Source organism: Camellia sinensis, chromosome 14 (genome assembly GCF_055761805.1).
Source record: "Camellia sinensis isolate YWXY chromosome 14, ASM5576180v1, whole genome shotgun sequence".
NCBI lineage: Eukaryota > Viridiplantae > Streptophyta > Magnoliopsida > Ericales > Theaceae > Camellia > Camellia sinensis.
The window spans coordinates 14937452-15009540 of record NC_138974.1 but is presented as its reverse complement, the minus strand read 5'-3'; the positions used below and the strand labels follow the sequence as shown (position 1 = coordinate 15009540).

The following is a 72089-nucleotide window of genomic DNA, read 5'->3' as shown; positions in this document are numbered from 1 at the left end:
CATAAAATGATAATGTAATATCGAAAGCTGCATTGGCCCAACGGGCACGGCGAGAGCGTGAAAAAATTGAAAAGTCATACTTTGAATTTCATTGCTTGCAACAAGAACAAGAGGGATTGGAAGAATGTGTTCAACTAAGACAACGTTCTTTAACACCAATTCGTCGCGATCACACTTGCTTGGAGTGGGAAACAATAACTGAAGATTCTTATTCGGCACAAAAACGAACAATGGTTACCCATCATTCTACATGTTCGTTTTCTATGCCAAGCACATCTTTAACTCCACAAAGGAATCAGTAAACTACTGTGTCTAATCTTGAAATACATACTTTTACTCATACCGTTTTGTTTTACAAAATTTTATTTATACACAAATATTCGTAGGACTACTCCTATAAATCGATTTCTTCAACAAGATCTATGTACTGATGATGAATTAGAAGATTTTCCTACGAGTATATCAATTGACGCCCGAGCACACAAAGATTCTTGCCGCCATTATCTTGGCAAGATGGATGTATTTGTTGGATTTATTTTCTAATGTGGCCTAATAGCCTACATATTTTTACATGTTTTATTTTATTTGGACTCCACAATTAGATAAAGTCAATATTATATATAAAGTTCAGTAATTAGAATTTTAATATAATCACTCTTCTAAGATAAGAAGGAAACCTTGATGGATTAGGAATTCTTCTGATAGAGTTTATCTAACCCTCTTCTCTCCTCTATATAAGGATGGGTGACTCCCCTTTCATATGATAAGTATTTTTCCATCACTCTAAGTTTTATAGTCATCCTAACTAAGAGAGACAGAGAGAAGAAGGTGAGCCAAGAATTAAAGGTTTAACTATTAGGGGTATTTTCTCAACTTCTCTAATTCAATGGCTGACAAAGGTATGTTCGTTTTATTCTTAAGTTGTATTGAATTCAAGATCTTGTAAAGTTTAATTCCGCATTATTATTGGTCACATGTATATTATTAAATCTTACATGTGGTATCAAAGCCTGATTTTATGAATCTATACACCTTGGAATAATAATATATTTATGAATATTATTATTATAATTATTCATAAAACATACTTTTGTTTTTATTATCGCCATCGTTTTTTTTTTAAATGATCTTTTCATACCGCTTGTTCAGTTAGTTCTATGGACCGCATGAATAATTGTAATTGGCCAATCTACTACTTCGGCGAGAGTCCAATGGATCACGTGAATAATTGTGTAAACAACTGAATAGCTGTGTAATTGGCCAATGACAGTGTAATTTTTATAATCATCCTAACATATGATATTGAATTGAGTGTATTGCTTGATGTTATGATAAAATAATTTTAGATTTTTGTTAAATTGTTTGGTCTATTAAATAAATATATTTATTTGATTGAATCATATTAAAGAATTATGATTTTACCTCATCTGATTATATACACTTATTGTCTATTATTGTTGATATTAAAATATTTTCATGATTTAAATTTGATATCATGATATAATTTTATGACATTGAATATTAAATATTGGAGTGGTTAATTCATATTAGGTGTAATTCTTATTAACCATTATATGAGATATTCATGATTGTTATATTACATAATTTGATATATAAATATTCATGTTCGTCCAGAGTTATTATTATTATTATATTGGTAATTGCAATTACATAAAAGAAATTCTAGAAATCATAAAATAGTGATTTCATTAAAATAGTGATTGAATTAATGATAATTAAATAACTCAAAATTAATGAATAGAGAATATTGTTGGTTAGTTCTGTATTCATAGGGTTTACTAATTTAGTAGCTGCCAAAGTGGACTAGATTTGTAGAATTTATAAATATAGAACTACATAAAATAATTGTTAAAAGGGTAACATTAAGGTCGATAATATTCTCAATTACAGTTATAATTAGGAGATTGAGACTAACCCAAAGGAAAGTCACTTTCAAATAATTATGAACTGGGTAGGGTAATGTAACTTATGTAATTTGACAAATTAGAATTGAATACCTAAAGGTAACATAACTAACTGAAAAGTTTCATAAATTACTTTAGACCTACATAAGTGTTTTTTGACGAGTGGACAATAGATATACCTAAGTTTTGCCCAAAGGAAAGACTTATGTGATATCAATAGTTCATCATTATAATTCTCAAAGCTTTAATATGTATATTGTTCTATCTTATTCCAGTGAAAGTTCCCACCTCATTGCACTCTCTTGCATCGGGTGCCCCTCTACTTACTGGCTCAAATTTTTCGGAATGGTATGAACACGTTCAGTTTACACTGGGTGTATTGGACCTCGATATGGCATTGCTTGAAGATAAACCTGCAGATATTAATGAATATAGTACTGCAGAACAAGTTGCTCTTTCTGAATCTTGGAAAAGGTCCAATAGACTCAGTTTGATGTTCATGAAGATGACCATTGCAAATAACATCAAGACCTCCTTACCTCAAACTGTTAATGCATTAGAATACTTAAAGGCTGTTGAAGATCGATTTAGATCTGCTGACAAGTCACTTGCTGGCACTATTATGGCTAAATTGACAACAATGAAATATGATGGCAACCGAGGAGTTCAGGATCACATCCTCAATATGGCTAACAAAGCTGCAAAACTTAAAACTTTAGGAATGCAAGTTGATGAAACTTTCCTCGTGCAATTTATACTCAACTCACTTCCATTATAGTTCGGCACATTCAAAATCCACTATAACACCAATAAAGATAAGTGGAGTTTGAATGAGCTAACTAATATGTGTGTTCAGGAGGAAGTGAGGTTAAGGGAGGAAGGATGTCAAACTGCATTGGCTGTAACTCATGGAGCTATAAAGAAAAAGAAGGGTAAGTTTGGAAAATCAAAGAAAAATCCACCAAAGAAAAAGAATGAACTTGGGGAAGAAAATCATGCTCAGAATGGTTTCACTGTCAAGTGCTACTTTTGTGGCAAGAAAGGACATGTGAAGAAAGACTACAGCAAGTGAAAGGCTTGGTTCGAAAAGAAATGTAAGAAATTTTCTTTTGTTTGTTATGAATCAAATCTTGCTAAAGTGCCTTCTAATACTTGGTGGATTGACTCTGTGGCCACGACCCACATTACAAATGACATGCAGGGATACCTCTCAACCAGGAAACCAAAGGAAAGTGAAAGATTTGTCTATATGGGGAACCGTCTCAAAGCTAAAGTAGTAGCTGTAGGAACCTACCAACTGATCTTAGAGACGGGTCATCAGATGGATCTAGAAGACACTTTTTATGTTCCTTCAATTTCTAGAAATTTAGTTTCGTTATCCAAATTAGATCGTGTTGGATATTCAGTTTTATTTAGTTGTGAAAAACTCAATTTAATGTTTAATTCAATAACGATTGGTTCTAGTAATTTATGTGATGGTTTATATAAAATTACCTTAAATCATGAGTTTACACAATCATTAGTAACTCTGCATTCGAATATTGGTTTAAAACGTGGTCTAATTAATGAAAAATCCTCAATCTTGTGGCATAGACGGTTGGGGCATATCTCTAGAAATAGAATTGAAAAATTGATGAAGAATAGGATTTTAGAAAACCTAGACTTCACTGATTTTGAGATATGTATAGATTGCGTTAAAGGAAAGCAAACCAAACACACCAAGAAAGGTGCCACAAGAAGTAATGAGCTTCTTGAGATAATTCATATAGATATTTGCGGGCCACTCAACATCCCATGTCTTAGTGGTGAAAAATATTTTATCACATTTATAGATGACTTCTCATGTTATGGATATGTGTATCTAATTCATGAAAAGTCTTAGGCTGTTGACATCCCTGAGGTGTACATAACTGAAGTCGAGAGACAATTAGATAGAAAGGTTAAAATAGTGAGATCAGACAGGAGTGGTAAGTATTATGGTAAATATGATGAGTCAGGCCAAAATCCTGGCCCATTTGCCAAATTCTTAGAAAAGAAAGGCATTCGTGCTCAATATATAATGCCTGGTACGCCGCAGCAAAATGGAGTTGCTGAAAGGCGTAATCATACACTTAAAGATATGGTTAGGAGTACGTTAAGTTACTCAATTGTACCTATTTCACTGTGGGATAAAACTTCAAAGACCACAATGCATATCTTAAATAGGGTTCCTTGTCACGACCTAAACCCGGCCCTATGGGTTTAGCACCGTAACCGGCCAGTAATCCGAGATTACCAAAGGCCTGCTTACCAGTAGCACAGTAAAACAGAGTACAGGGCCTGGCGGAAGCCAAAACAGTAAAGAAATAATGTCCAATGAGCTGTGACAGTCTGTATGCAAAAAGACTTTCATACATATATACATAATCAGTACAGAACAGTATACACAATATATACAATTATTCAGACTAGGGACTCCATCCCTTACATAGCAGTACGGTAAACGTTCAGTCTATACAGAACAGTAAGACAGTACAGAAGGGGGAATTGCAAAACACCCCTAAGCCTTAACACGATAGGCTCGGAACCTCGCAGTGAGGCATATAGGCTGGCTTGACAAAACTGGAGTAACCCTGACGCTCCTAGCCGCGGTCTGGTGCCTGTACACCTACATATATATATATGAGCAGTGAGTTAAAGCCCAGTGAATAACATAATGCGTAAAGAGGTTAAGAATGAATGTCCTTACAGTATGAAAACAGTTCAATTAAACAGTATTTCAGTTGTTCAGTCAGTACAGTCATATGTGGTACACCCAGTAGCATAACAGTACAGTAAGCAGTAGGTCTTAAAAGACCGAACAGTAATGATGGCCATCAGTCAGTAAACAGTAGTGGTTCCAACAAAGGAACCGACAGAGAATTCTGTCACAGTAACAGTAAATAGTAGGTGCTAAGGATGCCACAATACAATTCAGAATATAGGACATACATTCATTCAGTTAACAGTAAATCAGTTCAGGAAACAGTACAGTTCAGTTGTTCAGAAGGTAATCATTTGTGAACATATCTTTACACAATCGTTACTCACAGAGTTTGGGCTCCGGTATGCTAGAGCGTGCCTCCCCAGTCGCCAACCCTACACAGTTCAAAGGTTGAACACACACTAAGCTACACAGTTGGGAAATATCATAACTTAATCCCTAATGCCTCGGTGTGTTCTACATCTATATCCTCAGTAAGATGCCTTAAACTAGGCCTAAGAATGCCTAGAATGGGATGAGGATGCAAAGATGTGATCAGAAAACAGTTTCAGAATTTTCAGAAAACAGAGTCCCACTCGAGCGCAGGTTTCCCCGCTCGAGCGGACATGCAACAAAGGTACACGCTCGAGCGTCAACTTTCTCGCTCGAGCGTACTGTAAAAGTACTGGATGGGTGAAATCTCCGCTCGATGCCCGCTCGAGCTTGAGACGCAAGACTCCGCTCAAGCGCCCAATCCTTCGCTCGAGCGGACTGTAAAACAGTGCAGAGAAATACTGGATGCTCAGATTATCTACTTGAGCGCCCAATTCCCCGCTCGAGCGGAAGTGCAAAAATCTGGAAAACCCAGATTGCACCTCCAAGCTCAAACCAAGCTTTCACAATTCAAAACTCGACCTCTTGGGCTAAATTTCCAGAAAACATTTGTAAACACATAGAATAATATGGTTCAAAGCTCAATTTTGAGAAATCAAAGCCCAAGGGTGTTTAATTCAAACCCAATTTCAAACCATTTTCATGAACATGGAGAACATGCAAACATGCATGAATTCAAATCAATTCAAAGCTTCAATTTGATGCTCTAAGAAGCCAATTGATCCAAAAACAAGTTGAAAACATGGACCAATACAAAATTATGGACATGCATGTGACAATTTGCCATGAACTCAACTCAAAATCCCACAAGTCAAACATGCATGCATGAATTATGCTCTATTTCAACATGCTAGAACTAATCCATGGCTCAATTCTCAATTTTGACATGAATCATGCAAGAACAAGATAAACAAGAGGGTAATTACTCTACCTTACGTCTCCAATGCAAGATTAGGAGCTCAATTATGCAATCTATGCTTCAATTCTTCAAGCAATTCTACCAATGAACTCAAGATCCACTCAATTCTCTCTTACTCTCTATCTTGGTCGGTTGAGTCTAAGGAATGAGCTGATGAAATATGTTTGTGTGAATGTAATGAGCTCAAAAGTGACTAGATAGTGGCTACTCTCATGGCAAGGGTGTAATTAAGGCAACTATGCTCTATATCAATATTTAATCTAATTTAATCATACCTAATCAGATTTCAGATAAATACACCATAAAATCACATTAATTATGAGGGTCGAGAAACATTAATCAATTCCCGGTTCGGCCGCCGATAAGGCCTTCAATTAGCAGTTTAAACACTAAAATACGAACAGATCAAATAATCAATCAAACAGATAGAATACAAATTAACACACATACTCAGTCAATTCAGTTCCAGTTTTCAGTCAGTCAGTTCAGTACTTTAATCAGTTCAATTATCAGTCATTATCAGTTCAGTTATCAGTCATAATCAGTTCAGTTATCAGTCATTATCAGTTCAGTTATCAGTCATAATCAGTGTTTATCGGTAAGCAGTGATGAGGGTTATTACATTCCTAGTAAGGCGGTCCCAACAACTCCTTTTGAGTTGTAGATTGGTAGGAAACCTAGTTTGAGACACTTACATTTTTGGGGTTGTCTAGCAGAGACAAGAATCTTTAACCCACAAGAGAAAAAGTTGGACTCAAGAACAATATTTGGATATTTCATTGGTTATCCAGACAAGTCTGAAGGGTACAAATTCTATTGTCCTAATCACAGTACGAGGATAGTGGAGACTGGTAATGCTAAATTCCTAGAGAATGGTAAAATTAGTGGGAGTGAGAAAACACGAGTGGTGAAATTCGAGGAAATTAGAGTGGATGTCCCAACATTTGACCCTTATCGAAAAATTGTTGTACCTCAGACTATTCCACAAGCTGAGGGAAACGAACAACATAATGAAAATCCTTCACCACCTTATGTTTCAACCTTACATTGGATGGATGAAAAATTGACAAAATCATCTATAAAGCATCCCTTATTCAAAACTTGTTGTTTGGAAGGAAAAATTAGGCTACCTTTACTTATTACACCCCCTCCACCACTTCAGGCATTGTATGATGGGAATAATGATCAATCAAAATCCTTTTGAAGTTACACTCGAGTGTACAATACAGTCAATGCTTTTACGAGTCTTGGTGCTACATTGGATCCTAGAGTACTCATTGGAAGATGCCCTACATCATTCACAATTCATGGGAAATTGCGACATCGAACAGGATCACTACAACCACAACCAGGGCAAGATGCGAGTTATGTTCAACTGTATATCTATGACCCTTATTCAGCTTTAGAAATTTGTAATCGTAGAAATCCTAACTTGAGAAGGGATGTTCTCAAAACTATTCAAGATATTTTGTTGCAAGTCAATGCATTTGTAGATGAATATCGCCAAGCTCATGCCATTTTACATTAATTAGACTCGACAGGACACAATCTACCTGCTCATCTTCATCACAATTCAACAACTGATCGACGTTGGTATAACCTACCAATTACATATGAGATTGCAATTGTAATACCAGGTGATGGAACAGAGGTAAATGGAATGAGAGATATTATCTTACATATTTGAAGAAATAATGAGTTAATGCAAATTAATGAATGTCACCCAGGATACTTGCCATCACATTATGTTCTATTATTTCCATATGGTGAGCTTGGATGGGAACCTGAGTTGAAATTGTGGAATGTTCAGTATGATCGACCTTCAACTGATCGACTTACTCAAATGAATTTTTATAGTTATCGTTTGTTTGAATGACCCACTGAGTATTCAACAATTTTGAGAGATGGGAAACTATTTCAAGAGTTTTTGGTAGATGCTTCGGCTGCAACTGAACAAAATCGATTGACATACTACAAGCTTAATCAAGGGAAACTTCGGGCTGAGCTTTACCAAGAGTTGTCAGATATGGATCCAAATTATGTGCAACCTGGACAAATTGGTCAAAGGTTTGTTTTGCCATCTTCATTTACTGGTAGTCCTAGACATATATTTGAAATCTTTCAAGATTCAATGGCTATCACACGATACAACTAACACCCAGATATTTTTCTTACCATGACTGCAAATCCCAATTGGCTAGAAATTACTTCAGCATTATTTCCATATCAAAAACCTATTGATCGTCCTGATTTAATTGCCCATGTTTTAGAGTTGAAGAGAAAATGTTTGATGAAGGAGATAGAAACAAACAAAGTGTTTGGAAATAAAGTTGCACATGTTTTACAATTGAATTTCAAAAACGAGGCCTCCCTCATATACATGAACTTTTATTTCTCAAGGATCCAGACAAAATTCGGACATGTGCTCAAGTAGACAAATTGGTCTGTGCAGAATTTCCAAACCCAAAAGATGATCCTATGCTTTTTGAAACTATCAAATGTTGTATGGTACATAGACCATGTGGTGCTCGAAATCCGCAAACACCATGTATGGAAAATGGTAGATGCACTAAGAGATATCCTCGAGCTTTCATAGAAACAACAACTATGGATCAAGATGGATACCCTATCTATTGTTGTCGCAATAATGGTGAAGTACATACTGTGAGGGGGCAAGAACTTGATAACAGGGATGTCGTACCATACAATGCATATCTTTCAAAACTTTTCAACTGTCATATAAATGTGGAAGTTTGTGCCGGAATGAGATGTGTCAAGTATATACATAAGTACATTTATAAGGGTTATGATCGTACAACGATGGTGTTAGGAATGATAAATGAGATTCAACAATATCTCGATGCAAGGTATTTTGGACCTCCAGAAGCTGTTTGGCGAATATTTGGTCATCCTTTGCATGCAGAGATGCCAACAGTTGTACGATTAACACTTTATTTACCTGAAATGCATCGCGTTGTTTTTAACCCAAAAGAGTCATTACAAACGATTCAATCTAGAGCTGGTCAACAAATGTCAACTCTTACTGGCTTCTTTGCATATTGTGCTGCCGGTGAAGATGAATGTCCATTGACTTATCAAGAATTTTCACAACATTTTGTTTGGCTCAAGTCAGAAAAGAGATGGAAATCAAGAGAAATAGGATATGTAATTGGTAGGATGTACTTTGTTAGCCCTAATTGTGGTGAAAGATTTTATCTATGTTTGTTACTAACTGTTGTCAAAGGACCAAAATCGTTTCAGTCTTTACACACGGTCGATAATGTTGTGCATGATACATTTAAATTAGCATGTGTTGTGAGAGGGTAATTTTTGGTGAAAAATTAGGCCGAGCTATGAGATGAACTTTGTGGCCCAAAGTACGAAGGACCAGGTAAAATGGGCCGAGAAGTTACTCCGGCCCATGAGAAATAAAGTTACTTCGGTCAAAAGAGGTGAAGTTACCTCGGCTCAGGAATTGTAAAGCTACTTCGGTTTGGACAACTTGAGTTAGTCCGGTCTCCGAGTTAGTCCGGTCATGACGTATTCTGGATAGATCGGTCAAGACCTTGCTACTCGGTAGCTCGGTCCTAACATATCATGGTTCATGCATGGGAGAACCGAGATGAGGAATGAAAGGAAGGGCCGAACTAAGGATAGTTCGGCCTACCTCGTGGCTCAGCTTAGCCAATTTACTTCGGTTAAATAGTAATTCGGCCGTAGTTAAAACCATCCCACTTGGTTTAAGCAGTGGGGAGGGGTGTAAAAGAATAAGCATTATCCTTTAGGAGTATGAATCCTAAGAGGACTCTGCATGGAGAAATAACAGTCCTACTAGGATTGTGCCACTCGAAACCTATAAAAGCTCACAAGCATCACCTTGGAGGAGGTAACATAACACAACATACAATTTTTCTTCCTGAACACATTGAGCTCTGTCTATTTGTCAAGTTTTCTGACTTAGGCATCGGAGAGGTTTCCGGCACACACCTGCCGGCTAGCTCATGTTTGTGTTTTCAGGTGACAAAGCGACATCGTACGGAGGAGCGTAGACTTAGTCAACAGGATTATACGAGGAGAATTATTTCTTCCCCGTACAATTGGCGCCGTCTGTGGGAAAGCCAGACAGAACAAAACCTCTTGATTAAAGCTTCTCCCCTTTACAGTCAATGGCACACATTGAAGAATTACCGCAGTCCGCCGTCGACGGACAAACTCCAGAAGGGGGCGCAAGGCGTGAAGGATTACCTTCTGTCCTTCCCATGGCGGATTTGGAGCCCCAACGACATACCTCCAGGAGGGATGCTAGGGGAAGGCGGAATAACAACCCCCATCACTCTCATTCACAAAGTCCAGACAGGCAAAGACGGAGGATTGACCCTCAAGCTCTGGAAGACCGCGTGAAAGAATAAGATGAATTGATAAAGAAGATGGCGGTGGACATGGAGGCCTTGAAACGCCAGATGAAGAAAAAAGAAGTGGCGACAGGAGAGGGGCGCAAAAACAAGACGCCCCCTCGCCACTCAGAAAATCGTAGTAGGAATACTACACCCTCGCAAGGAGAGAGCAGAAGCCTCAGGACAGGCGACACTCAATCCTGGTCTTCCAGAACTCGTCACTCCAGGTCTGAGAGGACGAGATCTGAAAGGTCATACACTGAAGGAAGCACATATTGGCCCTCACATTCGCACCAAACCAGATCTAAACAGACGGAATTACCCAGATCATCCGACTTACGAACCGTGCTCGAAGAGAAAGCACGATGCAAGGAGGATGCCAAGGCAAGGGATCCACATAGAGTTTCAGCCTTGCAGCGGTTGGCTCCTCGGACGCATGGAAGCGTCGAGGTGGGGATGCCAATACCGCGCCCTGCCTATGAACCGACGGACAAGGCATTAGCAAGACTGCAGACTTCACCGTTTGTTCCAGCGATCGAAAACGCGCCCCCACCATCAGGCTTCCTTCAGCCGAAATTCACCACATATGAAGGGAAGACGGACCCGTACTCACACTTGAGCCACTTTCGCCAAGTCATGGCTGTATACAGGCGAAACGAGGCCTTGATGTGCATACTCTTCCCATCAAGTCTTGGCGACCTAGGCTTGACTTGGTTCGAGAAACTTCCTGAGGGCAGTATAGCCTCTTGGGCGCAATTAGCAGAAGCGTTCGTAACAAGGTTCCGAACGAACACTAAAACCCCGGTGGAGATCGACCAGCTTCTCTCCATCGACATGGGCGAAAAAGAGACCCTCAGATCTTACAACAGTCGCTACTGGGAGACATTCAATCAGATAGGGGACTGCCCCACCAATCTCGCCATTGCACAATATAAAAGAGGCCTTCCAGTTGGGAACAGACTGAGGGACTCGATTACCATGACGCCACCCCTCACTATGGAAGCCCTGATGGAAAGAGTGCATCAGCACATCAGGGTAGAAGAGGATGGCGCACGTGCCAAAGCAAAATCTAGTGCGACCGTAGTACCGAAAAAGAAGACCTCAACGAAGGTCAATACAGTAGATCGTCAAAACAGAAACGGACGTGGCAGACGAGATAACGGAGAAGACCCCGATAAGAGATGGTTGAGAATCCGCACTGCTATAACCACGGTGTTCAAGAAACCGATATATCAAATTCTGAGCGAGATAAGAGATGAGCCTTTCGTCAAGTGGCCAGCCAAGCTAGGAGAAACTCAGAAGGACTATGACGAGAGATCGCGGTGCACCTTCCACAAAGAAAAGGGACACCGCACGGAGAATTGCACACCATTGAGACAACACTTGGAAGAGTTGGTGGCAGCAGGCCACTTGGACAAATATATTGAAGGAGGGACGCAACCAGGCCCCCAAGATCACAATAACCCCAACGGAATGCCAATCGACGCCCCACCTCAAGGCATTATCAATGTAATACATGGAGTCTTTGAACCTGAGCGTGTATGCAAGCTCAGGGGATCAATCAAGAAGGCTGAGCACTTTAGAGAAGTGTTAAGTACACAACATGCCATCAAGAAGGGGAAGACAGAGGCAACAAATGTTATGTCTTTTTCGGATAAAGACTTGGATCGAATATACTGTCCTCACAATGATGCCCTAGTCATCACTCTCCGAGTCAAGGATTTTGACGTCAAGCGGATTCTGATTGACCAGGGTAGTTCATGTGAAATCATGTACTACGACACATTTAAACAACTGAAGCTACAAGACAAAGACTTGGCGCCTGCAGTCTCTCCCCTAATTGGATTCAACTCCATGCCAGAGTGGCCCGTCGGCAAAATAATTCTTCCAGTCAGAGCAGGAAGCGTAACAAAACAAGTGGAGTTCTGGGTATTAAAGGTCCCCTCCACTTACAACATCATCTTGGGCAGAACATGGCTGCACGCCATGTGTTCGGTAGCGTCATCCTACCATCAGGTAATGCGGTTCCCCAACGACACCGGTATAATTGAAGAAGTATATGGAGATCAGATCATGTCAAAACAATGTTTCGCCATGGTAAATGGCAGCCGCGCTGCCAAAGGATACGTTCATTCGGTGGAGGAACCTGAAAGTAATGGACTATTCGCCGACGTCGATAAAGAGGCTGATCAGAAAGCGGTGGAGGACTTGGTGGAGGTAAAAATAGATGAGAAGAACCCGGATAAGTTCTTCTTGCTTGACTCATCGTTATCCAGCGCTGAGAGATTGGAGGTCTTGGAATTCTTGACCTCTAACATCGAAGTGTTTGCCTGGACGCCCTACGACATGCCAGGCATTGATCCAAACTTCATCAGTCACCAACTCAATGTCCACCCATCCGCCAGACCAGTCATTCAACGCACACGCAGATCGGCACTCCACCACGCCGAAATAGTGGCAGAAGAAGTAGGCAACCTGCTGGAAGCAGGAGCAATTAGAGAAGTGCACTACCCAAGATGGATCTCCAACACAGTCGTAGTGCCAAAAAAGAATGGTAAATGGCGTGTCTGCGTCGACTACAAAACAGTCAACAAGGCATGCCCAAAAGATAGTTTTCCTCTACCAAGGATAGATCAACTGGTAGACCTAACGGCAGGGCACAATCGACTTAGCTTTCTGGACGCATACAGAGGCTACCACCAAATCGCCATGCATGAACCAGACCAGGAGGTCACATCCTTTACAACACCAAGAGGATTGTACTGCTACAAGGTCATGCCCTTTGGCCTAAAGAACGCAGGGGCGACATTCCAACGGATGGTCACCAAGATGTTTGAACCATTGTTAGGAAGAACAATGGAGGCTTACATCGACGACATGGTGGTCAAAAGCAAGGATGAGAATGACCATCTCAGGGACTTGGGAGAAATGTTTGAAGTCTTGAAAAAACACAAGTTGCGCCTCAATGCGTCCAAATGCGCATTCGGAGTGGAATCTGGCAAATTCTTGGGCTTCCTTGTGACCAACCGGGGTATAGAAGCAGACCTCTCCCAGATCAAAGCAATCCAGGAGCTGGAGAGACCAAACTCAGTCAAGGAAGTGTAGCATCCCACCGGCATGGCGGCTGCGCTCAATCGGTTCATAAGCAGATCGTCAGACAGGCTGCGACCATTCTTTCAAGCTTTAAAAGCCAAGTTTGAGTGGGATGAAGAATGCGACCAAGCTCTGGAAAGCTTGAAGGAATACATGTTTTCCCCACCACTGCTTGTTACCCCAGTACCTAGTGAAGAACTCTTCTTATACCTAGCAGTCTCTCAGCACGCAGTTAGCGCAGTGTTGGTTCGTGCGGAAGGAATCCAACACCTGCCCATCTATTATGTCAGCAAGACATTGCTAGGAGCCGAAACAAGGTATTTGCCACTGGAAAAACTGGCATTGGCATTAATGATGGCCTCAAGGAAGCTACCACACTACTTTCACGCCCACACCATAGTCGTCCTCACAGCCTTTTCACTAAAAACTTTGTTTGAAAGGGCAAACTTTTCTAGGCGAATTTTGAAGTAGGCAGTAGAGTTGGGACAATTCGACATCAAGTTCCAACCCAGGACCGCAATAAAAGCCCAATCTTTGGCAGACTTCATCGTAGAGTTTACTCCTGGTAGTCATCATATCTGCCCAGTCGACCTAACTGACACGGCCGAACTAGGGATGGAAGTTGACGCCGGAATAGCGCAACCCCTAGCAGAAAGCACTCAGTCAGACTCCAAGGCAGACCAAACTAAAGACAGCAAGGAAGAAGCAAACCAAGGCTCACCAACAATCCAACCAGATGGCGAGGGGTAGAAAACAGGCATGGACCTTGAAGAAAACACCATTCTTGACCTCACGACATCATCTGACCCCTTCACTTGCTGGAAGTTGTTCGTTGGAGAGATGTCGAAGTTATTTGTGGATGGAGCATCCAACCGGCATGGCGCAGGACTTGGCATAGTCCTCATCTTTCCAGACGGCCTGGTTGTAGAGCAAGCAATCAACCTTGGCTTCCCAGCATCCAACAATGAAGCGGAGTATGAAGCACTTCTTGCAGGACTCAAATCAGCATGCTACATGAAGGCCACCGAACTAATGGTCTACAACGACTCACAGTTGGTGGTAAACCAAATTTCTGGCGACTATGAAGCAAAGGATGACAGAATGGCCAAGTACCAAGAGTTGGTCAGAACAGAGATCAAAAAGTTTGATGTAGTAAGAATAGAACAAATTGGCAGGGAGGAAAACAGCAGAGCAGACGAACTAGCAGGCTTTGCCTCAATGGCAGATGCATCCATCCCTCATCCATTACTCATCGACTACTTACCAAGACCAAGCATAGAAGACCCCGAAGCAGAAGAGTTATGTTGCGCAGAACTAGGCCCATCTTGGATGGATCCCATCATCCTGTTCTTAAAAGACGGCATCCTACCAGATGAGAAAAAAGAAGCCAACAGAATAAGAGCGAAGTCACAGTGATTTTAGCTATCTCCATCCTTAGCATTATATAAGAAGTCGTTTTCAGGACCTTACTTAAAGTGTGTTCATCCCCGCAAGGTGGAAGCATTCTTGTTTGAAATACACGAGGGGGTTTGTGGAAGCCATCAAGGGGGAAGATCGCTAGCTTACAGGGTCATTTCACAAGGATATTGGTGGCCATATATGCAGGCAGACTCAGAAAAATATGTGAAGAAGTGTGAGAAATGCCAAAAATTCGCGCACCAAATACATCAACCAGCAAGAGAACTCCTACCATTAACTAGCCTATGGCCTTTCGCAATGTGGGGCTTGGACATAGTAGGACCACTTCCAGCAGCACCCGGCAACAGGAAGTTCTTTCTCGCAGCAACAGACTACTTCACAAAGTGGGTGAAAGCAGAAGCATTGGCATCAATCAAAGAAAAAGATGTGAAGAAGTTCGTTTGGCAGAATATCATCACTCAGTTTGGCATACCAAAAGCCCTAATCTCAGACAATGGTACTCAGTTCAACGGCAGAATCTTCAGAAACTTTTGTGAAGAGTACAAGATAGAATTCTACAATTCTACACCGGCATATCCTCAAGCAAATGGGCAAGCAGAAGCATCAAATAAAGTCGTCTTGGATGGACTAAAGAAAAGGCTAGAGAAGGCAAAAGGCAAGTGGGCGGATGAACTTCCTCATGTTTTATGGGCTTACCGCACCACACCTCGGCGATCAACAGGAGAAACACCGTTCTCCTTAGCCTATGGAATGGAAGCAGTAATCCCACTGAAAGTTGGCCTCCCCACAATCCGAAGCGAAAATTTTGATCCAGACTTGAATGGAGAAGCCATAGCTTTGGAACTCGACCTTGCAGAAGAAAGAAGAGAAAAAGCACTAGTTCACATTGCCTCATACCAACGAGAGTTAATCAGAAAATACAACAAAACAGTGCATCCAAGACAATTCAAGATTGGGGATTAGGTACTACGCAAAGTAATGGGAAACACTTTGGTACTAGGAGATGGCAAGTTGGGGCCAAACTGGGAAGGTCCTTACAAAGTAGTTGGGTTAGCAGGCAAAGGGGCATACCACCTAGAAGACAAGGACGGCAAAACAATCCCTAGGCCATGGAACACGGCCAATCTCAAGTTGTTTTATTTTTAGCTTTTTTTTTTTCTTTCAAACATGTAATTTCTTCTTTTTTCTCAATAAAACAACCAATTCTTTTTCAGCATGAGTGGTTCTTTGTAAAAGTTAGCTTTAGTAGAGATTAGATACATTGCAAAGCATTTTATTCTAAGTTAGCTAGAAAAAACTAACTTAGAGGTTGGCTGGAATAAACCAACACCCTTCCTAAGCCCAGGATACGGATCCAGGCTGTAGGACGTTTGGTCGGAATAACCAAACAATGTTCTAAGTTAGCTGGAAAAAACTAACTTAGAGGTTGGCTGGAATAAACCAACACCCTTCCTAAGCCCAGGATACGGATCCAGGCTGTAGGACGTTTGGTCGGAATAACCAAACAATGTTCTAAGTTAGCTGGAAAAAACTAACTTAGAGGTTGGCTGGAATAAACCAACCCTTAGTACTCTTCAGCCGAAGTATGGGTATGGCTGAAGAGTGGTTGGCTGGATTAAACCAACTCTTAGTACTCTTCAGCCGAAGTATGGGGATGGCTGAAGAGTGGTTGGCTGGATTAAACCAACTCTTTGTACTTTTCAGCCGAAGTATGGGTATGGCTGAAGAGTGGTTGGCTGGATTAAACCAACTCTTTGTACTCTTCAGCCAAAGTATGGGTATGGCTGAAGAGTGGTTGGCTGGATTAAACCAACTCTTAGTACTCTTCAGCCGAAGTATGGGGATGGCTGAAGAATGGTTGGCTGGATTAAACCAACTCTTTGTACTCTTCAGCCGAAGTATGGGTATGGCTGAAGAGTGGTTGGCTGGATTAAACCAACTCTTTGTACTCTTCAGCCGAAGTATGGGTATGGCTGAAGAGTGGTTGGCTGGATTAAACCAACTCTTTGTACTCTTCAGCCGAAGTATGGGTATGGCTGAAGAGTGCTTGGCTGGATTAAACCAACTCTTTGTACTCTTCAGCCGAAGTATGGGTATGGCTGAAGAATGGTTGGCTGGAATAAACCAACTCTTAGTACTCTTCAGCCGAAGTAAGGGTACTGAAGAGTGGTTGGCTGGAATAAATCAACTCTTGATACTCCTCAGCCGAAGTAATTATGTCGGCTAAGGAGTGGTTGGCTGATAAGCATAGTTCAACCATTTAAAATCAGAATAGCAGTTGGAACAATAGAAGACATTACAAGTGCAAGCACATATGAAAATCGGAATAAGAGTCCAACAAAATTTTCATTCATTGAAAATCAATTACATAGAGGTATAGCCCGATTACAAAGACAAAAGGTAACAAAAAAGAGAAAAAGTGCAAAATCAAGAAAAAAGATCTTCAATTTCGGCGTCAAAAGCAGCGTCGGCATCAACTTGAAGACCGGTTTCAGGCGGAATGACGTTTTCAGTCGCAAGAGTGGTTTCGATCGGAACCACGGTTTCACCTAGTTGTTCAATAGTTAGATCTTCCACCATGGGCTCCGACCGAACTACTTGATCTACATTCGCAACCGAAGTATCCTCAGGGGCAGAGTCTTCATCAGAGTCTGAGCCCTCAAGAAACTGCTGTTGCATGGAATTTGCATATTCCATGAGGGAGTTCGGTATGAAGTAGGCTGGAGGGTTGAAAACCTCGGTCTGAGGATCATGACCGAGCTTCTCAACGGCTCCCCTCCAGCCGCACTTAAAGAACAGCTCCTTGGCGGCCTCACACTGTTGGGCATATATATCCTCTGCCTTCTTGTAGCCTTTCTTTTCGGCCTCTTTAGCGTCCTCCTTCGCCTGGGATATTTCAGCATCTTTCTTCCTTTCCAGCTTCACCAGCTCGCGTAGGTACTTGTCTTTCAGAGCAATGGCAACCTTCTTCTTTTCGGCTTCGGCCGAACTAACCAGTCCGGTCAGTCTGCCGACCTCACCTCGTAGTTCGGCCATTTCCTTTCTAGCCTCCTCCAGCTCGGCCGCTTTTGCCTCAGCCTCTGCCGCTGCTTGCCTTGTCACTTTCCTAAGCTCCAACACTTTCCGATGAGTAATTTGGTTTTTCTGAATGGCCTGACAAAGCAAAGATTTCCCTTTAGCCGAAGTAAAAGTTGAAAAAAAGAAAAGTAGACAGAGAGGGGACCGAAGTCACTTACCAGAATCAGGGATTTTGTCGTTGACGGGATGGCCTTTAGTTTGGTGTTCAGTTGTTTTTGGTGATGCTCCATGTCTTTGGGGAGGCACATACCCTTGGCCAGATTGATGGCCAACAGGTGGTCTTTCTCAGCAACAACCGAGTCTGTATCTCGGATGTCTCGGTCGTTGAAAGTAAGTTTTGGGGCCCAGCTGCCGGTAGTTCGGTCAGAAGGTTCCGATTGGGGGCTCGGTGGCAAGCTCGGTGGAAGTGCGGGTTCTGCTTCATCAACCAAAATTTGTTCGGTTTCAGCAGTCCGGGCGCGCTTGGTTCGGCGGGAAGAGGACGGCTGTTGAGAAGGGAGGGCCACAACAGCAGGTTGTGATTGGCTGGGTGGCGTTACTTCGGGCCTGGTTGTCTCTGTTAAAAGAGCCCTGACTCTGTTCTTTTTCGCCATCTCTTCTTCGGCTGTCAGTGGGATCAGTCTAATCTCGGGCAAGGAAGGGTCCGGTTCTGGGGCGTCTTCAAGGAGAAAGTCAGTTACCCTGGCTTTCCGGCGACCACTATATCGGTAGGTCGGCTCGAATTGCAGCAATTTGGCCCAGCTACGTTCGGGATATCGTAGTGCGGCTCGCAAAGCTGCAAGGTTTGGATAACTGTACAGAGAGTGAAGGTGGGAAAAATCTGTGAGAAAAGACAACTGTTAATCCGGCTGAAACATAAAAAAGCCGAAATAAAAAAAAAATGCAAGGAAGAAAACCGAAGTTAAAATTACCAGGCTCTCCTTTTTTCCAATTTATAGGTCGGCCAGGAATTTGGGCTTGAAAATCCTCAAAGTTCCCAGAGACCCAGAAAAAATCGTCGTCATTTAGGTCTTTGTCCGGTGTATATTTAATTATTTTCTCTCGGCGGCGGCGTATCCTAAGGTAATAGACCCACCCATCCTCTTTTGAGCCGATAGAGTATTGATGGAAAATTTCGGCCAGGCCAAGATTTAGTCCGGCTTTACGGTTTAGTTCGGCTATTCCCATGATGATGCGGTAAGAGTTGGTGGACAGTTGGGTAGGGCATAATCTGGTCTGCCTAAGAAATTCACAGATCAACGGTTGAACCGGAAACCGTAGTCCGGTTTCTATGATGGATAAAAGGGTGAAGGGGACGAAGCCTTCATTGTCCCAGGGAATGACGTCTTTTTCGGCCAAAACCAGCTGGACGTCATCAGGTATTTGGTAGTCTTTCCTGAATTCGGCTAGGCCGCCCGGAGTATTTACTAGGTATCTATACTTCCCCTTCTATCGTATAATTTAAGAATAAGTTATTTCGGTGCAAATATTGTGCTCAGTAGCTCGGTTGAGCGCACGCAGGAGTGCCTGGGCAACCTAAGTCTGCAAAGTAGAAAACACGGGTTAAGCACAGATCACTGGACCATGCTACAAATTAAAAGCATGGTAAAAGAGCCCTACTTCAGCTTTATAGACAGGTTCTATCTCGGTTCAGCAAAAATGATTAGAAGCTCGGTTTGAGCAAAGTTCTTATTGATCAAATCTTGGAAGGCATCTCGGCATACTAGCTTTGGAAACAATTTTGTTAGACCGGTTCATCGTCTAGGGGCAGCTTTCTGAGTTCGGTCTAAAAAACTAGGAAATCTGGTTCAGCCCCAAAGGCCTAAATCGGTTGAGCTAGGAGTTTTGTTATTTCGGTTGAGCCTCTAGGGGCAGCTTTCTGAGTTCGGTTTAGAAACTAGGAAAGCTGGCTTAGCCCCAAAGGCTTAGCTCGGTTTAAAACCGAGGTTCCTTGATCAATAAAGTCAAACATCGTTCGGTAGGCTTATCTCGGCTAAAGTGACTCAAGAGTTGATAACCTATTGAAACTACTGTTATTTCTACAAGTTTTAGTTCGGTTATAATCTAAAGTGATCTACCCATATAGGACAAACAATATCCTAGTTCGGTTGTTTCATAATTTTGGATCTGAGACTAGTTTTCTACAGAATATTTCATACACACGAAGTTCTACTATTGATTTTTCATGAAAATACAGAAGCAAAGCAGAAATGGAAGAACATGTTTTGCAAAAATACAATAAACCAAATGCATAAAGCAGATATGAAAGCAAAAACAGGGAAGGAAAGTAGATTTGCTTACCAGGATTGAAGAAAAGAGGACTGGAGACGAGAACAGTGACAGCAAATGAAGAACACGAGCTTGATAGTTGGAAAAGCAGAGGCACGAGGAGAGAAGATGAATAGAATAGGTGAATGATTCAAGACTGAAAGGGCTGTTTTGTGAAAAGGGAGAGAGGGAAAAAAAGCGGGAACTGTTCAAAAATTTCGAGGTACGAGGGCGGCGTGACAACTGCTCACAGCCTATCAGAGCCTGCCACGTGTCATTGGAAAGTGAAGCGTTACAGTCAGTGATTGAAGAAACGTTTTGACCGAACAAGTAGAGCCGGAGTAAAATAAGCTCGGCTGGAGAAACTAAAGGGGTTTTTTAGTCCGGCTGGAAAGGCTTGAAAACATTAGCTCGGCTGGTCATCAGGTAATCCCAACATGCTGCGCAGATGGAATTAAGGGGCAATTGAGAGGGTAATTTTTGGTGAAAAATTAGGCCGAGCTATGAGATGAACTTTGTGGCCCAAAGTACGAAGGACCAGGTAAAATGGGCCGAGAAGTTACTCCGGCCCATGAGAAATAAAGTTACTTCGGTCAAAAGAGGTGAAGTTACCTCGGCTCAGGAATTGTAAAGCTACTTCGGTTTGGACAACTTGAGTTAGTCCGGTCTCCGAGTTAGTCCGGTCATGACGTATTCTGGATAGATCGGTCAAGACCTTGCTACTCGGTAGCTCGGTCCCAACATATCATGGTTCATGCATGGGAGAACCGAGATGAGGAGTGAAAGGAAAGGCCGAACTAAGGATAGTTCGGCCTACCCCGTGGCTCAGCTTAGCCAGTTTACTTCGATTAAATAGTAATTCGGCCGTAGTTAAAACCATCCCACTTGGTTTAAGCAGTGGGGGGTGTGTAAAAGGATAAGCATTATCCTTTAGGAGTATGAATCCTAGGAGGACTCTGCATGGAAAAATAACAGTCCTACTAGGATTGTGCCACTCGAAACCTATAAAAGCTCACAAGCATCACCTTGGAGGAGGTAACATAACACAACATACAATTTTTCTTTCTGAACACATTGAGCTCTGTCTATTTGTCAAGTTTTCTGACTTAGGCATCGGAGAGGTTTCCGGCACACACCCGCCGGCTAGCTCACGTTTGTGTTTTCAGGTGACAAAGCGACGTCGTACGGAGGAGCGTGGACTTAGTCAACAGGATTATACAAGGAGAATTATTTCTTCCCCGTACATGTTGCAAGGGGGCTTTTAGAAGATGATGAAGAATGGATACAATGCTTGAAAGAGACTGCAGTTATAAAAACTGGATATCAATTGAGGAGATTGTTTAGTATTATTCTCACCCAGTGCTCTCCACTAAATCCATGTGCATTATGGAATCAATTTTCAAAGCACATATGTGATGATCTTGCACATAAGATTTGTACAATGTTTGTCATTTCTAAACCAACTGAGGCTCAAATTGAAGATTATAGTCTCCATCTTTTGAATCAAATGCTTCATGAATCAGGCAAAAGTTTAATTGACTTCCCACCCAGGCCACAACCTACTGCAAATTGGAGTGCAGTAGTTAGTAATTGATTAATATCTGAACATCAACAATTGCAGGGTGAGGCACAACATGCAGATCCACAATTACTATTGATTGTCTCAATAATGGACAGCGGAATGCTTATAATACAATCATTTCTTTAGTTTTTCAAAATAAAGGAACTGTTTTCTTTCTGAATGGGGGTGCTGGAACAGGGAAAACATTTCTGTACAATACGATTGCATTAAAATGTCGCAGCCTTTGGCATATCGTTATTACTGTGGCTTCATCTGGAATTGTATCATTGTTACTGGTAGGAGGTCGCACTGCACATTCAACATTTTTCATTCCGTTAGATGTCTTGGAAAATTCACTTTGTGGATTTAGCAAACAATCATTACAAGCTGAGTTATTTAGAGAAACAAAACTCATAATTTGGGATGAAGTTCCTATGCAACATAGACATTGTGTTGAGGCAGTTGATCGTACATTAAGGGATATTTGTGATAGTGAAAAGCCATTTGGGGGCATTATTGTTGTTCTTAGTGAAGACTTTCGACAAATCTTACCAGTTATACCCAAAGGAGTTCGTGAGCAAATTGTGAATGCATCATTAAGACACTCTGTTCTATTGAAGCATATATATATTGACTTTGGATTTGAATATGCGTTTGAATCATGAAGGCAATGAAAATGATAATTTTGCAAATTTCTTGATGGAGATAACACTACTTTAACCTGTGTTATATAGATTATTTTAAATTAATAAATTGTGTTTACACTTACTTTTTTATTGATTTCACTTTTTTTTAGATTGGGACCAATCCTCAAGAAATCGTTAACCTTCCATCAACAATACACAAATGTCAAGATTTAAATGAATTACTCTATACAGTTTGTCCACAATTGAATATGATAGAGACGTCAACCCCAACATTTTTAACTGAACGCATAATTCTGTTGGTGCATAACGATGATGTCAGTGACATTAATACTACTGCGTTGAATATCTTTCCAAGAAAATTATATACTTATCTTGCAGTAGATAAAATGTCTGAAGATAATGAAATTGATCCTACTATTACAAATAGATATCCTAATGAATATTTAAATTCATTGGATCCTCCTGGGTTGCCAACTTTTAAGTTAGAGTTGAAAGTGGGTTGTCCTATAATATTGTTGAGAAACATTGCACCGAAAGATGGACTATGTAATGGTACAAGATTAATGGTTACTAGGTGCGGCACTCGCATAATTGAAGCTCAAATTTTAACTGGAGAAAAGTTTGGCAATTTGGCATTCATACCAAGGATATCTTTGATACCATCTTCTTCAGAAATGCCTTTCCAAATGACAAGACGTCAATTTCCAGTCCGATTTAGGACTGAGCAAGGAATCCGTGAAATCCGTAATCCGATCCAGTCCAGTCCAATCCGATAAGTTTGGATTGATTTTTTGAATCCGTGGTTCGGTTCCGGATTGAAAAATTAAAAATCCCTAGTACACGGATTGGTTCCGGATTGAACCCCACGGTTCCGGATTGGAACCGATCCGAACCATATACAAATAGTATATATTTTTATTATACATCATCTCCCATAGTATCTTCTCTTATTCTATATAAAATCTAAACTCAAACCTAAAACCGTATAATATCTTCTTTTATTACTTTTGTTTGTTAGTTTTTAGTTTTAATTTGTAATGGTCTAAATACTTATGGTGAAACCAGTTTTCTTATGGTTGTTTAAATTCTAGCACAGTATGTTGCTATTATAGAAATAGATGTTGCTATTGTGGAATTAATATAGCGCTATGTTTATATTTTTATGAAATTAAAGTATTATATATATTTTTTTGTTATTTAATTATGTGAATCCGTGGTCCTAAACCGATTCAATCCGTATTTAAATGGATTGATTTGGATTGGTTCCATGATTTAAACGGATTGGATTGGTTCCAATTTTTCAGGAACCGTAGATAACGGATTGGTCCTGGTTTTACCCCAATCCGGTCCAATCCGAACCATGCTCACCCCTAGTCCGATTGGCATATGCCTTGACCATTAATAAATCTCAAGGACAATCTGTGAAATTTGTTGGGGTTGATTTGCGTATACCAGTGTTTAGCTATGGGCAATTATATGTGGCATTGTCTAGATGTACATCCTTTGATCGTATAAGTATTCTCCTCCCTAAAGATAGTTTGGATTCTACTATAAATATTGTTTATCTTGAAGTGTTGCTGTAGTATTTTATACAGATTAAATGACGTTTTATTATAAGGTAACCATGTAGATTTATTTCTGTTGATTATATAATTTTTTATAAAATTTCAATTTAATAATAATTTGAAATTTGGACTTTTGTAGGATTGGACTGAAAAATCTATAGAGCTTAAAAGGAGAAATACGACTAGCTTGCTTCGATGGGGATGTAATAAGGTAATTTCAATCTCAAGGTATTTTGACATGTATATTTCCAACAAATGTACTAATCTATATTTTTTTTGTTTCCACAAATTACCAGATTGTTGTGCATATTCCTCATTGGGGATACATACAAGTTGATACAAAGACTTTTTGGAAAGCAATGAGGAGGAAGTTTGGGTAAACACATATTTGAAGACATGTTATTGACACATCTTTTGTAAAGCATACATATTTTTGGTGTATGACAATATAACTTTAATTTCTATTTTTGGTGTATGACAATATATTTTTTGGTGTATGACATGTTATTGACACATCTTTTGTAAAGCTTTAACTCATTTTTTGTAAAGTTTTAACCTACTCTTTTGGTGTATGACAATATAACCTTAATTTTTATTTTTTATTCACTGTTTACACTTTTTTTTACTGCCTTTTATATTTTGATATACAATATAACTTTAAATCTTATATATTTGTTTCTTAATTTGCATTAAGATTAGGGGAAGTTGTTATTTTATTTGAGTTTTGTAGAGCGTGTAATACAAGCAAAATTGTTATAAGTTCTTTAAGAAGAAAAATATTTCAATAAATTTTTTCAGCATCTTTATCAAAAAATGACACAAACTTCATAAATTTTAACATAATACGTATAAATTATAACTGCATTTTAATCTTAAAATTATTTACACCGTGCTTTTAGGCACGGGCACACGCTAGTACTTAGATATATAGAAATAGTAAAACATTTGTGAAAAAATATTTTTAAAAATTAATAAATACACAAAAATACGAAAATGTATTGAATTTTAGTTTTTTTTTTGTATTTTTTGGTATTTAGGAATTGTTTGGAATGTCCTAAATAAGTGCACTTTTTGTCTTTTTGAACTAATAAGTTGAGGGGAAAAAATGAATGTTTAGGTTAACTTTTTGAATTTTTACGAAAAAATGTGTATTAAAAAATTATATAAATAAGTGTATAGGAAAAGTTTTAGTAAAGTAAACAGTATGGCCCGCACAGTCTGGGCAGAGTAGTGGGTTGAGTAGGAGATAGGAAATGGTTGCCTCTTTTTAGGACTTGAATTGGACGATGCTGTTTTGCCTGTGGGGGCCCACCACGGGTGTCGTTTTGCTAATCAAAATCGTTCAATGTGTAGAATTCGTCGAGTATTATATGTTTCTAAAAAATCACGTTAATCAGATATCGATATCTATCTGATTGTATTAGTTTGTTTTGTCAACCGTTAACTACAACACCATCCATTTTTATACAAAACTGATTTGATCATATAGTTAGCGATATCTGATCAATGTAATTTTTTTAAACATATAGTACTTGACGAGTTCTACACATGAACGGTTTAGATTATCAAAACGGGACCCGTGATGGACCCCAATAGGCCGAACAGTACCGTATTGTTTGTGCACCCCGCCTGTGTAATTTTTTCAAAAAAGTCAACAAAGTTTGTGGGGAGACTGGCACCAGTTGTAATAATTAAGTGTAAAATTAAATTTTTTATATTTTTTTTGATGAATAATGATAAATTTTTTAATTTTTTTAGTAACTTTTTAACTTTTTTCATGTAACAAAAATCAGACTTTAGTGTAATTTTTATAGATTTTTTTCACAAATTAATACTTATTAAGTGTATTTATATTAGGTGTGTTTAAAAATTAAAAAAAAAATTAGACTATTAAAAATATTCATTAAAAATGTTAAAATATAAAAAATAAAAAAATAAAATCATCTAAAAACTATTTTCTAAAAATCAAAATCAGACCAGCTGATTTTTATTGTCCCACGCCTCGTTTGGCAAGAGGCTATTTTAGTCAATTAGCCAAAAAGTTACTAAATTAGTCAAAAAGCCAACAACCCATACCAAAAAGTCAAAGATTATCTTTTCTCTCTACTTTTTGCACATCTTTTCGTAATTAGCCAAAAAGTCATCCCAAACATATAAGTTTTTTTTACCTACTTTTTTAACTAAATAGTCAAAAAGTTACTAAATTAGTCTGTTTCCAAACGAGGCCTTATACATAACTTTTTCATTCAAAAATTCAGAGCAATGATTACAGTTGCGCCACTTGGTCCACCAAACCGCTCAACTAACTAAAGTGGTTGGCACGACGAGAAGTTATTGCTCGTGGAACATCTTTATAGGGATAGTGTGAGTGCGGGTTAATTTTTTAATTATTTTAATTTAGAATTAAAAAATTTTATTTGAAATAAATTTTTTAATTTTTTGATTTATATGAGAAAAAAAAATAAAATAATTATGATTTAAATATGACATTTTTTTTAATTGAATTAAAAAATCTATTTTTTCTTTTTATGCCTATTTTAGTCAAAAAAATCTTATTGAATTTATGCCAAACGAGAGCTATGTGATATTTTAGCCTTGTTTGGGTTAAATTATATAAGTGTATTTTTTTATATAAATGTATTTATTTTGATTACATCAATCAACATTTCATCTCTATTTTTCTATACATATTTTTATAAAAAATCGAAAAGTGTACTTATTTAGAATATCTCAAACCAATCCAAATGTGTTTTGATTAATAAAGAGGATAAGATTCATAATTTTGTATTGAATGATGGAAAAATATGAAAAGGCATAAGAATTTGTGATTGGCCAATAACATGGTTACCTGATGTTCCTAAAGCAATCAATCATTTTTCTACTATAGAGTGGTTAAAAATTGATTTTTAAATTTTTTTGAATTTTTTTTTAAAAAATATATATAAAAAATAGAGAAGTAATACAACTAAAAAAATCAAAAAACTAAAAAGTTAATTTTTAACGATGTTGCCAAAATAGGCCTTATTTTGTTAGGAAATTTTTTTTTTCCTACCATTATAAGGGTTTATATAATTGTTAGGTATGCTAATTGTTGATTTTTTAATTATTGTTTGATTTTAATTATTTAGTTTAATATAATACTTTTCATATTTATAATTAAACTTCCCTCTATTGACAAAATAAATAAATAAACTCTTCACTCTCACAGGAGTTTAGATTTGTTAAATTGAAAATATGTGAAGTTGGTATATTTGTGGGGCCAATCTGTATTTATCTCAATGATTTGAGTCACTTAACTCATATTACAATTGAATCGCTAAACTCATATTTCAAATTGAGAAAAATGTATAAAAAAAATTGGATTGATCGTATACACATGATCAAATCACACATATATATTATAATAAATGGATGTCGTATAGATCAAAATGATTTAATGGTATGACAATTAATATTAGATCAACTTAATTTTTGCATAAATAATTTTTTCAATTAGTTCTACGAACTGACTAGTTTAAATCACTGAAATAAGTTTCAATTAATTCTCATAATAAGGCCTGTTTTGAAGTGGTTTATAAGTTAGTTTACTGACCTTTTGACTTATTTGTGTCACATCATCTCTCTAATTTTTATAAATATTGTTATAATAAGTAAAAAAAAATCAATTTATTTTACACTTTCCAAAACAATCCTAAATCAAATTTACTATGAAATTTAGATTTTTAACTTTAACAAATCAAAACGAATGGCAATAATTTACAACAAGAGCATGTTATGGTGGTGAGCTTGCTAAAATTCTGTCAAGTCAATGGGCCGGGATAATTACCCAAACTGCCCAAAATGTAAGCTTAGGCCTACCCTAGCTTTTTTTCAGGCCCTTCAATTTTAATTTATTTTTTAATTTTTTAAAATTCAAGGAATTTCAAAGAGATGGGCGGCCCTACCGAAAGGGGCTTGAGGTCAAGCAGCCCACGAGCTTTGAGCCCAATTATTGTGCCGAATGAGGCTCTACTCAAAATGGGAGAATATAAAAAAAAAATAAGGAAAAAAATAAATTAAATAACCAATGTTTTGTTTGAATTTTTTGGATTAAATTTTTTGAAAATTGAGTTTTTTAGTTTTCGTGTTTTTTTTGTTTTTAATGAATATTTTTAAAATTTTAAACATTTTTTTTACTTTTTTGGATGCACCTTACTTAGATATATCTAAAAAGTAAAAAATTTGTAAAAAAGTATAAAAAATTAATAATTACATGAAAATACAAAAAATGTACTGAATTCTTGTATTTTTTTTATATTTTTGGTATTTAGTGAATTTTTTCAATTTTTTTTACTTTTTAGGTGTATTTATGTTAGGTGTGTCTAAAATGTAAAAAAAAATTTGCTTTAAATATTAAAAAAATTCAATAAAATAAAAAAATACGAAAAATAATAAAATATAATTTTCTGAAAAATATTTTTAAAAAAATGAAACCAAACAAACTACAATTCTTAATTTCACTGGGCACATATTTCACTAGTCCTTCATTGATTATCATACATCGTTAGTATAAAAAATTTAACCCAAAATTCAAAATTAAAAAAGCCAAATTTAAGTCTAAATTATAATTTCTCAATCTCTTTAAGTTCTACAAGTTCTAATAGTCAAACCAAACATCCACCCCTCTTTACCCTTTCCTTCTACCTCCATAGCTTCCATTTGCCTCCAATCTCCACCACTCCATTCCACAACCTCTCCCAACCTCCATTGCCTCCTTTCATTCCCACCATCTTTCTCTTTCTTCCTTTTAGCCCTTAAAATCAAAACCTCAAATACAAAATTATAATAAGAATAAGAAGATAAAAAAAGGACCCCAAATAAAAAAAAGAAAAAGAAAAGAAAAGAAAATAGAAACCCCACCTTCAATAAGTATGAGATCTACAGCCATCGAATTTACGACCATCACATTGATTACCGAAATTGAACGCAAATAAAAGAATGTGTTTTCATAAAACAGATTAATGCTGTGTTTGGTTGGGGGATTTGAGGAGGGATTTGAAAAGGAAAATGGAAATGGTAGGTGAAATGTGAATAAAACATACTTATATTTCACCTAGTTTCACACACCTTTTCTCTTTTTCTTTTCATATCCCTCTCCAAATCTCCTAACCAAACACAGCATAAAGAGATTGTTGGGTAGAGCCTGGAGGGATGGTAGAAATAGACAGTGGTAGGGTTCAAGGGTTGGTATAGAATGGTAAAAAATCAAACTATGCAATTTGTTTCGATTAATAAATTTCTCTATCTCAAAATAAATAACTTATTAATTATATCGTTTTGTTGCCCTCAATTTGAAATTTTTATATCTAAATTTGGAACTACATACTAAATTGTTAATACAATGCCAAAATTTTGTGAGTGTTAAACTTATTTATTTTGATGATTTATTTAATTATGTTTTAATTCATTTGAAAGAGAAAAATAGAATCAAAATTTATTTTGATGATTTATTTGAAAGAGAAAAATAAAATCAACATTTATTTTGATGATTTTATGTTTTTATAAAATCTAAATTTATTTTGTCCTATTATTTCTCACTTAAACCTTTATATTATTAGAATGTATTTAATATTTGATTAAATCAGGAGTTCAAACCGCCCAAAACAAAGGTTCAAACAACTTAGCACAACAACAGGTCAAAAGGTTCAAGTGAAAGACATTCAAATTAGTAATGATGGAAGTACAACGGCTATAAACAGCTATAAAGGTTCAAAAGGCAAAAAGGTTCAAAAGATTCAAGTGGAAGATATTCAAATTTATAATGATGAAGTGGAAGATATTCAAATTAATAATGATGGAAGTACAACGGCTATAAACGGGTATAAATTCAAATAGGTAATGATGGAAGTACAACGGTTATAAATTCAAATGACTATAACGGTTATAAACGGCTATAATTTTCATTATATATACCAAAGCCTCTAATGTAAACAAGTAACAAAAAACCTGAAAATATTCTTTGATCTATAATCACTCACATCTATTCTCAGAAATTATACACTGAGCCTTATAGCATTAAGCTCATCTTTCCTGTGTGAGATTTACAGAAGAATCAAAGTTTCATTTTATATATCTATCTTTGAGAGATATTTATTGTAAACTTTCTTTGAAAGCAAAAATACTATTTCATCTTGTAAAAGTGTTCCAAACACTGTGTTCTTGAAATCTTGAGAGTGATTGTGAATTACCTAAGATTTGCAAGGGCTTGGGTTTGTGAAGTCTATGTAAAATCCGTGGAGGATTGCTCCATTTGTAAAGTGGTTGCTAGCACCCCTATGAAGCTAGAAGATAGTGGAAAATCTCAAGTAAAACTTGAGGAGTGGATGGAGGCTTGGTTGAAGCCGAACCACTATAAATCTGTTTGTCTCATCTTCCCTAATCTCTTTACTTTCCTACTACTGCTATAGCTATCTAATATTCATATGTTAATCATTTGATTTACCATGTATATTAGTTATACTTCATTGTTATTTTGCTTGATCATTTACTGCTAAGTTCATCATTGTGCTTATTAATAATTTGTTGTACTAATATTTAATTTTATTGGGGTATTATTAATTTTAATTGTAGAAACCTAATTCACCTCCCATCTTAGGTTGCTTTTTGGGTAACAATAAGCATTTGACATTTTAGAAAAATAAAAATTTGAATTTTAAATGTGGCAAACTTACTCAAACTCCATGTATTTTGAATTTTTGATTTTATGGTCAAAATTATTATAAATTACTAGAAAACAAAATATACAATACTGCCATACAATTATCACGCCAAAACATGCATGATTCATTCCCTAACTATACAATTCCCTAACTATACAATTATCTGGAAATAGTCCTAAGATTCCGGGCAATGGCAATAACACCATTTTTTTTTAGATAGACTTAAAAAATACAATATTTGTAATTTTATAAAAAAATATTATTAAATATCAAAAATATTAAAAAATACAAAAAATATATATATTTTTATATTTTATTATATTTAATGAATTGTTTTTTTTTATTTATGTAAATTATATATTTTTAAGTATAACAAAATAAGTGGATTAAAAAAATAATTAACGGTACCATAGGAGTAGATTCAATTCCCGCTAGTTTTTTATTTCCTAGTAAAAACATTTTTCCTGAGCTAACCCAAAAGTATATATCAAATGAAGATATAGCAAATAATTCTTTAAAAAATTTAGACATAGAAGATGTTGAATTAGAAGAAAAATATGATTCTCGGAGTATAGAAGAGAGTATAGAAGATTTCTAACAAATAGTTAACCCATAATTAATTTTCGCAAAAATAGGAAAACTAAAGAAAAAATCAGTATACAAGAGAACAGAAAATAATTTAGATGAAATAATAAGATTAGCTGAAACAACATAAATTTTAGGAGAACAACCCATGAAATACTGGGAAAGAAATAAAATTTTAGCTAGTTTAGATATAAAAAAATAAAGATTATAGGATTACATCAGCACAAATAGATCATACGCCAGCAGATATAGAAGAATTTAGAACACAAATTAAAGAGTTATTAGATATAGGAGTATTTCGACTTAGTAATAGCCCACATAGAAACGCCGCATTTATGGTTAGAAATCATGTAAAGATAAAAAGAGGGAATGCTAGAATGGTCATAAATTATAAAAGATTAAATGACAATACATAAGATGATAAATATAATATACCAGATAAAGATCAGCTCATAAACAGAATACAGACAACAAAAATATTTAGCAATTTGATTACAAGTCAGGATTTTGACAAATTAATTGGACAACCTTTTGTTACCCACAAGGACATTATGAATGACTAGTCATGCCTTTTGGACTAAAAAATGCACCTTCCATATTTCAGCGTAAAATGGATTGTATATTTAATAAATATAATTTTATACTAGTATATATAGATAACATATTAGTATTTAGTCCAGATAAAAATAGTCACATAGATCATTTATATAAAGTATTAGAAAAATTTATAAACAATGGAATAATAATTAGTAAGAGAAAAATGGTATTAAATAAACCTCATATAGAATTTTTAGGAATGGAGTTAGAAGATAAAAAAATCAGGCTACAACTCCACATAGTTAAGAAAATTTTAGATTACCCAGATAAATTAGAAGATACAAAACAACTTCAATTATTCTTAGGGATTTTAAATTATGCACAAATGTATATTCCTAACCTTAGTAAAATAATAAGACCTTTATATAGCAAGATCACACCCACAGGACAAAATTATTTTAATCAACAAGATATAGTTTTAATAAGAAAAATTAAAGACATTTGTAGAAATTTACCTGACCTACAACTTCTCTTAGAATCAGAATATATAGTAGTAAAAATAGATGCAAGCCTATTAGGATGGGAAATAGTATTATTAGCTAAACCTAGCAAGTAATATAGTAAAAATAAAGAGCGCATTTGTAGATATAGTTCTGGAAAATTTAAAGAAAAAGATACAATCATGACCAACCTAGATTTTGAAATACTAGGAATAGTATATGCAATAAACAAATTTAAACTATTTTTACACAAGCCCTTTACAATTAGAACAGACTGTGAAGCTATAGTTAGATTTCATAATAAACTTAATGAGGGTAAACTAAGTAGTAGAATATGGGCAAAATTTTTAGATTGTATAATAGGACAAGGATATAAAGCAGAATTTGAACATATTAAAGGGAGTGATAATAAATTAACAGATTGGCTAAGTATAAAAATTTATTTAGAGAAAGAAAATAACCAGTTTAATTTTTGTGCTGATAATGGAAAACAACAAAACAATGAACTTTGGGGGATTTGCTCTTCCCATTTATGAAGGCAGAAACAAATTCAAACCATTAACAGGAATCGAGCTAGACCTAGTTCAATAATGTCTTTTAGATAACCTTTGGAACAACTTTAACCACCCGGCTAAACGTTTGTCAGCCTTAAACTCTCTCAGTATATATTTTTCAAAAATCCAGAATGAACTTTTGTCTAAAAGCTATTATTTCTATGTAGTAGCCAAAGGAATCAAGCCTGGTATTTACTATGATCGGGTAGAAGTTGAACCTTTAGTTAAAAATTTTCCCATACCTCATTTTAAAGAATTTTATGATTTCAAGTCAGCCAATACCTAAGCCCGCAGACAAATAGGAACCAGTTACTTTATCATCCAAATAACTAAAGATTATCTGAGCACATTGAGCAAGATGCAGTCAACTATTCTTGCTACTAGTGGAGTTCCAGTTAGCCAGATAACAGGAAACAGTAGTACTAACCTCAGCCAGATTCTCAAAATCCTCTCCAAATGTGCAGACATTGTGAAGGCTTTACCAGAAATTTCAAGAAAATTATAGATAAAGGCAAAAAGGTTAGTGAAGAGCAAGACCAACTCCGAGACGAAGAAAAACGATTAAGAGTAACCATTCAAACCCTAACTAGCTAGCTTAAAAAACTAACTCCAGCAAAAGCGTCCACTCTCTTTCTTAACCTAAAAATCAGACAATTTACCAATAAGGAATTTGAACAATTGAGTGCTAGCATGTATTTTTTCAAGCATTCTATCATTCAATCTATTTGTGAGAAAAACCAAGAAATAGAAGACCTTAAACCCTATATATACACCTTAGCTAAAGATAGCAGAAATAATGAATTAGTCACTATGTAGCAATTTCTTCAAGACCTCTTCATAACAGGAGTTCAGTGCCCTGGTATGGCGTATCAGTGGACTTATCTCTATGAGGATGAAGAACAACCCTGTTTACAAGAAGAAAGATATATGGATAGGCCAGAATATTTTGGAAAATGTCAGTGTAATTTATATTTTAGCATTTGTCTTTGCCAGATAAATTTAGCAACTTTTGAACTACTGGAGATAGAAATTGAAGGCAAAACTCGTCATCTAATAACCGCTCAATTGTTAGATTATGGCTTTGTTTATAGAATAATTTTTTCAGATCCAGATCAGACAGATAATTTTGGAAATAAACTTGCTCATTTAGTACTATGTGTAATGGAAGAGCATCATTCATTTGTAGAAGTATTAATTGATAACAAGCTACCAGAATGGAAAGGAATAAGGTGCATTCCCGCCAATAATAAAATGTACCTTAAAGGAACTTCTACATTTTCAGGATATCGAGGACTTTTCAATCGAAGACCCTGGCCATGCAGAAAATTTTTGCTCAGAGATCAGCTTAATAAATGGAGGAAATTTGCTAATAATCCTCTATTAGCATATAATGGAAATTATGGTCATCTAGTTTGCGAAGATAGAAATCAGAAGATATATTGTAACTTAGCCATTCTAGGTTTTCCCTTCAGTAAAGAAACATTCATTGATGAAATTCAATATCCTAACTATTAGCATAGCGTCTCTCATGAGTTACCAATAATGGAAGAAGAATACCAAGGTAACCAATGGGAGAATGAACTAGATAATGGGACGATTTTTACGATCAACTCTTTGCAGCAGATCTTGAAGATGGAATGTATGGGTTAAAAAAAAAATAGTGTACGCTATAATTACACTCCTTAGAAATCTTGGAAATTTTCAGGTCTATACAGCCTTTTTAGCTTCATAGACTTTTTGACCCTTGAAATTTTCTATCTACGGAAAATTGGCTCTGAAGATTTATCCAAGCATCCACACGTCCACATTAATTATTGGCGCTAAGATATTCAGAAGAAAAGGACAAATAGCCAGTCTGTAGAAGATAATGCCTCTCTTCAACGATCAGCAAAATTCATGCCAAAAAATGACAACAGCTACTGTAATTATTTGTATCTGTAATTATTTGCATCTGTCAGTAGTAAGGCTTCTCTTTCACTCACTACTTTAAGAGAGCAGATGACCCCTACCCTGTTCCATTAAAGAAAAGTTGTGAGAATCCTTACACATGTATTGTATCATATTAAAGTGTCAAAATCAAAAATCAAGACGGGAGGATTGAATGATGTGTGATGGGGCCCAAAGCAGTACCCCGCATCTTTATCCTAACCGTTTATTGATTTTTTGTTTGTCTGTACCTAGGGTAATTTTAGAAAGAGTGTCAGAAAACATGTATATAATTGTAGCATAAGGTCTTTGTATTCATTATGTTGTAGAAATTTTGTAAAGTCTATGACTAAGCTTGACTAGGCTCTAAACTTTTGTGCAAAAGTTAGACGTAAGGGATAAGCCTTTGTTTCTTTGTTTGTATCCATAAAATATATTGTATAAATTGGCATTCATGCCAACGGAATAAGCAATGAAAAAATTCTCTCAACTCTTCCTTGTAAAAAATTTTCTCAAACTTTCGTCTAAAATTCAAAGTGTTCAAGTCTTTAAGAACCTCAAAGTCTGTAATATAATCTTTGTAAGTATACTACTTATTAATATGAAGTGTGAGTAGTCTCTATTTTTCCTTAGATATTTCAAAAGCGTAACTCTTCTGTTCTAAAATTTATTTTCTTTTTGGAAAAACTAAGTTTATGGAATGCTTGCTTGCTTGCTCGCTCATTAATATTACATGCTTTGCACCCTCATAGTATCTGTTGTTTTCTATTTTATTACTGAGTGACCTTAGCTAAAGAGCCCGTATGAGCCATGGTTAGGCACTGAGGGCAAATTGTAGGCAAAAAGGGAAAAGTAAGAAATAGAAAATAAAAATATACTATGTTAAACGGGGCTTAACTTCAAAGTGGGAGTACATGTAATGAAAGCAAACATTGCTTAAAAATAGTTTTACCAAATAAGAAAAAAAATATAGAATATAAGGAGAGCAACCTGAGTAAAAATATCAAGGAAATATTTTTCATAAAATAATTTTAAAATCAAAATTTTATGCTTTTAGAAGAAGAACTTAGAATTAAAATCAGATCCAATATTGAGCTTATATAAGAATTAGAAGATCAAAAATTAATATATCAATTTCCGTTATCGTTAGCCTCCGGTAGGTCTCTAGAACATTATAGTTTGAAATTACACAAATAAATAGACAGATAACTATAAAATAAGAAGCCTTACAGCTAGCCATACAACAGTTTGAAGATTTATTAGTATAACTGTAGAATTAATTAGATAATTCTCAGTCCAACTTCAAAATAGTGGTAGACCACTAACTCACCCCCAAAAAATGGTATCAAAGCAGTATTCGGTTTTAGGACAGTTTAAGTTAGTCTATGCATTTTGCTTACAGAAATAGAGTAGCTTTTATTTTTGGACAATTTAGTTATAAATTTCATATTATAGTAGTTTTTAATAATTTTAAAGTAGGATTTAATTTTGTGTATGAAAACAGTAGAATATTTAGATTTAGAACTCAGCAATCATAATCATCATCTTAATATAGATAAAAAAAAATTTCGTTGTAATTTTGAAGGTACTGTTACACATCAGCTCCATAGCGAACACAATTCTCAGCTAAATAGTATTATAGATCATCAGATTAATTTTGCAGAAAATATTAAAAAGGACGTAGATAAAATTAGTAATCTTTTTACTTCATCTATAGACCATCTTCGTAATACTCGCAGTATAATTAAAGATCAAGATAAAAAAATTAGATTATATCCAAGATCAGTGTAGTTCAATCCTACAAAAACGAATAGATTTAAATTTAGAAAAATTCCCCACTGAGGTAGAAATAAAGACTCTAATTTCAACCATAAATATTAATAGCTCGAAACAAATATTAAAATTTAAGCAACTAATTGAAAAAATTCATAATCAGATAAATCAAATAGCTAGACAAATAGAACAGATCAACCAAATTCAAGATAATTTAAAACAAAAATTAGAAATTTTAGAACAATTAATAAGATCTTGATTTATGAGCAGTGATAAAAAAACTAATATAGACTATCAGATTATTTTAAAACAAGCAGAAGACTTTCATAATAACCCAGAGGGAATTATTAGCTATCAAGGAATAAATCAATCAGATAAAATATCAATAAGACAAAATAATATAGAAATTTTATTTCTTATCTGGTTGTGTGAAAATTTTGGAGAATTATCAGAACAACTACATAATTTAGAAAATCGTTTAGCTTCGTTAGAAAGATTAATACTTCAAAAAGGAAAAGGAGTAGAAGGATAAGCAAGTAAACCTCAAATCTCGAATAAACGAAGAAGATATAACTAAATATTTCGAAAAGCTTAAATTACCAAAAAAGCCTGTTTGTAGAACTTATAGAAAATAAAAATGTTTAAACAGTTAGTAAAAGGAAGTAGCAGTAAAAAGTGTAATGAGGAAGAAGATGCTAAAGTAGAAGAATTTATAGATGTGGAACAGCAAATAGAAAATTTTAAAAAGAAAAGCTAGAGTTAATCCCAATTAAATATGTATATAAGACAGGAAAAATTCATAAAAAACAATATTTATTTAAACACTATGGTCAACAAATAATTAGTGTAACTCAAAAAGATGAAAAAATAGAGCTAAATTTAATAAATAGAGAAAATTATAAATATGCTATAAATGAACACTTTAAAATGACTCACTTATGATTAATTATGATACGAGTTAAGGCTTTAACTAGAGAAAATTTAGGAACTAATGTTTTTGTATGTCTTTATGATGATAGATTCAATGATGTAGGACAAAGTATTTTAGGTAGCTATGAATTGGATATGAATTCAAATTGAGGAATAGTTTATTTTACACCAGATTTCCTTTTACCAATCTCAACCTTTCATAAAAAGATAAAAATAAGAATAAAAAGTAGAGGATATAAAATGAAAAAATGAGAAAATAATTTATTAGTTTGCACAGGGTTTTTAAGCTTAGCAGTCTCATGAAGCAATACCCATTATAGACTCACAAATGATCAAATAGCTAAGATATTAGGAGCAAAAAGAATAAAGGCACTACCAGCTAAAAAATATAATTCGGAAGATAATGCAGCACTAGATTGGAATTTAGAAGATTTTCTAAGACAAAAGAGGTTAGCCCCACAAGATAATTTATTATATCAAAAAGCAGATGGAAGTTATGCAGCAAGATTTACTCAATACACCTATGTAGCACCAGAAAAGTCTAAAGATGATGAATTTAGTAGTATAGATAAGGAAGAAAGTAAAGATAATCATAGTGACATAAATCAGTTTTATGTAATGACAGAAGAAAAAAAAATATCACAAAAAAAGATATATAATATTGATGAGATAGATTTGAAAAATTTCCCCTAAGTGATATGAATAAAATATTAGATACTAGATACTATGAATATATAGCTAGAGGAGACACCCATGATGAAACAGTGTCATTTTTTGATCAAGAATTTGATACTAAATATGTAGATGATATTTTAGAAGACAAAATACATCCTAGTAAAATATTTAAAATACCTGAACAGTGTAACTTAGAAGACACTTTTTATATGAACACTCAAATAACAGAAAGCATAGGAACTAGCAACCCACAGCATATAGTAGAAGATCCAGTAGAACCAATGCATTATGAAGTAGAAGGAAGAAGACCATTAACCAATACAGGACGTAGTAAAGTAGATCCGAATAAAAATGTATAGGTTTCATGGAAAGCGTAGACAACTAGATATAAGTATAAAATTACAGCCAGCAACCAACCAAGGAACTCTTTTAGACTGAGCTAGATTCGACCTACAGATATGGTAAGAAGTGATAGAAAAATGGGAAAAAGACGCGGTAAAGGCATGGATGAATAATCCCTTTGAATCAAGTGATATGCGGGAATATATGGAAACACTTTTAGGAGATTCAGCTTTTAATATATATTTAACTTTTAAAGGAAAATATGATAAGACAATTAGACAGCTTAAAGGATTATGAGATAACCTATGTAATTTTACTAGTTTTAGAAAAGAAATGCTTATAGGATACGACCCTTTCTAGACGAAACGAGTATACTTAGAGTATAACATTAACCGAGTTGGATCAGATAACATTAGGAAGTTGAAAATATGTTGTACATTTTAGCAAAGAATATTTAGCTATAGCAGCTAGAACTGAAAAAAGTTTTGATGAAGAAATAGGAAATAAATATTTTAGGAAATTACTAGGAGAATTAGGAAGAGAGATAAAAAATAAATGGGCAATTTATTATGCCAACCTACCAGCAAGAATAGCATCATGAAAAGTAAGCATAAGAGGAACTTTAGGAATAGGACCCAGGATAGTTTTCACATTTTGAAAGCTTAGAGAAAAATGTATAAAAGTTAAAATACAGAAAGATTTGAAAAAATAAAATTATGGTTTTTGCTGTAGCATAACTCAGCAATATGAAAATAAATATAATAGGAAAGAATATAAAAAATATGGAAAATACAGAAAAGAAAAATATTGAAAGAAAAAATATAGAAAACCATGGAAAAAAAACAAAAATTCATTAGAAAAAGTAGAACTTTTAATAAGATAAATTATAAGTGACTATCTAAAGAAGAGAAAGATAAAAGAAAACAAAGATATATTAGAAAACCTAGTAGTAAAATATGCAATTGTTTTATATGTGGAGAACCCAATCATTTTGCAAAAAACTGTCTCAAAAGATAGAGGTCTAATACTAATAAACAGATAGAAAGACTACATATTATAGAAGATTTAGAAGAAGATATAGTTAGCATAAACAGTGATGATTCAGAAATCTATTGTCACGACCCGCTCCCCGTACCCAAGGGTTAGGCATCGTGATGGCCAGTAACCGTGGTTACCTCCGGCCAAATCTTTAGACAATTTAATAAACACAAGCGGAAGAAATATTTAAATAAGGGTACTAAAATAATCATTGGAGTTTCTATTTTTATTACAAAGGTATTGACCAAAAAGGCCGATTTTTACATAAAGAAAAATACATCAATAAAAGGTGCTTTGTGCCTACTCCACACGCTGGTCTCGACATGTCACCTGAAAGTGGTAAAAAACTATAAGCTCATGGCAGAGTGAGAAATATTATACTAAGAGTATAAGGCATAAAATTCACCATGGATAATTAGTTAGGCCAAAAGAGCTTGATACATATAATACAAAAATCATTTGATATATACTTCAGATCATATAATATGAAAATCACTATACAACCACAACCACGATACATCACTAAGTGCCAAGCACTACACTGGTCAATGGATCCACGACAAACACTGGACCACAAAGTGGTCAATCACTAAGCCCATGGTTATTTCAGTCCCCCAAGGCATAGGACTCACTAAGCCAATGGTTATTTCAGTCCCCCAAGGCATGGGACTCACTAAGCCAATGGTTATTTAAGTCCCCCAAGGCATGGGACTCCCGTGGTGGTACTTACAAAACATATTTTCATATAAGGTCATAACCAAATATTCTTTAAGATATAAACAAACACATCCATGGGTTTCCTTTTAAGCAAGTAGGGTTCAGAAATAAAACCACGTAGCTGAAACCTTTATAAAAGGTAACTTTTATTAATATACTAATAAAATATAACTTTTATAAAATAGATTTTGATAAGTCAAAACATACATAAAATACATTTTGGAGACTCAAGGTATAATATAACTCACCTTAACTTTAATACCTTACTCTTTCTTTCCATCATCAAAGATCCTTTCACCTCCCACTATTCTTTCCTTCCTTTCCTCTCTTTTCTTTCTTTTCCTTTTCTTTTTCTTTTCTTTCTCCCCTTTCCCTCCAGGGGAAACGTCCCCTTAAATAGAGAGGAGAACCCACTCTCTGGCCAACACGTGGCCGATCCACTAATCGTTCCACCGATTCGATTATATTTTCATAGATTTAATCCTATCTTTAATAGATATTTAGGATAATTACCCTTTGATCTAATATTTTAATATAATTATATAAATAATTTAATTTTTAATTAAATTACACTTTATCTTATACTAACAGAAATTAATTATTTATTTTAATATCATACCCATTATTATTATTATTTATATTAGCTATATTATTATTATTTATATTTTGACCCCTAAACTTTTAATAATTATATTATTTTACAAAATTACGCATAATAATATATAATAAATTATATATTTTCTGAACTGAGATTAAATAATATTAGTATAAATTCTACAGAATAATTAAAAATCTGGGTTGTTACATCTATAGCATAGTCAGTGATTATGAATATCAAATAGAAGTCATAAGTTCTGATAGTGATTCAGAAAGTGAAATAGATATAGGTAATCTTTTAGGACAACTTAACCAAAAAATATAAATACCCCATTCCCATGATAATTTCTTTATGATGGAATGCAATGTAGATACTGAATACCAACATAATTTTCAAATAGGACTAGGATTTGATACTACTAGATGCAATTATTGTAATTGGTTTCCCGCTAAAAATAAGAGAGCTCAATGTTTATTATGCAGTATAACCTATTGTATAGTTTGTCTATAAAAATTAAATATGACACACAAAATAACATTAGAAAGTAACGATGAGATACAAGGAGACCATAGTATAGAAAATAAAGAATTACACCTAATTATTAGAAAATTAGAAATACAAGTAAGAGAACTTAAACTACAAATACACGAGCTAAAAACTAAGGCTAATTTTGACATAAAATGTTTAGAATCAAAAAATAAACAGGTTAAACAGCAGATAGAACAATTTCATACTAAATACCCTTTAAAAGATAAACTTGTTGAAGAACATATGCACCCCTTGGAATTAGTCAACCTAGTTAATTCTTAACCCTTTAGTCAATACTCCCAAGCATAGTCAGATAACGCATACTTACCATTTAATTACCCAGTCATACCCAAGCCAAATTTAGTTGAGATCTTTTGTGTAATCAAATTTGCAGAAAAAACTCTTAGTATAGATGCCATGATAGATACTGGAGCCAGTAAATCATATATTGAACAACATATAGTTCCCCCAAGATGAAGTATAGCTTTAACAACCCCAGTTTTAGCCAGTATAGCCGATGGCACTAAACAGACATATACACATTGCATCAATGGAGCACAAATTAGTTTTCATCACATAAGCTCTCAAACTCAACATATAAAGTGTTCCCTTTACCCCAAGTTTGGATTGAGAATACTCGACAAAACAATCATTTTATATTGGGACTTAATTTTATACTTAGTCTACAGGGTGACATGTTTATCAGCCATAGCAACATTCGTTTCTTCAAAGGAACCGTACATACACCTACAACATATACCCTCAGCACCATTGCCCATTCCTTAGAGTTGCGTGTGACTCTTCAATTCATAGTGAATTGGAGTGTATTATTGGGCCTGTGGAGTTCATTAAGTGGTCTGTTTCGATAATTCAAGCCGTATGATGTATAGAACTCATTGAGTATTCCATATCTATAAAAAATCATATTAATCGGATATCGATAGCCTATTATCGAAACACATTTTTATTAATGGTAAATTTTGATTTTAAAAATAAATTATTAATAAAAATATGTTATGATCAAATAGTTAATGATATCTAATCAATATTATTTTTTACGAACATAAAATACTCAATAAATTTCACATATTCAACTATTCACATTATCAAAAACAAAATCGGTGATAAATTTCACAAACTTAATATATTGTCCAATTTATACGGTAGAATGGAGAGAAGCCTCTCCTTACAAATCACTAAAAATATACAAAGCCTTTCACCAAAAACATTTCAACGCTCATCCCAACTCTCCTTCTCTCTCTAGATTTCATCTCTGATTCATCGATAATGGAGATAGTACCAATTTTCCCCAAACTAGCTATTATCTTCCTCTTCGCTGCTTGTTTGAGCGTGCATTCGATTCAAGCCACCGACATCAAATACTGCAGTGAGTTCACTTCCCCCGCTTTTCGGTTTTGTTCCCGAGAAATCGGAGCAGGATTTAGTGAGAAAACAGTTTTCCACATCTCTTATTCTCTATTTGTTTATGGATTCTGAAATTTTGATTAATTTTATTGCCTTGATGGGTCTAATTTACATGTACTGATTTGATTGAGGCTTAATCGGCGATTACCTAGTTTTGATACACGTATAGTTAATAATTGTTTTCAAGAGGTAGTTTCTTTTCTTCATAACGTTTTCAATACTAAAAAGTTTTGATTTGTTTCTTTTCCTATATTTTCTCGGTCACCAAACAGATACTGGAAATTCATTGGATCTATTGAGCACTATTTGATTGTTGTAATGCAGAGAGTTGGTTTGGGCGTTGACTTATTTGTTGCTGTGAGAATTAGTGTATTTTATATGCACGTATATACACATGCATTAGTGGATTCTATACATGCACATACACATAGTTATATTTGTACATGTATTGTATATGTTTACTGAACAGTTCGATGGATCTGCGACTGATTTCTTCTAGGGTTTTTCAAATGAGTGCAGATGAGAAGTTTTGAAGCCCCTTATGTTTCCATATATTTTCTCGGCCACCAAACATACTACAATGTCGATTGCTTATCATTGAGTATGATTTGGTTATGTTTTGTTGACTTTAACCAATTATTTTTGTTGGTCAACAAAATTAATGTATGCGTTTGGTTTGAGTTTTTTTGGATAAAGTTTTTGAAAATTGAGTATTTTGTTTTTTGTGCTTTTTTTTGTTTTTAGTGAATATTTTTAAAATTTTAAGTATTTTTTTTTTAAACTTTTTTAGATGCACCTTACTTAGATGTATCTAAAAAATAAAAAAATTGTGAAAAAATATTTTTAAAAATTAATAAATACATAAAAATACGACAAATATATTGAATTCTAGTATTTTTTATTTTTATTTTTATTTATTTATTTTTTTGTAATTTTGGTATTTAGTGAATTTTTAAAAAAAAATTCACGAAAAGTATACTTTTTATGTATATTTATGTTAAGTGTGTCTAAAAATTAAAAAAATTCAATAAAAACAAAAAAATACGGAAACAAGAAAGTAGAATTTATGAATAGTGTATTTGGAAAACCAAAATCAAGCAAAGTGAATTTTTTTTTTTTTTTTTTTGGGAGGGGGGGTTAATTGTGGCAAATTAATTGGTGCATTTTCTGTTTATAGCATATTGGGCAAAAATGGTTCAAATAAGTTGGAAAAAAAAGTTAATTATCTGGAACATGGCAGAGGGATGCTTTAAGATTTTGCTTTCTGATTATTAGTTTTTAATTTACAATATGATGAATCAAATATGCAGGGACTAGGTTTTGGATTTATTGGCTACTAACCTTTTGTTTTCCGTTAATTGTTGCATTATAAGAAGCACAGACACAACACAGACACATAAATTTTCAAAAAATGCAGGACATGGCACATTGGGGATACGTTCAAACCATATATTTTTATTATATGCATGTTTTTAAATATTTAATATGTATTTCATGTCAAATATTTAATTTTATCAAATTTATCAACCTTAGGTATGCTATTTTATTAAAAAAATTAAAAGTTTTAATTTTTTTTGAAAATAATAGCACTCAGTGTGCCCCTAGCGTCTCCTCAACGTGTCCCTTGCTTGTCCTCAACGTGTCCCAGCGTGTCCAACTCTTTCTCGCGTGTCCGACGCTTGTTCGTGTCTAACATGTGTCGGACACCTGTACGCGACCTCTGAAGAGGTGTCCGTGCTTCATTATATACATACTTTTTTCATTTATGGCTAATATTCGATATAAAAATACGGTTCGATGAAATGCGACTCATATTTTCTGGGATTTTTTTATACAAGTGCAGATAAGAAAACTAATTATGTTGTTAAGGTCGATGATGTCGAGATATCTCCTTATCCTGTGTCCACCGGGGAGCCTACCACCTTCACCATCAAGGCTTCTACTGGTAATTCTTAACTTCCTCTCTCTCTCTATGGTTGGATAGTTGTTGAGTGTTATGTGATTTGCATATTAAATATGACCTTAATAAATATGACTTAGTATTCCATTATATCAATTTGATTTTCACATTTCCTTTTTAGTTTACATCAAAGTTAACAGTGTCATTGACAATATCATATTTTGCTCCTTAAATTCATTTTACTTAAATTCATCAAAGTATATTGTTTGTTTATTATCTAGTCTCACATTTAAGTCCAATTGGAAAACATAAGCAAAAATACATGAACAACTGCCTCTAGAAGTCTTAAAAACAAACTATATGTAAAGTGCTTAATAACCAAAACCAAACCAAGCCTTAAGTCCCATCAAATGGGTTGGCTGCATGAATCCTTCTTTGCCACTTGACTCTGTTCGAGGTAATTTTGTTAGTCAAATTAAGAAGATTCATGTCTCTATTTACTACACTAGTCCACGTCAATCTAGGTCTACCCCTTCCTCTAACACTATAATCTACCGTTACTGTATCGCATCTCTTCACTACTGCCTCTGTTGATCTCCCTTGTATATGGCCAAACCATCTCAATCTATTTTCTCTCAACTTATCTTCTATTGGTATTATTTCTACCCATTCTCTAATGTACTCATTCCTAACTATGTCTTTTCTAGTCTTGTCACACATTTACCTTAGCATCCTTATCTCAGCAGCACTCATCTTATCTACATGTTGTTTCTTAGTTGCCCAGCATTCCGTCTCATACAACATCGCTGGTTTAATAGCCGTTCTATAGAACTTCTCTTTTAGTCTAATGGGTACTTGTTTGTCGCACAATACTCCAGATGCACTCTTCCACTTAAGCCACCTTGCCTTAATTCTGTGGACTACATCTGCTCCAATCTTCTCAGTAGTTGTGAGAATCGATCCTAAATAACGAAAATGTTCACTCTTAGGTAGTTTTTGGTTCTCAATCTTCACTTCTCCTCTGCTTTCATTGTGACTGTTACTAAAATTACACTTCATATACTGTCTTAGTTCTGCTTATTCTAAATCCTTTAGGGGTTGTTTGGGGTGTCCTAAATAAGTGTACTTTTTGTCTTTTTGGACTAAAAAGTTGAGGAAAAAAATATGAATGTTTAGGTTAACTTTTTGACTTTTTATGGAAAAAGGTGTAATAAAAAATTGTAAAAATTGGTTTGTAGAGAAAAATTAAGATTGGGAGTTGTGCAGCCGTAATTGTTGACTTTTGGTGAATAGTGTTAACTTTTTAACTTTTTGAGTAACTTTTTGACTTTTTGACTTTTTGACTTTTTTTAAGTATCCCAAACTTGGCCTTAGATTCAAGTGCTTTTCTCTAAATCTTCAACTTATTATTAACTCATTCTCTAATCTCATCCACTAATATGATATCATCTGTAAAAACCATACACTATAGTACATCATCTTGAATATTGCGTGTCAACTCATTCATGACTAAAGTGAAAAGATAAGGACTTAAGGTTGATCCTTAGCATAATCCTATAGAAATTAAAAATCACCACACCCTCATATATATCCCTAATCACAGCATTGTAACTTTTTGTCATCCCTTTCTTCTCTTACACCCATCAGATTATATCCCGATGCACTCTATCATATGCTTTCTCAAGATCGATGAAAATCATATAACCACATGAATGTCTTTTTTCTTTTCTCTATATTTTTCTATTACTCTCCTCAAAAAATAGATCGCTTTCATTGTTGACCTACTAGGCATAAATCCAAATTGATTCTCTGGCACCTTTGTTATATCTTGTAATCAACATTCCATCACTCTCTCCCGCACTTTCATTGTGTGACATATTAACTTGATTCCTCTATAGGTGTTACAATTCTGGACATTTCCTTTATTCTTATATTTTGGTACTAAAATACTCTTCTTCCACTCCTTTGGTATTTTCCTAGTCATCAAAATCTTGTTAAAATAGCCTAGTCAACCAAACAACCCCCTTCTTATCCAAATATTTTCACGCTTCAATAGGTATATCATCTGGTCCCAAAGCCTTATTCAATTTCATCTTCTTAAGTGCAAACTCCACTCCAAAGTCGCTAATCCTACGATAGAACTTATAGTCCTGATTTTCCTTATCACTACTTACTCCCTCCCCTTTTGACCTACTTCCATGTTCCTCATTTATAACTTTTCAAAATAGTTCTTCCACCTCCCCTTAATCTCTTCATCCTTCACCAACACCTTAGAGTCCTCAACCTTGATGCATTTAACCTGATTAAAATCTCTTGTTTTTCTCTCTCTTATTTAACAAGTTTGTATATCCTCTTTTCTCCCTTCGTACTATCTAGTCTAGTGTATAGGTCATATAGGCTTTCAACTTAGTGTCCTTTACTACTTTTTTGACCTCTTTATTGGCCAATTTGTAGCGCTTAAGGTTTTTTTCAGTTCTATCATTCTGTCACTTTTTAAAGCTCTATTTTTTCATCTTTATTATCGCTTGGACCTCCTCCCTCCACCATCAAGTTTCCCTAAAGTTGGTTCCCTAAAATTGGGTCCCTTTCCTTTCGACTCTCTAAGAACTTCCCTTGAGATACAATTGGCCATCGAGTTCCACATAGTGTTAACATCATCTTCCAAGTCCCAAGTATCTTATTTATCCATTCCATTCTTAAACGTGTTTAGTTTATCCCCTTTTAGGTCCCACCATCTAGTCCTGCGACGCCCACTATCTTTTCAAGTTTAGTATTGCCTTTTAAAGTATAAATCTAGTACCAAAATCTTATGTTGAGATGTCAAGCTCTCTTCAGGAATCGCCTTACAATCGCTGCATTTTGGACGGTCCCCTTTTTTTACTAGAAAGTAATCTATTTGACTCCTAATTGACCTACTCTTAAAGGTTATCAAATGCTCCTCTCTCTTCTTGCCTCGTTTGAGAACAGGCTTTTTTAGTAGTTTTTTGTTTTTTTGGCTAAAATATGATGTAAAAAAAACTAATATGTTTGGGATGACTTTTTTATTTTTTACGAAAAAATGTGCAAAAAGTAGAGAGAATGAAATCTTTGACTTTTTGGTATAGGTTGTTGGCTTATTATGTTTTTTAGTGACTTTTTGGCTTTTAGGCTAAAAAGTGATATTGCCAAACGAGGCTACTAGTATTGGCCACCACTAGGTCAGAAGCTAACGAAAATTTAAAATATTCTCTTCAGTCTCATTTCTATCACCAAAACTATACCTACCATGTACCCTCTCATACCCTAGTTTGTCTACTTTTACAAGGCCATTGAAATCACCACCAATAACAGGGTTATCTCCTAGGCCCCGTTTGTTTGGGGTTATGGGGAGGGGATTGGGTTTGATAGTGAGGAGGGGATTGAGAATAGAGTGTTTGTTTTGAGAGATAGGGAGGGGATTAGTAATCCCTTGGTATTAGTAAGGAGGAGGAAGGGGGATTGGTAAGGAGGAAGTAGAGATGGTATTAGAAAAATAGTGAGGGGATTAGAAATTTTTTTATTTTTTTTATTTTTTATATATTGAATTTTTTTTTTAAAATATAATGTTTATTTTTTTATATTTTTTTATTTGTTTAATTATTTTATATAAAAATAATTTAACAATTCCTCACTATTAATCCCCTCACTATCAATCCCCTCCATTCTATCTCCCAAAACAAACGGGGCCCTACGGTTATCTCCTGTAATAACTCATCCATTTGGTCCCAAAAAACTCTCTTAGTCTGATCATCTAATCCTACTTAGGGACTGTATGCACTAATAACGTTCACTATATTCTCTCCAATAACTAGTTTAACTAACATAATCCTATCACATTTCTTAATGACCGCAACTACATTTTCTACAAGATTCTTGGCAACTATTATTCCTACCTCATTCCTGTGTCTATTCTTGCCACTATAATATAGTTTAAAATCAGTATCCTCTATTTTTCGAGTTTTTTCACCCATTCACTTAGTTTTTTGTACGCAAGCTATACTAACTCCTCCTAATCATGACATCTACTAATTCCATAGTCTTACTAGTTAAAGTTCTTATATTCCACGTGGCTATCTTAAACCTATAATCTTGGACTAGCTTTTTTATTTGTGCTCGTCCAGAAAAAATGCGAAAACCTTTGCCCATTTTTCACCGCACCCAGGTGTCAATACGGTGCCCCTTGCTCACTTTTCGAAACACCTGGAGGCAGGCGGAACACGTCACTTAAAGGGAACAACCTAGCATTTAATCGATTCAAAGTATTAGGCTTCATGTCATAAAGGATCTGAGTTGCTTTTTTATGTGTTGGTTGTCGGCTACCTAACACACAACCCTCCTTTACCCGAGTTTGGAACCGGTGGAGTTGTTAAGCAACCCCGGCAGAGTTATGTAAAGTACTTAATAGTGCCCCCCCTAAAAAAAAATGCATTTTGAAATTTTATACTTTACAAGAGAAACTATCAAAGCTCTAAATTTGGATAACCTTATTTATTTTAATTTTTATGAAGCATGCAAAATTGATGAAAAAAATTGAATGCATTGAAAAGGCTTAAGACCTTCAATTGATTTATCTTGAATTTTGATTACCTAAAAAACTTATTGGTTGTATTGATCTAAGGGCCCGTTTGTTTTGGGTTAAGTAGATGGAAGGGGATTAGGATGGTGGAGGTGTTATTTAATGTTGTGTTCGTTTGTAGAGTTGAGGAAGGGATTAGTGTTAGAATTTACCTACACCTACCACCACCTACTACCACACCTACTACACCTACCACCAATTTACCCTCACCTACTCCTCACCTACTACCCAAACCCTCTCCTATATAATGAGCCACTCTGATTTGTAATATAAGATATCAAGATATATCAATCAATAATACATATATTTTTTACATGGTATCAGAGCAATAGATTAGCTCTTGGTGAGCTTCACCTTCCGGCGGGCGGCAACCTTGCCTTCACCGCCCGCCGGACCCTAACCTGTTACATAATCAAATCTCAAACAGACCTGATTCACACCTCCTAAAACATCTCATTTCATTCATCTGTTTCGTACCCTGTTGGCCTTCTTCCTTACCTTGCCGATCGGCGCCACCGCGCTACTTGCCTTGCTGTCACCGCCGTTAGACTTTCCGGCGTTGGTTCTCTACTCGCCGGCCTACTCCTCTCCGTCGCCGCCCTCGCAGATAGCTCGGCGTTGCGCCGCGCCGCCTTCACCACCAACAACAATAACCACAATCACACTAGTAGTAGTAGTAACAATAGCGATACCCAGACACGGACCCTGGATATTCCTGTCACTTGCTACCAGATTGTTGGTGTTCGATATCAAGCAGAGAAGGTCCCACCTAAAACTCCTCTTCGTATCCCTTGGGCTTGGTTTGCCTGGTGCTTTTTGCCTTCTTCAAGAGGTTGGAGAGGAGAAACTTGTGCTAGATATTGGCCAATCAACACTCCAGCATCCAGATGCTAAGCCTTATATTCATGATTTGCTTCTGTCTATGGCTTTGGCAGAGTGAGCAATTGCAACAGTTAGTTTTGAGAAGAACAATATTTCCCACGGATTTGAAGCTCTCCTCTCTGCCTCCAATGTTTCTTTCTCCCCACCACTTCTCCAGAGCCACAAAATGATCTCAAAATCATCATGGACCTCACCATCTCTCTCTCTCTTGAGGAGAATAAAGAAGAAAAAAAAAGCAGACAGCACATGGGGGCATCCACTTTCTTTTCTTTTCTTTTTTTTATATCACCCACTCCATACCTATTATTTATTATTATTATTATTATTATTATTGTTTATTCTACTTTTTTGACAGGTTATTATTGAAACTACCAACCCATCATTCCACCGCCCACTCCATACCTATTTTTTATTATTATCATTATTATTATTATTATTATTCTTCTTAAAAAAAAAAAAAAATAAAAAAAAATAGCAAACACCATTGCAAACAATTTACAAATTTGCACCACCAATTATAGTTTATTCATCTCAGGGCACAACTCCGATCACACTTTTACACAAAAAAAAAAACAACCACATCCACCGGCGGGATTTTTTCTTCTCTACTCTGCTGCAGGTCTCTTCTTTTTGCCTCCGTCCTGGGCGGTCCTTGACGGTGTTGCCTCCGTGTTTCCCACTCCACTGGGCACGATCACTACTCCCTGCTCCTCCACTGCAGCATATGGAGGACCTCCAAATCGGAACATCACGGTGGCCTTCCGCTTCAGCTCCTTGTTTTCTGCCCTTAGCACGCTTATCTCTGCTCGCGCATCCTTATACATGCGTTGAAGCAGAGCTAGCTGGGAGTTTAAATGCTGCACCTCATTTGTCCTACTCTGCAGCCGGTTCGACAAGTTTGTGACCGCCGTCATGCTTTCCACACATGCCTTCAGAGTATACTGATTGGCCTCCACATCCGACTGCACTGCCATTCTTTGCTCCACCGACCGCATCGGAAAGTTCAACGGAGCAAACTCCGGGGCGCTTGGTTGAGATTCCAGTGCCACCGCACCAGTTCTCTCTCTTGTTGACTCGTTGAGGTCGGGAAAGAGGGTGAGCAGTCCACGGGAAGACGAGGACAAGGCCATTTTCTGGGCAACAAAGTGTTACAGACTATTTTCTGGGCAACAGAGTATTACAGACTCTCTCTCAGCAAACGGAACTATCTTTCTCAGCAACACGAAGGATTTTTCAGAGGTTTCTCTCAGTTTTTTCTCTGCCTCAGCCTCTGCCTTCGTCTTGGTTATATAGCCAAGGCAGACACGCGCATCGCGCGACGCCAGCCAACAACACGGGCGCGCTAGCCAAGGCGCTCACGTGCCTCACCATCATGCCCGGCACACCTTTTGATAAGTTAGGCACGCCTTTTGATGGCACGCCTTTTTATGGATTGGGCACGCCTTTTGATGGCACGCCTTTTGATAGATTGGGCACACCTTTTGAGGGTGCAACTTTTTATGGGTCCGACAAGACTCTATAAACTGTCCCGACATTGATTCCGGTTAGCTCCTTTATGGGTCCGACAAGACTCTATAAACTGTCCCGACATTGGTTCCGGTTAGCTCCTTTATGGGTCCGACAAGACTCTATAAACTGTCCCGACATAGATTCCGGTTAGTTTCTACAAGGGTCCGACAAGACTCTGTAAACTGTCCCGACATAGATTCCGGTTAGTTTCTACAAGGGTCCAGCAAGACTCCGTAAACTGTCACAACATTGTCTGCTACAACGGTCCGACATGACCCCATAAACTGTCTTCTACATCGGTCTGACACCGCCATCCAGTGTCCTCTACACCGTTATGACACCACCATACAGTGTCCTCTACACCGTTATGACACCACCATACAGTGTCCTCTACAACGTTATGACACCCCCATACAGTGTCCTCTACAACGGTCTGACACCACCATCCAGTGTCTTCACCAACGGTCTGACACGACCATACAGTGTCTCCTATCCTCTTTTATTTTTATGTATTTTCTTGTTTTGTTACTTTCTCCAAACTCAAGTTGGTTAGTTTCTATCCTCCTTGAGTTTGCGGGGGGCTGTTAGAATTTACCTACACCACCTACTACCACACCTACTACACCTACCACCAATTTACCCTCACCTACTCCTCACCTACTACCCAAACCCTCTCCTATATAATGAGCCACTCTGATTTGTAATATAAGATATCAAGATATATCAATCAATAATACATATATTTTTTACAATTAGGATGGTGGAGGTGATATAGATGGAGGTTGGGGAGGGTATTGAGATGGAGGTTAGGGAGATAGTATTAGAAAAATAGTGAGGGGATTAGAAATTTTTTTATTTTTTTTATTTGTTATATATTGGGAATTTTTTTTATAAATATTAATGTTTAATTTTTTATATTTTTTTATTTGTTTTATTATTTTATATAAAAATAATTTAACAATTCCTACACTAACAACTATCATCAAAACAAACACAATTTTACTTAATTCGCTCACTATCAATCCCCTTATTATTAATCCCCTCACTATGAATCCCTTCCGTTCTACCTCTGAAAACAAACGGGGCCTAAAAGAGTTGTTCACTGGATTTAACTAATAAACTTAATATTACTTGGGGGAAATCTATGCACATTGTAAGAAACTTATGACTTTTTGTGGTGAAAGTTACGAATATTTCTGGTGTGTTATGCCAATTTCTGGTAAAAGTTATGAATGACAAATGTATGGTTTGCACTCTAAAGTGAAAGCTATATTTTTGTGGTGAGAAAAGTTATGCCATTTTATAGTTTATGTTACACAATTATGTGATGTTATTATAAAGGGCCATAACATATGCACCCTTTTAGGGGTGCACATAGTAGCATCTCCCTATTAGTTGTGTTGTTTCATATCAATATAATTATATGTCTATAGGTTCATTAATATTTTCCTTTTCTGGCCGCCACAAACTCATCAGATGAATTTGTATTGCACATGCATGTATCTGCATCTGTACTTTTGCAGCGTAAGTTTTTATTTTCTTTGAATGCCATATTTTATTTATCATTCTCTTTTGATTAGAAAATTAAAATTATACCCATATGCATAGTTAAATGGACAACATACATTTTGCGTTCCATAAATGTTATCATTTTTGTTTATAAATGTCATACTTTGTATAGATTTGAAGGTTCAGTGTTATTCTTTTTATTTATTTTATTTGTTTATTTTCAATATAAAATACACGCTACAGCCCACAATGTACTTGAGCTCTAGGTTGAGATACAAATTAATGCACATCCCTTATTGCACTAGTGGTAGATGAAGTCATCGATCAGTTTAAATTAAATTTTTACCAATTACATTGTGTCATACATTTAGAAGTGAAGTCATTCTGTATTTGACCTTTTTCAGTTGGATTTTATCAACTTGCTTCTAGAATGCATGACCTATCTATGTGAGAGATGATGTCTGTTAATCATGATGAATGATACCACTAAAGTGTTAGGTTTGTCATTTACGAGTAAATTGTTCACTTTTCATTTAGTAAGTATAGATACTTAGTGAACCATTTTATCTTTGTATGGCTGTACTAAAGGGAAGAAAAAGCTGAGACAAGAAGTTGGGAGGTAAAAATATGGAAGGATGTATGTCTCTTGTTGTCTTCTAAATTTGAATACACAAATCCTTTTTGAATTGTGATAAACTATTGATAGATTATTTGCATTCTAAGAGCCTTTGCTCTTATTTTCATACTAATTGCTTTTGGTATATGAGGCAACAAAGTTGGTGTTTGTGGCCTCTTTTTAAGAAAATGCAGCCTTATTGCCAGGGCAGTCCTGATTGCTGCTGGGGCAATTCAAGGAAAATTTTCTTGCAATAGGGGGCTCCCTTTCAGAAATGTGCACAGAACCAAAATACTCTCCTTGCTGGTTGCGAATTGTCGATACTCCTATTATTGAAATGATTTCTGTATATATGTGTGTGTACTTATATATTGTGTGTGTGTGCATAAAAGATAGATGATTGAGTTAGTGCACAATCATTTTGAACAGCTATAGACAGTTTCATTCATGTACCTCAGACAAATTCCATGCCATTTCATCACTAAAAATTGTCTCTATATTCATTCAGGTCAAGCCTTAACTGGAGGGAAAATGGCTCTTGATGTCTCGTATTTTGGGGTGAAAGTCCACTCGGAATCTCATAGTATTTGTGAGAAGACATCCTGCCCTATATCAGTTGGCAAATTTGTGCTCTCTCACACACAAACTTTACCAGGAATCACCCCGCCAGTAAGTAAAAATTATAATTGCATAAGGTAATTGCATAACGCATACTCTTTTATGTTTATTTTATGCTGCTGAGGTGATTCAATTGAACCAAGACGCACTCAACTGCTGATTGTTTTGTATCAGTATTTTGCAAATGTCCAGTTTTCGGCCTTGCCCAGGTGTTTATGACTCACTTAAACTGCACTTTCCACCTTTTACATTGCCATTTGATATCTTCAGTCCAAACCAAATTGTTTCATGTTGATAAGAATTTTTTTTTTCTTGTATGATATATAATGTTAGGATCATATTTTATGATCGCTGATCCTTGCAATGAAGTAGCACGAAATGTTATGTTGTTGTAAATACATCCATTATGTAAAACAGGAGCCAGGCACCATTAGTCTTCTTTTTGCATTACATTAATTTAACATATATGGATGGTGGTATCTGTTTGCATGTGATTTAGTACATTTATCATGGCCTCCTTTGGTCCTTTGGAACTAGATTTCTGTAGCTGCCACAACTAGTGATTGTCTTGTATTGTACCCCATCTTTCCTGTGGTGATTGATCTATCAAAGACTCCCTTCTCTTGTTATGGTTTATCGGTCCCTTGTTCTAGTGGATAGAAGATTTCCATAATTTGGATTACTTACTGTGCCCCTTCATATTTATCTTCTATGCGCCATAAATCATAATTAGACACTTCAGGTGGCCACATTTGCTCTGCATCTTTCTTTTTCAAGAGCAAGTGTTCTTCTCATGTTGGCAGTTAAATTAAGGAATCCTGTGTCTTAGAGTTGTTTCTCGAATAACCAAAAATAATTATCTGTTTACCTTGGGGATGCAGTTCCACTCTGGTTTTGTCATGGTAATTTTAAATTGCAAGGAATGGATCCACAAGTTGCACATCTAATACATTTAGGATTTTGTTGAAATTTATGTATTATTGATTGATTTCTGATTGATGTATTACAAGATTGATTGTTGTGTATATTTTGTATATTACAAGCTATTATATAGGAGATGTTGAGTGTAGTAGGTGAAGTGGAGGTGGTAGTGGAGTGTAGTAGGTGAAGTGGAGGTGGTAGTGGAGTGTAGTAGGTAAGGTAAATTCTAACAGCCCCCCGCAAACTCAAGGAGGATAGGAACTAACCAACTTGAGTTTGAAGAGAGGAACAAAACAAGAAAATACATAAAAAAAAATAAAAAAAAAATAGGAGACACTGTATGGTCGTGTCAGACCGTTGGTGAAGATACTGAAAGGTGGTGCCATAACGTGGTAGAGGACACTGGATGGGTGTGCCATAACGGTGTAGAGGACACTGGATGGTGATGTCATAACGGTGTAGAGGACACTGTATGGTGGTGTCATAACGTAGTAGAGGACACTGTATGGTGGTGTCATAACGTTGTAGAGGACACTGTATGCTAACCGGAATCAAATGTCGGGACAGTTTATGGGGTCATGTCGGACCGTTGAAAAATACACTGTATGATGGTGTATATAGGCTGCCCAAATATATAGATATATGGATATATATAGTGAGCCCTCAAAAGGCGCGCCCACTTTATCAAAAGATGTGCCATCAAAAGGCGTGCCCAATTCATCAAAAGGTGTGCCGGACATGATGGCGAGGCACGTGGGCGCCTTGGCTTGCGTGCCCGTTTGTCGGCTGGTGATAAGAGGCGCGCGATGCGCGTGGCTGCCTCGGCTATAAGACAGAGGCTGAGGCTGAGGCAGAGAAAAGCTGCGAAAAACCTCGGAAAAAACAAAAACTCTTCTTCGTTTTGCTGAGAGAGATAGTCCGTAACACTCTGTTGTCTGAGAGAGATTTCTGAGAGAGATACTCTGTAATACTCTGTGGCCCAGAAAATGGCTTCATCTTCCCGGAGTCTGCTCACTCTCTTTCCCGACCTCAATGAGTCAACAAGAGAGACAACTGGTGCGGTGGCACTGGAACCTCAACCAAGCGCACCAGGGTTTGCTCCGTTGAACTTTCCTATGCGGTCGGTGGAGCAAAAAATGGCAGTGCAGTCGGATGTGGAGGCCAATCAGTATACTTTGAAGGCATGTGTGGAAAGCATGACGGCGGTCACAAACTTGTCGAACCGGCTGCAGAGTAGGACAAATGAGGTGCAGCATTTAAACTCCCAGCTGGCTCTGCTCCAACGCATGTATAAGGATGCGCGAGCAGAGATAAGTGTGCTGAAAGCAGAAAATAAGGAACTGAAGCGGAAGGCCACCGTAATGTTCCGATTTGGAGGTCCGCCATATGCTGCAGTGGAGGAGTATGGGGGAGTGATCATGCCCAGTGGAGTGGGAAACACGGAGGCAACATCGTCAAGGGCCGCCCAGGACGGAGGCAAAAAGAAGAGACCTGCAGTAGAGTAGAGAAGAAAAATCCCACTGTGGATGTGTTTTGTTGTATTTTTGTTTTGTTTTGTTTTTTTTTTTTTTTTTTTTTTTTTTTTTTTTTGTGTAAAAAAATATGATCGGGGTTGATCCCTGAGATGAAGAAAAGATGGTTTGGTGTGCAGGTCGTCTTCTTCTGCTTCGTTTTTTTTTTTTTTTTTTTTTTTTAATAAAAAAAAAAAAATAAATAAATAAAATAAAGAAATAAATAAAATAAAATAAAAGACAGAAAGTGGAGGGGGGTATTAAAAAAAAGATGAAAGGTGAGTGTGTGATAGTGTGAATTGAAAGATGAAATAAAATAATAAAAAGAAAAAATGAGACCACGTAGGGTGATTAAAAAATAGATTGTGGGGGTGAAAAGTGTGAATTGAAAGGTGAAATAAAATAATAAAAAGAAAAAGTGAGAACCAACCACGTGAGTGCAAAAGGCATGCTATCAACTTTCAGATTTATGAGAACCAACCCACGTGGGTGCAAAAGGTAAAAGATGGGTTTAAAAAAATAAAAAAAAAAATTAGTGGATGATATGATATGAAGAAGGTGGGTCTGGTGGAGTGCGTATGCGCTGGTTTATGTCCTTTATCTCCATGGACACCACATGGTTTAATAAAGGCAAATGGATAGGCAACAGATGAAGCCAACTTTTGTCGGAGTTCGCATGTATGACTTCCATGGTTTTATCCAAAGCTTCAACGAAAATACTTGCTGTTAATGCTAAAAAAAAAACTGGTCTGAGTCCTCTCACCGATTTTGCAAGCAGTGGAAACGAATCATGCCGAGTGTGTAGCAAGCTTCGACATTTCCTGACTCGGTACACTGGCTGTTAACTCTCACGCGCCGGCGCTTTACTCTTTGGCGGTGATTCAGTTCAACGGCAGTGGTGGCTCCAAGAACGACAAGGACCTCCGAGCCGGCGTTGCTCTCTGCGCTCGAGCCGGCTTCTTCGGCCACATCGACGCTCTCCGCGAGCTCGGCCACTGCCTCCAAGACGGCTACGGCGTACGCCAAAACATCGCCGAGGGACGGCGCTTCCTTGTCCAAGCCAACGCTCGCGAGCTCGCCGCCGCTCGAGCCGGCTTCTTCGGCCACATCGACGCTCTCCGTCTCGGAACGTGACGGTAACGGCACTCGAAACTGAGTTAACCCGGGTGAGGATGGTGAAGAGAATGAGTTGGAGCTAGTTTCAGGTTCTGAATTGTGTGGTGGTTCAGTACTCATATTTCTACTGCCAACACACTCAATCATTTATTTATGCAGAGAACAAACAAGTGTACTTGTGCAGAGAGAGAGACGATGAAGATGAGGAAACAAAGAAAGAGTTTCTGGTATGTGTTTGTGGTATGTGTTGAAAATTCTAGCGGATTAGGTTGAGGTCCGGCGGGCGGCCAAGGCGAGGTTGCCGCCCGCCGGTGAAGCGAAAAATACTAGATTCTTAACCTTACTCTGATACCATGTTGAAATTTATGTATTATTGATTGATTTCAAGATTGATGTATTACAAGATTGATTGTTGTGTATATTTTGTATATTACAAGCTATTATATAGGAGATGTTGAGTGTAGTAGGTGAAGTGGAGGTGGTAGTGGAGTGTAGTAGGTGAAGTGGAGGTGGTAGTGGAGTGTAGTAGGTGAAGTGGAGGTGGTAGTGGAGTGTAGTAGGTAAGGTAAATTCTAACAGATTTTTTTAGTTCTCTAAAATGATGGAGAAGGAAAAAAGAGAGGATAAATAAAGGGGAAATTGATTTGCTCATACTTGTTTTTTTTCCTTTGTATGAATAAAATTTCAAATTTTAAATTTCCATGAAATGGTTAGAAATCCAAGAAAACAAAAGGGAAAATGACATCTAAAATTAGTGAAAATTTCCTCGCTTTTTCATCAAATTTTATCCTCCCTATTTCCCATGGTACCAAACAGAGGAAAATCACTATGTTTGCACTCTGTTTCCTTTCTGTACTATATTGAGGAACCCAAAAAAAATCATAACACACACTTTGACTAAATTTGTTCCCCTACACTTGTTGAATAGCTTGATATACATTGTTGGGCCTATTTCCTAACAATTTAAACTTTTGGGATAATTGGTGAATAACATGATATTATAGCTCAAGTTGGGAGAGGCCTTGGGTTCAAGTCTATTTGTTTGTATTTGGTCCCCATTTTTCATCTTTTTTCTGTCATTTGCTTTTTTCCTTCTCTCTATGTATGAATGTTTGCATGTCCACGTGTAAGATGAGGTTGCACCTGAGGGAGGGTGTTGAATGGCTTGGTATATATTGTTGGGCCCATTTCCTAACAATTTAAGCTTTTGGGATAATTGGTTACTTAGCAACACTAACTAAACATGTAATTCCATTTCTCAAGGAATAAGATCAAGTGATGTGAACGTACATGCACCAATTTGGCATGGGAATCTTAATTACAATTGTATAATTTTATGCCTTTTGATATTTTTATTTTTCTATTATAGTATCTTAATTATAGCTTAATTAGGATGATCTTATCAATATTTGGTTTCTTATTTTAGGGTTTTTGGTTTTCTATTTTGAATTAGGGTTTTGGCCTATAAATATTAGGTTGGCTTTGTAATGGTTAGCTTTGAATTAATGAGATATTAAGTATTATCCTGTGGCCATTTGTGTTAGGGCTGAGGCTCTCTTTGTCTTCTCTCTTTTCTCTTTCTCTTTCCCTATTGCGTACTACATCATCAAGTTTATGCATGCATGCATATTGATGAAGGACAAGTTTAGGAATTTTAAGAATATAGGATTGGAATTCTAAAAGGGATAAGAGATGCTTTTTAGGGTTTACAAATGGGAAAGGGGTAAAATTGTTTCGATTTGTAGAGTATTGGTGATATAGGGCAGCTTTAAATACGTAAAATATGGCAGCCTTATGAATAGGTTTATGGTGGAAAATCATGAAAAAAAACTTATGGATTCATGGTTTTAATATAAAAAGGGTGTAGGGTTTGTAGGTCAGGTTGATGGATTTTCTAAAAATTTGTAGTTCGAGGGTCTGAGCAGCAGCCAATTTATAGATTTTGGTTTCAAATCAAAGGCTCAAGGGTAGGGAAAGAGGTTTGGGTTTATCAGGCCGCAATATGGGAGAGTTTTGGGGCTGTTTGGGATGTTTTGGGACTCTGAATAGCACCCTAAGAACAGCACCCTAAGAACAGTGCTTCGCTTTCTTGTGGATAGAAGAAGGGAAAAAACAAAAAAGACTGCTCAGTGCTAAGCAAAACACATATAACATTTTTATTACCCACTACACCACTACCACCTCCACTTCACCTACTCCTTACCTACTACACACTCACCCTCTTCTATACATAGGAATCATGAATCATTGTAATATATATAACATTATAACAATCAATAATACAATCATTTCTCTTTATACATTAAATTTCTACATGGTATCAGAGCGGGTTTAGAATCTAGTATTTTCACTTCCCCGGCGGGCGGCAACCTCACCTTAGCCGCCCGCCGGACCTCAACCTAATCCGCTAGAATTTTCTACACATACCTTGAAATTTCTTCGAGTCCACCACCACTGCCCCTCCTCTCACTGTTGTCCTCCCATACACCACCGTCTCGGTCGTCTTCATCTACAATGTTGCAGTGAAGGATCTCAAGCGTGGTTTTGTTGCATCCAACTCAAAGGATGCTCCAGCCAAGGAAGCTGCAAATTTCACCTCCCAGGTTATTATTATGAATCACCCGGGTCAGATTGGTAATGGGTATGCTCCAGTTCTTGACTGCCACACCTCCCACATTGCTGTCAAGTTTGCTGAGATTGATCGTCGATCTGGCAAGGAGATTGAGAAGGAGCCTAAGTTCTTCCGTGAACATGCTCTCCTTACTTTTACTCTTGGAGTGAGGCAGATGATTTGCTGCTGTAACAAGATGGATGCTACCACTTCTAAGTACTCAAAAGCAAGGTATGATGAAATTGTGCAGGAAGTCTCTTCCTATCTGAAGAAGGTTGGTTACAACCCTGACAAAATTCCTTTTGTCCCAATCTCTGGTTTTGAGGGTGACAACATGATTGAGAGGTCCACCAACCTCGATATGATTACAGAGCCCAAGAGGCCATCAGACAAGCCTCCTCTTCTCCACATTCTTGATAACACCAACAGCAACAGTTTGACGCATGTCCCTGACTGCAAATCGTCCAAGTGGGGGGTACTCTGAGAATGTCTCCACATGGGTTGGTTCCCACTTTTCATCATCACTATGTTCACACTCTCTTCCACTTTCTTTTCTTTTCTTTTTTTTTGATATCCCCCACTCCCTCTTTTTCTTCTCACCCACGAGACTACTCACATGAACCACCCACTCTCTCTTACAATAATTTATCATTTTTCCCACCCAAAACCTCATCATAATATATTCTATCTATATTTTAATATGTAAACATATACATATATATACATTGCATTCCATTCCTTTTCTTTTTTCTCTTTTCTTTTCTTTTCTATCTATACATATATATTATTATTATTATTATTATTATTATTATTATTATTAAACCAAAACCAAATCCAAAAAAAAAAAAAAAAAAAAAAAACCTAAACAAAACAATTTACCAATTTGCACAACAAACCATATTTTATTCATCTCAGGGCTCAACCCCGATCACAATTTTACAAAAAAAAAAAAAAAAAAAAAAAAAAAAACCATAAAAACAAACAACAAAAACAAACAACACATCCACAGGCGGGATTTTTTCTTATCTACTCTGCCGCCGGTCTCTTCTTCTTGCCTCCGTCCTGCGCGGCCCTTGACGGTGTTGCCTCCGTGCTTCCTAGACCACCAAGCAAGTTGCCTCCTCCCTGCTCCTCTACTACAGCATACGGTGGACCTCCAAATCGGAACATCACGGTGGCCTTCCGCTTCAGCTCCTTATTTTCCGCCTTTAGCACACTTAACTCTGCTCGCGCATCCTTATACATGCGTTGGAGCAGAGCCAATTGGGCGTTTAACTGCTGCACCTCATTTGTCCTACTCTGCAGCCGGTTCGACAAATTTGTAACCGCAGTCATGGTTTCCACACATGACTTCAATGTATACTGATTGGCCTCCACATCCGACTGCACTGCCATTTTTTTCTCCACCGACTGCATCGGAAAGTTCAACGGAGCAAACCCAGTGGTGTTTGGTTGAGGTTCACGGGACACCGCACCAGTTATCTCTCTTGTGGACTCGTTGAGGTCCGGAAAGAGAGTAAGCAGAGGGCGGGACGAAGAGGCCATTTTCTGGGCAACAGAGTGTTACAGAATATTACAGAGTTTCTCTCTCAGAACACGAATCTCTCAGAACACGAAGAGTTTTTCAGATGTTTCTCTCAGTTTTTTTTTTGTCTCAGTCTCTGCCTCAGCCTCTGCCTTCGTCTTGGTTATATAGCCAAGGCAGACACGCGCATCCTGCGCCGCTCGGCGCTCGCCGACAACCTGGCACGCCTTTTCATGGCACGCCTTTTGATGCATTTGGGCACGCCTTTTGATGGCACGCCTTTTGAGGGTGCGGGCACACCTTTTGAGGGCACAACTTTTGAGGGCTCACTATATATATCCATATATATATATATTTGGGCAGCCTATATACACCATCATACAGTGTATTTTTTAAGGGTCCGACAAGACTCTGTAAACTGTCCCGACATTGATTCCGGTTAGCTCCTTCAAGGGTCCGACAAGACTCTGTAAACTGTCCCGACATTGATTCCGGTTAGCTCCTTCATGGGTCTGACAAGACTCTGTAAACTGTCCCGACATTGATTCCGGTTAGTTTCTACAAGGGTCCAGCAAGACTCTGTAAACTGTCACAACAACTGTCATAACATTGTCAGCTACAACGGTCCGACATGACCCCATAAACTGTCTTCTACATCGGTCTGACACCACCATACAGTGTCCTCTACAACGTTATGACACCCCCATACCGTGTCCTCTACAACGTTATGACACCACCATCCAGTGTCTTCACCAATGGTCTGACACGACCATACAGTGTCACCTATCCTCTTTTATTTTTATGTATTTTCTTGTTTTGTAACTCTCTCCAAACTCAAGTTGGTTAGTTCCTATCCCCCTTGAGTTTGCGGGGGGCTGTTAAAACCTATCACCTACTTCACCACTTAAACCTACTCCACTAAACCTAACCCACTACACCACTACCACCTCCACTTCACCTACTCCTTACCTACTACACACTCACCCTCTTCTATATATAGGAATCATGAATCATTGTAATATATATAACATTATAACAATCAATAATACAATCATTTCTCTTTATACATTAAATTTCTACAAGGTCTAAAAATGGTAAGTGTGTGTTTGGTAACGTTTACGTTTTCAGTTTATATTTACAAAATTTTTATAAACTGGTTTTTGTTTATTTTTAAAAAAACATAAACTACAAACGCGTTTGGTAATTGACAAAATGCTTAAAAAAATTTAAAAATACAAAAAAAAGTGAGAAATGACAAGTGGTGGCAGAAAGTGGTGACGGTGGGTGGTGGGTAGCTGGTGGTGGCGGGTGGATGGTAGTGGTGGGTGGGTGGGTGACGGTGGCGGGTGGTGGGTGGTAGCGAGTAGGTGGTGGTGATGGCGGGTGGTGGTGGTAGGTGGTAGGTGGGTGGTGGTGGCGGGTAGATAACGGGTGGTGGTTGTGGGTGGGTGGGTGACGGTGGTGGGTGGTAGCGAGTGGGTGGTGGTGGCGGGTGGTGGTGGCAAGTGGGTGGCAAATGGCGGGTCGTGGGTGGTGGGGGTGGTGGCAGGTGGGTGGCGGATGGCGGGTGGTTGTGGGTGGTGGTGGATGGGTGGTGAATGGTGATGGTGATGGCGGATGGGTGGGTGACGGTGGCGGGTGATAGGTGGTAGCGAGTAGGTGGTGGTGGTGGTGGTGGGTGGGTGGCGGATGGCGGGTGGTTGTGGGTGGTGGCGGATGGGTGCTGAATGGTGATGGTGATGGTGATGGTGGGTGGGTGGGTGGGTGACGGTGGCGGGTGATAGGTGGTAGCGAGTAGGTGGTGGTGGTGGTGGTAGGTGGTGGGTGGTGATGGTGGCAGGTGAGTGGCGGATAACAAGTGGTGGTGGATGGTGGCGGGTGGTGGTGGTGGTGGTGGTAGGTGGGTGGGTGACGGTGGCAGGTGGTAAGTGGTAGCGAGTGGGTGGTGGGTGGCGGGTGGGTGGCGGGTGATGGTGGTGGTGGGTGGTGGTGGCGGGTGGGTGACAGGTGGTTGGTGGTGGTGGCAGGTGGGTGGTGAGTGGTGGTGGGAAGTAAGAGGCGGGTGGTAGTGGTGGTGGCGGGTGGATGGCAAGTGGGTGGTGGGTGGTGTTGGTGGTGGCGAGGGGTGGGTGGTGGTGGCAGGTGATGGTGGGTGGTGGTGGCTAAAGACGGTGGTGGACAATGGTGGCGGGTGGTGGCTAGTTTTGGGTGGTAAAAAAAAAAAAAACTGAAAACTCAAAATGGAAACACATTTTTTGTGTTTTCATTTTTTGGCCAAATTTATAAACAGAGACCACTGATTTATAAATAAAAAATTTTACCAAACAAGTTTTTATTTGAGTTTTTTAAACTCAAATAAAAGTTTATTAGGTAAAAAATATTTCAATGAGTCAGAGTTCCTTAATTTCTTGATTTTGAGTCATGGTCCTGTAGGAAATAGGAAAAGACTAGCAACCTATAAATAGCTGCATAATTCTTCTATTTATGTAATCTTTATCTGCAATAAAAGTTTGACTTTTGTAGAATTGTGGTATTGGTACACATGGAAATAACGAAATACCCTTGACTACTAAAACACAATTGAACATAGGTAAGTATATCCAACATTATATTAATCTATTGAAGACATTACAATAAGACTCAAGTAAACCCTAAAATTGATGACATTAGGTGTAAAGCATGCTTCTTCAGTTTGCCTCTTTTTTTTTCTTCCCATGCTCCGCATCACATACATACATACAGACTACAAATATCTGATATATGCATATCTGTTTGTTGTGTGGGCAAGATATCTATTATCTAATACATCACTTGCATATTTTGTTGCTTCATATAAATTGGCATGATCCTTAATTTTGTTATATGAAATTGAGAGAGATTGAGACTTATTTTTAGGTCCCTAGGTTTTACCTCAGAAATATTGATCTTGTAAAACCTTGTATTTTTGTTTCTCAATATTGAATGCGCATCAATCACCACTTTTATTGCAGTTTCTGAGACATAGGAATGTAACGCAAGTTCAGTTGTGGGGTGCTGTACTGCACATGCACACACAGTCGGTGCTACATTTAAAATTGGCTCTTTTCTTAGATTATTCTGAAGCCCCTAATCACTGAATTTCGCCTTTCCCCTACATGTATTATTATTATGCATAATGGGATGCAGATGCAGTTTTTAATTCACACGATCTTTTAGTTGTGGAAAATAAATTACAATACCAAATCAATCTCTATATCTTCCAAATCTTTCCAAAGCATGGAGTAACTCAAAACAAGACTGTTTTCTGAAGGTCATATCTTTTTCTAATGGTGTATCTTATTTATTGGTGTTATAGCTTCATTGATGAACTCCTGGAGTGCCCCCCTTGGAAACAGTAAATTGTTTTACAGGTGGTTTTGTCTACTTAGTATATTGTTTTAACCACTCACTAAAACAGTGACTGACTGTGGTTCCCTGTCTGTGTCTGTACTATCTTGCTTTTCTGTTGTGGAATCAATATGCATCAAATGTGCTAGCTTCCTGGGTTTGGGTTCAATTCCATTTTGTTTGTTTGTGTTGTGTGAATTGTCGGTGAGGGTAGTGGTGGTTGTTTGGCGTGGAAGGGGGGAAGGTGCCAATGTGATGCCCAATCTGTTGTAGATCCAAACAAGAGGTGACAATGGGGCTAGTTTGGTGTTGCACGGCATGGGGGCATTGTTGTGGAGGGAGATGATTGAAAGAGTGTAGTGAGAGAGAGAGAGAGAGAGAGAGAGAGAGAGAGGGGGGGAGGGGATTTTGGAGATAAAAGAGAGGGAGAGACGAAGAGGCAGACGTAGGGGAAGGGTGCTTAGGTAAATTCAATTACTTGGGGAAGGGTAAATTGGTAAATGTGTTTACTCGGTTAATGGTGTTAACATTAGGGGGAGATCAGTGTAATTATATGAAAACTGTGGGGCTCATTGTGTTTTTTTCAAATCTCAGGAAAGTCGGTGTAATTTATCCACTTTGTTTTGTATAAATACTTCTTGTGGCGTGCAAGCATGCACTAGTGCACATACTTGCCTGTCAAGTTTCATTCAATTTTGTTGTGCTGTGACCATCAATTTGCTATTAATATATCACTTTCGTCTATTCTTCTAATCTAGCATTTGAAATGTTCTCATCAGCCTAAAATGTAACCTTTTCAATCATCACAAGGCACAGAATTATCCTATAAAATGTTGATCCTTCTTGTATATAATTTGTGGAAGAGAGTTAATGTTTTACCATTTTCGTTCCTCAATTTGTACCCTTCTCTACGTGTGTGCGTGCAGACGTGCACATTTAAGCTGTGTTTGGATCATGGATTTGGAAATAGAAAGAGAAAGGAAAGGCAAGTTAAATGGAGAAAAAATTTAGCTTATATTTCATTTACATTTCTCTCATTTTTCCTTTCCCTTGTCAAATCCCTATCTAACTTCACGATCCAAAAACAGCCCTAGAGGGGTTTTGTGCGTGCACTTTTTTGCTGTGAGAATTGAGCGAGAAAATGAAACTTAGAAGCTGACATTTTCTTCTTAGTAATCTTTGTATTTAATTTCCAAAGATCCTAGTGAATTCTTATGCATAGGTAATCGGAACATAATATTTGGAATGTTCTTCTCTTTACTTCTATCTTGCATCAGCAATTCAACGTTGCAATTTGGTTTATTATTGTCATCTCATTTAACCCTAGAACATATACCCATTTTAATTCAGGTTATTTTTCAAAAATGACAAAGTGTTTGTTATGTTCAGGGCTCCTACACTCTTAAAATGAAGATGGAAGATGAGAAGAAACATCAGTTGACTTGCATTAGCTTCAACTTCAACATTGGGCTTGGTTCATCTGTGTCCTCCATTTGAGGATCTCGTAAGAATGCATCAAATATTATTTCATCTTGTGATGTTTGTAAGAAACTTTTCCATGAAAGTACAAGTTCTTGTCTACTGATGAGCTTCAAGCTCTTCACATATTCCTCTTGTAGTAATGTAAGTATCCATGGAGAACATATGGTACACATGTTCTGTTCAGACTGTCGAGTTTAAGGAACAATGTGCTTGATGGCACGGTTGATGGACAACTTTCTCAATGTTGTATTGATATGAGTTTGTACCATAATAACCTCTTACACAAGTGAGAGAGAAAAGGGCTTAATCCTTTTGTGTTTCTGTAAATAGCGGTTTGGTCCTTAATTTTCTAGTAAGTCAAACTGTGTTCACCCCTAATCAACTAAACTATAAAGGCCGAAGATCAGGATACATTAGAGTAGGGGACAAAACAATTTAAGACTGTTACAAATACACTAGCACACTCAAATACACTGGCAGAGGGATGTGTGGAATCGGCATACATTATTATCTTTTCTTATGTTCTGTTTGGAATGATTATTCTATCGTGCGTTAGGCATTAGCTTTTCGGATTTTGCTAAAAAAAAAATTATGTGAGTGAATAATTTAAATTGTTTTTTGACTTTTTTAATTGATGAGAAACATGTTTTCTAAAGTTGATCCAAACACTCGCTCAAAAATACAAAAAAAAAAACCCTTTTTTAATTGCATTCCAAACATCCCGCGATGTCTATTATTACATTTGATTTACTAAAAACAAATATAATTAAAAAATATATTACAAATATAATTATCATGCATCATGAACACTTTATTAGATTCTCTACCTCACGACCTCTCTTTGTTATCATTTGCCAACTAAAAATATGAACATTTAGGGTCTGTTTGGTAACGTTTACGTTTACGTTTTTAATTTATATTTATAAAAATTTTATAAATTAATTTTTGTTTATTTTAAAAAAAAATATAAACTACAAACGCGTTTGGTTTAGACAAAATGTTTTAAAAAATTTAAAAATATAAAAGAGTGAGAAATGGCAAGTGGTGGCGGCAGAAGACGGTGGTGGAAAATGATGGCGGTGGTGGTGGCGGAAGACGGTGGTGGAAAATGGTGGCAGGTGGTGGGTGATGGTGGCAAGTGGCAAGTGGGTGGGTGGTAATGGCGGAAAACGGTGGTGGAAAATGATGGCGGGTGGTAGTGGTGGGTGATGGTGGCGGAAGACAGTGGTGGAAAGTGGTGACAAGTGGCGGGTGGTGGCAGCGAAAGACGGTGGTGGAAAGCGGTAACGGGTGAATGGATGATGGTGGCAGGTAGGTGGTGGATGGCGGGTGGTGGTGGGTGGCAGCAGGTGGGTGGTGGTGGCGGGCAGGTAGCGAGTGGTGGTGGGTGGGTGGGTGGGTAGGTGGGTGACGGTGGCGACGGCGGGTGGTGGCGAGTGGACGATGGTGGTGGCGGGTGGCGGCGGTGGTAGTGGTGGTGGTGGCGGCGGGTGGGTGATAGTGGTGGTGGTGGTGGCGGGTGGCGGATGAGTGGTAGTGGTGGTGGCGGCGGGTGGCGGATAGGTGGTGGTGGTGGTGGCGGCGGTGGCAGGTGGGTGGTGGGTAGTGGTGGCGGGCGGGTGGCAGGTGGGTGGTGGGTGGTGGTAGTGGTGGCGAGGGGTGGGTGGTGGTGGCGAGTGGGTGGTGGGTGGTAGTGGCGACAGGTGAGTGGTGAGTGGTGGTGGCAAGTGGTGGTGGGGGATGGGTGGTTGGTGATGGTGGCGGAAGACGGTGGTGGAAAATCGTGGCAGGTGGTGGCTAGTGTTGGGTGGTAAAAAAAAAAAAAACTCAAAACTCAAAACGGAAACACATTTTTTGGCCAAATTTATAAACTGAGACCACTGATTTATAAATCAAAAATTTACCAAATAAGTTTTTATTTGAGTTTTTAAATTTTTTTTAAATATAAACTGAAAACTAAAAATGTAAATGTTACCAAACGACACCTTATTTATCACGTTTTATTTATCATTTGATAACTTGCTTCTTCACAATCTTATCCTCCCTCTATAAAGATGTTTGGAGTTTAATGTAACAATTTCTTGGTATTTTAGAAGGGTTATATATTCCTTAAACTACAAAAGCGTACAAATGAATCTCTTAAAATTATTAAGAAGTATCACTTTATTTTCTAAATTATAAAAGTGCACAAAGTTTTTTAAATTATAAAAAAGTACAAATTAGACCGTAAACGAAAAGATTCAAAGTAAAATACACCAATAGTTTAGGAGGTCTATTTGTACGTTTTCATAATTTAGGTGATCAAAATTATACTTCTCAATAATTTAGGAGATTCATTTATATGTTTTTAAATTTTAAAAGGTTAAAATAATCCTTTTTAATAGTTTAAGAATTTCTGTGTAATTAGAATAATGTTATCATTTTGGATGCAAGCAAAAATCACTTGGATTTAATAATTTAGAACTGTAGGATTTATAACCTGAGCGCCTAAAAGATTTCCGATGCTTTTTATTACGTGTTGCAATAAAGCAATAAAAAATATATAAGGTCTAGCTCTCTTTCAGGCCCAGATTAAATTAGAGAGTGATGTTGGGTTTATGGAGGCTCACTACAAGTCTTGTTTCGATAATTTGAACTGTTTAATATGTAGAACTCGTCGAGTACTATATGCCTGTAAAAAATCAAGCTGATCGGATATCGATAGCTATCTCACTGGATCAGTTTTCTGCTAACCATTTATTTTTTTACTGTCCATTTTTTTTAAATACAAAACTAATTTGATCACGTAACTATCGATATCTGATCAACGTGATTTTTTACAAGCATATAGTACTCGACAAGTTCTATACATTCAATGGTTTGAATTATCAAAACGGACTCGTGATGGGACCCCACAAGCCCAACAACATCCCCTAGCTGATCTAAAACGAAAGGGAAGCCGGTGTCAAAAATATAAATTACACTAATCACTCTAGAAGTTTATAAAAATTATAATAAGCTTAATAAACTTAACATATTAATAGTGATTTTTCAGGACAAAAAGATAGGGCAAATTACAGTAACGGTTTTTATAGTTTGAAACTTATGTCACTTTGGTCCCTGACCTTTCAATTATACTTGACCTTAATTTTGAATCTTATTTCAAATAATGACAACTGAATATATTATTATTCCATGTCAATGGTAGAGTCGATAATTTAATAAAATATAAATTAGTTTAACCAAAATAAATGTTAAAAAATTATTTTTACTTACCAAAGATAAAATTATATAAAAATGATAATTTTTTACATTTTTATTTATTTTTATTTTTTTACTAAATTAATTTTTAATATGTGTTTGGATGATCATGTAATCGATAGTCGTTTTTGTTTATTTTTTAGATGGTTATCATATAATAGATGGTTGTATTTGTTGTTAACAGATATTTTTTTGATGATTATCATGTAATAAATGGTTATTAAGTTTTTAAGGTGTCATCTATGTGTTTAATATATGAAATATTTTTAGTTTTGAATTTTTTGATTTAATTGATTGATTTAATAATAAAATCAAAATTGTCATTATGTTTGACTTTTGAAAAAATAATAACTAATTTAATGAAAGTAAATATAAAAAAAAATTATTTCTACCCTCCCAAAAGATAAAATTATATAAAAATTGTGTTTTTAATTTTTTTAACCACTTTAATTTATAATTTTAGAAAAAAATTTCTAAAAATAAATTCTGAAAATTAAGCCAAACATAATTTTATAATCAAGAAAGTTTCAATATTATTCATTAAAAAAAAATGTCATTACATTTCAAACAACATAAAACTTAATTAACAAAAAATAAGTTGTATTTGCCTTTGAAATAGATCGTTTGCAAAAGAAATATCTTTGATTGTCTTTATTTGAAACAAGATTCAAAATTTAGGATCAAACGTGTCACAATTAAAAAGTTAAGGATTAAAATAACACAAGCCCCATGTAATTCGCCCTAAAAGAAAAGCGATTGAAATTAATGTGATGCCTAGACAAGATGATAAACAAGTGTAACTGTGGGGACATATTTTTTGGGTAGTCCATGTGGCCGAGGTTGTTAGTCAAGGTGCTACGTGGGCAGATCATGTTTGCCGAGATATTTGGGGTATTGCCGAGGTATTGTAACATGCCCGGGGGGTACCCGCGTGCGTTAAACAGTTCGGACCCCCCGAGATCTCTTTGATCTATTCTCACGAGTGCAATGTGAAACATAGATGAGAGTCCAGATTTGACAACTTTTATTGAAAATCTATTTTATTGCAATTTTGTAAAAAATGGACTGCGTCATCAGATCTCAGAGTCGCCACCTAATATTTATTTTGGGAAAATTAGGAAACCCATGACTCGTGCCAAGGCCACTGTTCGTCGTAACCAAGGATGCTTGGCTCGGAACCTTAGGTATGAGAGGGGAAGGTCAATAATGAGCACCCCGCCCACCCGATCAAAGATCGGCCTTTACTAACCATGATATGAATTTTATTTTATTTATATGTTCATGTTCTGATTAGTTAATAAATCCTAAAATTTACTATGTGAAGCATATAAGTATAGACTATGACATTCATTTTGGAACAATTTGATATCATGCATTTTGAAAGAGTTTTGACGATGTACAACCCAAATAAATTGAGTTTACAAGCATGAAAAATCAACATCATTCCAAATTAAGCGACACAACCTCCATCCACTGGCATTCATAGAGTTATATCATATAAGCAACTAGCCTCATGGTAGAATGCTAGACATAGTAAGAAAAACACACACACACGGGATGCTAAAGCATAAAAACTCACATGTTTGATGTCCCACGAACAAGCTGCAAAACAAAGTTAGTAAAATATGCATGATCTTATATACAAAATCCTAATGCAATTCACTCATGAGATGCAACTAAAGATTCGGCTTCTAAAATATGATATGTGAATCATCTCAAGAACATGAGGTAGCGCACATAATCACAAAGGAATTGATTAAATCCACAAATGCAAACTTAGCCGAATCAAGATGCATGAAACATGGATGCAAAGCATAACTATGATGAAAAATAAATATGATGTTTATGTACAAATAAAGAAAGCAAGTAAATGAACGAGATAGAAAGAAGCAGGGCGGGG

General features: G+C 36.7%; 2 protein-coding genes and 1 long non-coding RNA gene across 6 annotated transcripts in view; 2 read left to right on the top strand and 1 right to left on the bottom strand.

Moving 5' to 3' along the window:
* Positions 1-42502: 42502 nt before the first annotated feature.
* On the top strand, positions 42503-67270 carry LOC114322737 (phosphatidylglycerol/phosphatidylinositol transfer protein). 4 transcript variants are annotated; one of them, XM_082906479.1, is made up of 6 exons: positions 42537-42751; positions 44633-44734; positions 54308-54494; positions 54592-54626; positions 65436-65490; positions 66857-67270. In XM_082906479.1, exons 1-6 carry the CDS (start codon positions 42652-42654, stop codon positions 66876-66878), a joined length of 501 nt encoding a protein of 166 aa, XP_082762605.1. In that variant the 5' UTR covers positions 42537-42651; the 3' UTR covers positions 66879-67270. The 4 variants fall into 4 exon arrangements, with proteins under 4 accessions (XP_028125933.1, XP_082762605.1, XP_028125932.1 ...); XM_028270132.2 differs by lacking the exons at positions 54592-54626; positions 65436-65490 and having other exon boundaries at positions 42503-42751; positions 54308-54468; XM_028270131.2 differs by lacking the exons at positions 65436-65490; positions 66857-67270 and having other exon boundaries at positions 54592-54727.
* LOC145807736 (uncharacterized) lies at positions 60398-61208 on the top strand (the record flags this gene model as incomplete). The annotated part of the gene is made up of 1 exon (XM_082906480.1): positions 60398-61208. A coding segment is annotated over one exon (663 nt), but the record flags the coding sequence as incomplete, so codon positions are not given.
* A 4801-nt stretch (positions 67271-72071) lies between the features above and the next one.
* The window catches only part of LOC145807528 (uncharacterized), a 1105-nt gene continuing 1087 nt past the window's right edge, over positions 72072-72089 (bottom strand). Inside the window, exon 2 of the long non-coding RNA XR_014350671.1 lies at positions 72072-72089. This exon is cut by the window's right edge and continues 241 nt beyond it. This is a non-coding gene — a long non-coding RNA (uncharacterized LOC145807528).

Excerpts from the sequence above, each read along its gene's own strand:
- LOC114322737 (XM_028270131.2), top strand. The coding sequence starts at position 42,652 with ATGGAGATAGTACCAATTTTCCCCAAACTAGCTATTATCTTCCTCTTC. Across the intron at positions 42,752-44,632 it reads CACCGACATCAAATACTGCA|ATAAGAAAACTAATTATGTT; the intron begins GTGAGTTCACTT and ends ATACAAGTGCAG. Across the intron at positions 44,735-54,307 it reads CACCATCAAGGCTTCTACTG|GTCAAGCCTTAACTGGAGGG; the intron begins GTAATTCTTAAC and ends ATATTCATTCAG.